Genomic DNA, 62,012 nt, shown 5'->3' with positions numbered 1-62,012 from the left:
CAAAGAAGATCACATTCACAGGTATCTGGGTTAGTTAGCACTTGAACATATCTTTCCTAGGGACATGCAATTCAACTTAGCACAGAGACCTTACGTTCCTCTAACAACAAATAACGCAGATCACAAGGAAGCTCCGAAGGGCCAGCTGGCTGGGGAAGAGAGTGGCATTGGGACCCCGGATTAGGAACAATGGAGAAGCTGGGGTCACACCTTGAATATGCCACTGACTTGCTGTTCAATGGCTCTCAATCCCTTCCCTCTCTCTGGAACTTGATTTCACCATTTTGTAGCAATTTTCTTTAAGTGTATTTCTTTATTTTGAGAGAGAAAGCATGCCCGTGCACATGCGAGAGAGAGAGAGAGAGAGAGAGGAAGAGAGAGAATCCCAAGCAGGCTCCACGCTGACAGCACAGAGCTGGACGCAGAGCTCAGTCTCACAAACCGTTAGATCAGAACCTGGGCAGAAATCCGGAGTCAGATGCTTAGCCACTGAGCCAGCCAGGTGCCCCCGATTTCACCGTTGTTTCTAATGGATCTGTGGATCCCTGGTTGACTTGCCGGACTCTTTGGGAAGCAAGGGATATGGTTAGCATTTATCGAGCACCTACAGCATACCATGGTAAGCACCGTGAGCATCTCATCTCGTTGAAACCTCAAATGACTGTAGGGGCGAACGACTTCATACAAATGATGATAATGAGGTCCAGAGAGCTCGGTAACTGGAGTCCCCCACATCCAGCCAACCCCCGAGTACTTAACAGTCTGCCTGCTCTGCTCCACTTTCTACTACAAGCTGTCATTCCTTACTTGGATTCACAAATGGCCTGCGGTCTTTACCCTCACCCCAAATTTAGCTCTGAGGCAGAAAGACATTTTTGTTGCCGAAACTCCCTCGCAAAACATTCCTCAATGGCTCCCTATTACCCTCAGAAAAAAGCCCAAATTCCCCCCAACAAGGCCAAGCAGGCCCCACCTGATCTGAGCCCAGCCAAATTCCAACCCCATCTCTCCCTGCTCCCTTCCCCAGGAGAATACCCGCTCATCCTGCAGAATCTGGCTTAAGTGCCACTTCCTCCAGGAAGTCTTCTTTGCCTGCCCCTTAGGCGTGAGTCAGGTCACCCCGTTCAGTACTCTGAAAACACTCTATTTCATCATTGGTTTTGTTGCCTGTTACCTTGTCTCCTACACCATGGTTCCTACTTGTAAATATCAAATGCCACCTTTTGCCAGATTTGACACCCCAAATGTCCTACGTGTCAAATGCCACACAACCACCAGTACAAGGAGGAAAGCTGGAGTGGGAAGCCACGGCTGGCTGACTCCAGGGTCTGTGTTCTTTGTACTGGCCCACACGGATACTGGTGAAGGCACAAGAGCCTATTGGGAAAAGCAGTCTGGGCCCAAGCATACAGGGATCTGGTCTGACAACATGCCTCCCCTTTCCCTTCCCACATCCATGGCAGACATGACTAATGGATCACAGCACTCCTTCTCCCGGATCTCAGGTTCAGGAGGGCCCCAGCCAGTTGATCCAAAGCAGCATCTGACACGAAGTCTATATGCCCATGTGATCTGTTGTCCAACACCCCTATTTGGCAGGCAAGGAAAACGGGGGCAGACAGCACTGGCTGTCCCCATACCTAGGCAAGTCCGTGTGGAGGCAGGGACGGGATCTCTCCTCTCCCACTTCGGGGCTGTCCTCCTACCCCCACGGGCGTCTGGAGATCAGCCCCTCATGCTGTGTCATCAACCTATCCTCTGGATGTCTTGAGAAAAAAGCATTCCTGTGAAATCGGGGCCAGGTGTCGCACGCAAGGTTCTGAGGACAAGAACAGTCGGGGATGACCCGGGAGACTGCCTTTGCTTTCCTTTGCTTTTCTTAAGGTGCCCAGAGGTAACTCCCGGCCTCTGCCTCCTTCCTGCGTGTCTAACCAGCCACCTGCTTGCCACGAGCTCATCGCCCACCACAGCGACCCAGCACGTGGGCACATGGCTGCAAGCCCCTGGAGACGAGCAGAATTTCCAGACCCGAGAAATGAAAAGACTTTCCAGGACACGCAATGCACAACGGCCCGTTAAAAAAATAAATAAAGATATCTTTCATTTAAAAAAATTTTTTTTAACGTTTATTTATTATTGAGAGAGAGAGAGAGAGAGAGAGAGACACAGAGCATGAGCAGGGGAGGGGCAGAGAGAGGGGGAGACACAGAATCCGAAGCAGGCTCCGAGCTGTCAGCACAGAGCCCGACGCGGGGCTCGAACCCACGAACCGTGAGATCGTGACCTGGGCCGAGGTCGGTCGCTCAACCAAGAGAGCCACCCAGCTGCCCCTAACGTTCTCGTCTCCCGTGACCAGCCAGGACATTGCTCAAAGCTCAGAAATCACCACTGGTCCATTCCTATTAGCTAAACTCCAGATTTCATTGAAATTTCACCCATTTTTCTGTTCCAGGATCCAGTCCAGGCTACCCTGTGGCCTGGAACACTTTCCCTTTCTGACAAATACCTTCCCTGAAGTTCTCCCTTTTTTTCTGGTAGCTGATCTCCACCCCACCCCCACCCCCACCCCCACCCCCACTCAGAAACGGATGTTGGCTTATTGTTCTACTCTGCTCTGGCTCACTGTACAGATGAGAGTTGGGGGAAGCTTTGCCTAATGATTTCTAATACTGTAAACAACCCTTCCTCACCGTGTTCATTTTTCCTCTGTTTTAAAGTCTAGTTCACATCATCAAAATGGCCACTGGCACTTCCTGGAATATTTGGCAGACTGTTTTACTGTATTTCTTTCAAACAAAACAAAAAAAAAAAAAGTTCTATTTTTTTTTCCCAGCACCCCCCCCCCACCCCAAACTTCGTTTGTTCTTTTATGACTAAGGATATTTATCTCCTGCCTGCTTTAGAAGTTTATGGGCTGCTTTTCCTTTGAATTCCAGGCCAAGGTCAGTAGCCTTTGGGTTGTGATGTCACAGCGTGTTACCTTGGTTACCTCTATGACATCATCGGACAAACCTGGGGCCCTGGGGGGGGGGGGCAGGGCGGGGGAGAGGGTCTCTGAAACAATCCCTTTCATCTACAGTCCGCGAGGAAATTGCTACTGCTTTTGGAAAATGTTTGGAGAAGTTGGGAGAAGCTAAAGAGTAGAATTAATAAGATTTACTATCCCCTTCCCCCCTGCTTCCAAATGCCACAGACCCCTAAAAGTCAGGCCACAATCAAAGGCTGCAGACTTTTGAAGGGAGGAAGCCGGAGGAACAAATGCATTCCTAGAAACCAGAACACCACGTCCGTAAAAAGACCGTCAGTAAAGCCACGAGAAGAAACACGCGCGCGTGCACACCCACCCTATCGACCCAACTACCTATAGATGGGATGGATCGCACGAGGCGTCCCTCCGTCTTTAATCTAATCTAATCTGTCTCTCTCTCCGCGTAAAAGCCAAAGCGAAGCGCAAGCACGAGCCAGGAATGTTTGGTTTAAAGGCTTTTTCTTAATAAAAGTAGAAAAGAAAACAGAACCAAAGCAGAGTGAACACTCCGTTTTCATGCCATTAAAACGGCATCTTGAAAACTGTTCATCTTTTTTTTTTTTTTTTTTTTTTTCCCTAGGGGTCAGGGGAAGGGGGAAAAAAAAATGTGGTTTTATTGTGAACATGTGTCGAGAGGACCCCGCCACAGAAACTCGGTGCCCACAGTAAGTATGTCTGCGTAGTAATTAACGTGCGAGCAGAGACACGAGTGTTGCCAAAAAGCCATGGTCAGCACGGGATACACGATGCGGGTGGACAATCCAGGTTCCCCAACGTGGGGTCCGTGGAGCGTGCACGTGGGTCGCGCAGCGTTTTGTGGTCCCAAGACCCAGCCGGCGAGAGTGGCTCCCCGACGGGATTATACCTAAAACGCAGTTTCCAAATGTTCCTTCCTGGCAAATCTTTTGAGGAAACTCTATGCAGAAGGAATGTCAAGCCATCTGTACTTAGATCTCAGAGAAAAGGATGGAAGGCTGGGGGCCAGTTTTTATGTGGTCTCTCCGAGAGCCCCCCATGTAATTCCCCGTCCTGGCTGGCAAGGGCCTGCTCCGTCACGTGGCCTCGGGTCATCGATCCCTGCGCTCGCTTTCTGCCAGGGTCTCCGGTGACACTGTGGAGGTGCCAAGTTCCCCTTGGAAACTTTACTGCAGCAGCTGTGAAGGCAGGCACAGAGGCCTCCAGACGGTCCCGGGGGCCAGGCCCGGGCTCCGAGCTCGGGGAGATGCCGTTTCTGGAGGTTTCTGCTTTGTTATGAGGCCTGGGGGTCTTATTAAGAAGCAGAACGGTGCGCGGTCTGCGGGCCCCCGGACTGCGTGGCGGAGGACCTTTGCGTTGCCAGGAAAGCGCAAGAAGACGAAGCGAATCCGCTCCCTCCAAGGCCGTTCCTTTCAACTTTTCGGAGGAGCCCCGGGGAGGTGCCTGCGTCGCCGTGGGGCGCGTAGCCCCATCCGGCTCTGATGTTGCAAACGGGGTTGAGTCTGTCTCCGGTTTTCTACACTGGTGTGGGCCTGCTCGTGTAGGAACACGCTGCCGCACGCCCGTGGGTCTTTTGCCTGCGTTTGCAAGCACGTCACGCCTCTCTGTGCATGTGACGGAGGGGGGGCGGGACGGGGGGGGGGGGGGGTGAACTGCCTCCGAGGCTGTTGCTGTGAGCTTTTCACACGCGTGGGGGCATTTGTAACTTGTCGTATGCTGCAAAATATCCTGTGTTCATTATACCTGACACTCTCTTTTCCAACCAACAGGCTCTCTCTGCAGACCCCCTCCGCTCTTTGTCACCCAAATCCGCTCTTAGGGTGTTTGCAAAGCGAAACACATCATAAATCTCAAGACGGGCTGGAACCTGGAGACTTGTAAAAAGAGAGAGAGAAGAAAGGGGGGAGGCGGGGGCCGGGAAGGAAGGTGGCCAAGAGGGGCATTTTGATGAACTCTCTGCCCTGGAATGAAGCACTTCCCCATGACTCCGACTTAGAAGCAGTTTTCTCTTGGCACTAGGTGGGATCGATCCCCGTGTCTGGGGTTTCTGTTCTCTCTCCCCTTCGCCACGCTCGCAGTGAAGAACAGATGTGCTCGGCTTTATAAATGCTGACCAGCTGGGAAGGCTGCAGCAAACATCCACACAGCTTTTCCCAAATGCTGATGCCTGAGGAGGCCTCTGGGAGGAAGACTGGGGGTCTCTCAGACACATCTTGTGGCCTGCCTGCTTCCAGAAACTTCCGTGGGGTTCCCTGAAAGGGAAGCGCTAAAGAAAACACGGAATCCCCGGAGCCTTTGCTTTGGGCACCCCACGTGGCTGTGCTGCTGTTTGTAAAGACCCGAAGCGCCCGACGGGTAATAATCCAGGGCCCTCCGGGCTGAGATGGGGCTGGTGCGCGTGTTGAGGACTCAGGACAGAGGGCTAAGGCTGAGCTTTTCCTTTAAAAAACGTAAAGAGGCAAACGCTGATTGTCGCACTCGGCAATTATTTGCTCCCCCCTCCAGAAGATTAAAGGGGCCATTTGTTTTCCTAAGTCTCAACCTGGCCTATGGGTCCATTTCATGTGTCAGTTTCTAGTTCGCTCTCCTCCGAAAGGGCTGCCTGGAGAACACAAAGGCAGGAAACTCAATTGAACACAGGCCCGGTGACATCTCTGTTTGGGGTGTGTGTGTATGTGTGAGAGAGACAGAGAGAGTGTGTGTGTTTGTATAGAGGCTGACAACGTGTTCTCCACAATCAGATCACTGCTCAGTAGACTTATTGTTCACAGCTTTAGAAACAGCTGGGGGGGACTGTGTAAGAATCATTTAAACAGAGCTGCTCATAAACCGTCCACTCCAGGGCTTGGGAAGGGGGTCAAACCTGCGCCATCGGGATTTTTCTTTTTTGAAGACAGTCTTCTCTGATTCTCCAAATGTGTTCGTTGAATATGTGCCTCCTCCTCGATGCACACACAACTTTCAGTTCAGGTGTAACATACATACAGCAAAGCACATACAGCGTTAAGTGTACCCAGAATCTAGATTTAAAACAAAAACAAAAACAAAAAAAGCAAGCGGGGCACCTGGGTGGCTCAGTCAGTTAAGCATCTGAGTCTTGGTTTCAGCTCAGGTCATGATCTCATGTTCACGGTTCGTGAGTTCGAGCCCTGGGTCTGTCTCCACACTGAGAACGCAGAGCCTGCTTGGGATTCTCTTGTCTCCCTATCCCTCTGCCTCTCTCCAGCTCGCTATCTCTCTCTCTCAAGATAAATAAATCAACTTTAAAATAAATAAAATAAAAAAGCAATGTCCCGGAAGGTCTCAGGCTCTGTCTGTCCCGCTTCCCCAAAGGGCAACCACTATCCTGTTCGGCTTTGCTGGTTTTTGTACTTTACATAAATGGAATCACACAGTATCTCTCTTCAGTATCTGGCATCTTCTGTGCAAAAGTAAGTGTGTGAGGGGCACCTGGGTGGCTCAGTCGGTTAAGCATCCAACTTCGGCTCGGGCCGTGATCTCATGAATCATGGGTTTGAGCCCCGCATCGGGCTCTGTGCCGACAGCTCAGAGCCTGGAGCCTGCTTCAGATTCTGTGTCTCCCTCTCTCTCTCCCCTCTCCCACTCACGCTCTGTCTCTCTCTGTCTCTCAAAGGTAAATAAACATTGAAAGACAGTTAAAAAAAAAAAAAGTCAGTGGTGAGATTCTATCATGTTGTTCTGTGCATTTGTAGATCACTGGTGTTTAGCAGGGGTGAGGGTGAATTTCACGCCCCCAGGGAACTCCGGGCACCGTCTAGGGACATTTTCAGTGGTTGCTCCCGGCTGCAGTGCCTCTGATGGGTCCAAGTCAGGGATATTGTCGCTCAACACCCTACAATGCACAGGCCAGCCCACCCCGCAGGGAATCAAGTGGCCCAGGATGTCCATGGTGCCGAGGTGGAAAACGCTCGTCTGGAACACTTGTTCTCATGGTTGTGCTTTGACTCTTCTGGAACACCATTTTTATCGTTTCCTGGATACTCCTGCAGGCCCAGCAGAGTTAGCCTAAACCAAACTTCAAGTTCAAAGCTTTGACTCAGAGACAAGTTTATTGACCTCTAGAGTTTTATCACCGAGCAGGAGGCAGGGAGGGAAGCAAAGGGAGAGGGGGTGGAGACGAGGAAGACAGAAGGGGGCAGAGAAGGGTCGTCCCTAAGGATTTCTTAATCTTGTCTGGTGACGAATTCAACCCCAGAAGGTCCTAGCAAGTCACCCATGCTTCTTTGGCAAACAGAGGAAGGAAATGACAAGAAAAAAAAAATCTCTCTTACGAACAGAGCCACACCGATGCGCACAGATGTAAACAGACAACCACACAAGTCCAAACATATACCCCCCACGGCTCTGAACACACACACGCACACACGCACGCACGGAGGCACATACACACTCACCACCAGGCCCACACCTGAGAGAGGACAAAAGAGAGACCGATGTTGTTCTTAAAGAGACTTCTGTCCAAGTCTGGCTACTTAAAGAAACAGTTACGATGACTCCAATCAGCCAGGGCAGAGACCACATCTGTCTTGTTCATCACTACATATATATACATATATGTATACACATACATATATACCATATACACATACGTATACACCATATACATATACACATACACAAGCTAGGGGTTCAACCTCAGCACCACTGCTTTTCTGAACCACACAATTGGGGGTTTTTTTGGTTTTTTGTTTTTTTGACGTCTATTTATTTTTGAGAGATAGAGACAAAGCGTGAGCCGGGGAGGGGCAGAGAGAGAGGGAGACACGGAATCCGAAGCAGGCTCCGGGCTCCGGGCTGTCGGCACAGAGCCCGGCGCGGGGCTCAAACCCACAAACCGCGAGATCGTGACGGGACCCGAAGTCAGACGCTTAACCGACTGAGCCACCCGGGCACCCCTGAACCACACAACCCTTTATTACAGGGGCTTTCCCATGCATTGTGGGATGCCGGCCAGCATCTCCGGCCTCTACAAATCCGATGCACCCCGTGTCGTGACAACTGAAGTCATCTCTACATATTGCCCAGCGTCCCTTGGGGACACTGCCTGCAGGTCAAGAACGCACTGGTCTAGGCCAGTGCTGGGCCCACAGAAGCGGTCCCTGAATGAAATACTTGTTGACTAAACGAGCGAGCCTCTCACATGCTTTCCCGAAAACGAATGGACCCTCAGGGGGACTCACCTGATTCCCCCCTCTGGCATCCACACAGAACAAAAGTTAAAAACACAGACACAGATGGCCCCGGGCTCCCTCCCTACACCAGGGATCCCAGTGCCCGAGGCTCAGGCCTAGGCAGGGTCGCGAGGGGTGCTGCGGGGCTGGGGGCTGTCATACCATCATGACAGCTCTTGAAGGAGCAGGTCCCCAGAGAGACGCCTACACCACATGTGCTCTGCCGCTTGATTGAGGGCCATTAATGCACTTTTCCGGACTCTGATTGGGTTTTAATTGTGTTTGGAACATTGTGCTCCCCACGCACCAGCTGACTTGGCGGCCACGTTCAGAGGCGTTTCTACCTTTCCCCTTCTGTTTTCTCTCCAGGGTGAGTGGGCAGCAGTCTGGACCAGAAAGTGCATCTCCCGAGGCTTCTTTCAAGCCCTACCCCTCCTGAGTCTGCATGGGTCTGTGGACGGGCTGGGAGGCGGGATTTCAGACCTACTCAGGCTTAGGCTTGGTGCCCACAAAATGGTCATAATGAACCTAGATCTGGTTCTAAGAGCCACAGCAAAACGTGGCCACACGGCTTCAGCTGTCACCCAGGTCACGATCTCTGGGGCTGCAGGGCAAAGAAACACACGGGACCGTGGTCCAATTCAAAAGTCTCCTATGACATTGTACTCAAAAGCAGAATCCTCAAGGAGGGGTCTCCTCTTGGGAAAGGGACGTCAAATCAAGTAGTCGCATGGGCCACCAAAGAAATGACCGCTGGAAGAATCTAACTCAGGCCATTCTCGGCCAGCCCTACATCTAGCAGACCTGTGCGTCCTGACAACAGGGGCCAGGGGCTGAGTGAAAAGCCCAGTCCAGCATGGCAGAGGCTGGGTGTAGCTCCCAAACCAAGAGCCCAGTTCAAAACGGGAAAGAGTGGAGGGCGGGGTTTGGAGACACTAAGAGACGGGTGAGGCACACGGGAAGTCAGAGCGAGGGGGGGTCAGGGGTAGGGGGGAGTGGAGACAATGCCCCGAAACAGGTCTAGCTGTTGGTGACAACGTTCTAGAGGCTATGACTAAGCCACCGGTTCACCGATCCAAACACCCATCCCCAACATCCTTCTCCCTTTCCTGCCCCCCTGAGAAAAAGAAAAGATTCACCTTCCCGGCCTGTTTGCAGTTAGAGTCGGCCACGTGGCACAGCTGGGGCCCGTAAAACGTAAGCCGGCTTTTGATTTCTTATCAAAGAGAAAGCTCCAGAGGAAGGAGAGCCTTCCTTCTGGCGCCAGTCCTTTCCCCTTCCGGTCTTAATGCAGCCGTGATGCCTGGAGCCGAAGCAGCCATCTTCGAACACGAGGAAGACAGGCCTAAGAAGAAAATGTCAAAATGCTAAGGAGGGATGACCTCATGGGGCAGCTGGGTCAAAGTCAGCACCTCTGATCACTCATCGTGTGAGAGAAACAAACCCTTCGTTGTTGCAACCACCGTCAGTCGGGCTTGCTGTGCTAATGAAGGTCCTCTGAAGGGATTCATATTTCTGTCTCGCCAGGCAGAGTAGTTGACAGGCGGGGATGACCTTCATCTGAGGAGCGGTGGGCGGGACACCAATCCCACCTGATAAAGTGTTGGCAACCCGACTCAGCCACAAGAAGAGTTTATGAACAATTCAGCGGTTCACCTGCTGGGGATGTATCAGCTAAACCGTGGCGCTTCCCGCGAACGGGCCCCCAACCCTCCCAACCGGAAAATTAGGATGTAGAGAAAACTCACTCGCTGACACGGAGGAGACCGTGCTGTGTTGTTCAGATTTTTTGAAAGCACGTTATCAAACAGCACGGAAAGAGATACCTAGAAGGACGTTCACTGGAGAGTCAGCAGGGGTGGCAGTTTTGGGTTTTGTTGTTACTGTGCTTGTCAGTGATTATTTAAATGGTCTACGAGTATATACAATCTTGGCTACTGAAAACAGTCACCGACCGCATGTGCAAGATGATATTTTTGCTGCGATTTTCCGTTTAAAAGGCATTTACTCTACACGGAAGACTGGAAAGACATGTGGTAAAATGCGAATAGTTAGCCCCATGTGGGGGGATTACAGGTGATTTTCATTTTCTTCTTCCTCCTTATCTGCCTTTTCCCCGTTTTCCGATAATGAATATATATCACTTGTTTAATTTTTCAAGTTCTGTTTTTGAAGAGCTGCTCGGCTCATTATGTTTGCCAAAGCCTCAAAACCTCCGCTGGGAAATATTTTAATCCAATCAAGATCTTCTTGTCCCGGCAACAAACTCAGGGACTGTGTGCCGGGATTTTAAGTATCTGGGAGGAGGTGAAATTAGGAGATGGTTGGTTGAGTCCCCAGTTTCTGGTCACTGTCAACTTTACGAAGCTGGTGGCCTCCAGAACTCCCTAAACAGTTGAATCCAACCAATTCGTGTTGCCTTTAAACCCCAAAGCAAAAGAGAGGGTGATAAGAGGGAAATCCCACCTTCTGATAGCAAAGATAAGAAATTCTCCTTCCCTTCTCCTTGTAGATAAATCATGCTGACCCACCCTCCACAGAAGTCTTGGAAGAAGAGCCATAAAAATATGGCAGGACCAAAGCATTTGCAGAAGGATGACGGGATGACATAAAGACAGAAAAATCTACGATCAATTTAGCAGAGGTGGCTATCAGTTTGGGGGCCCTCCAGAGTTCAAGCATGCCCATAAAAGAACTCAACAACGCAATGACTCCCCTGGGAGAAAGAGATCTCCCTCCAAATCCAACCTGTCACCTAACAGCGGTAAGCAGGAATGCCCCGTGGGAGCAGGAATTGGTTTCTCTGCGTCCGAAGGAGCCAGAGATGGAAAGAGACAGGCCAGGACTGGACGGAGGGGCCTTCTCTGATGATTTAGGGCTCCGGATCTTCCAAAACAAAGTCCCTCTGGTGCCCCAGGGGTCCTGGAAAAGTCAGCCCAGAGAGGGACAGGCATGGAAAACAAAACTCCCTGGGTTGGGGGGAGGGGGTGAGGGAATGTCGGGGGTCCCAGTTGCTGCTGTCTACTAGAACTAACACACAGGCCCCGAACATGCGTGACCTCTGGTTCACATCAGCGCTGCTGATCAAAAGGAGGCAACTCACTCCACCCTGCCCAGGCCTCCCCATCCGGGGAGAATTCAAAGCTACTGGCTCCGTGGCTGGTGTGGCTTCCATTAACCCAGAGGCTGGCGCTGCGGACTTCTCGAAAAGTTGAATATCAAACAGAATGAATCACGAGAAACCAATAGCTTGGGCCAGCCCAGTGACCTTTAAAGCAAGATAGTATTACTCAAAACGAACATAGTTGTGGAACCCTTGAGACAGGCAGTATCCGTCCAAGGGCCCTTCCATTCGGCCTGCAGAAAACAATCTACAGAGTCTTGGGAGGTAGGCTCTCGTCACCCCTTCCCCTGCTTCCTCCAGCCCCACCTGCACGGCCAAGCACAGATCTTTCCCCAGATAAACAGCAAGGATGTTGCCACTCTGGGGGCGGGGGCTGTAACTGCTTAGGTGAACATTTTCCATAATGAGTTGCTCGCAGGCCCAAGTATTTACAGCATGGAGACCAAGGACATGTGCATCTTGGTTTCCTGCCCACTGCTACGGGCACAGTGACCATCGACACCCCCTCCCCAGCGTCCACCGCGGTTCTGAAATGTAATTGACAATCCAAGAGAGCATGTGCGTGTGCGCGCGCGTGTGCACGCGCGCGCACGCACACACGTGCCACACCCCCACCCCCCGCCTTTTTTTTTTTTTTTAATATTCAGCTTCTTGCATCACCCGAAGTTTTGCGTGGAAATAGATACCGGGTATTTTGAGATCTAGACGGAATCCTCACTTGAAGAGATCAGATCGGTTTCAGGCAGTGCCTGGGTTCAGCGAGAGGCCAGTCTAGCCAGAAACGTAAACCATTTCCAGCCAGGGCTAGGTGAATACTCACCAGACAGACATATCGGCCCCACGGAGACTCAGCTCGAACTCACACGCTGGAGCCTGCACCTCGCACGCACACGCGCGCGCGCACACACACACACGCACACACGCACGCACACATTCATTTTGTGCTTAGCTGTCATAAAACTTAAGACACTTATATGAGGGTGAAAGGTCAGGAGGGGGGAAACATTATTTTCTGTTATTAATTACACCTTATCCATTCTACAGGTGCTGCGCTCATCTTAGATAAAGTTACAGTTCTGTTTTACGAGGAAGCCTCTGGGATCGTGTAAAGGGGGATTTGGGACTGAGACAAAGGAAATCGCAGGGGGGGGAGGGGGCTCATTCGTTCTCCTGCTCAGAAGCCTCAGAAGCCGAGCCAGTCTCCTTCTAGGGCCACTTCCAGGACTAAATCTGCACATTCTTGGAATAGCTCACTCTGCAAATGCTAAATGAACCTGGTCCCCAAATCAGCTCAGCCCCGGAGGGAGGCAGCGGGCTGGGGGCTTCCTGAAGGAGAGGAGAAGGAGGTGAAGGGGAGAGGGAGAGAGGGAGGGTGGGGTGAACGTGCCAGCCAGGCGGCTGTTGGGTTCAAAGGCAGAGGTGAGGCCAGCCAAGGAGCGGGGACCTGAAAGGTCAAGTCCACATCCGGGTCACCCTTGCGGCGCGCTGGGGGTGTGGGGGGGGGGGGGAATTCTTTCTTCTCGTGGGCACGGGGGTGGCGGGGGAGGGGGCGCGTGCTGGGTGGTGGGGCAGAGGGAGGGCCTCAGGGCCGGGCAGGAGGGATCCTACACCCCCTTCACCCTTGGCTGAGTGGAAGAGAAAACTAATCTACCACAGGAAAGGAGGAACCAGGATTCCACGGAGGTGGTGACAAAATGGCAAGATAAGAAGGAGGCTCTCTGGGTCGCCTGGGTGGCTGGCTGAGTCCGACTTCGGCTCAGGTCATGATCTCACGGTTGGTGAGTTCGAGCCCCGCGTGGGGCTCTCTGCTCTCAGTGCAGAGCCTGCTTTAGATCCTCTGTCCCCCTCTCTGCTCAGATCTCTCTGCTCCTCCCCCCCCTTGCTCTCTCTCTCTCTCTCTCTCTCAAAATAAACATTAAAAAAAAAGAAGAAGAAGAAGAAGAAGAGGAAGAAAGAGCCTGTCTGGCTACCAGGATGAAATGATGGAGCACCAGGAAAAGACCCAGCAGGACAAAACCTGCATTGAAATCCTGGCTCCAGCTGTTTCCTTGGGCCAGGCGCTGTTCTCTCTGAGCCTCAGTTTCTCCCATGTGGAAAATAGGAGACAAGCCATCCATGGTGGCACAGACACCATTGTGGCCACTGATAGCAATGATTACGTTAAAACGGCTGGGATACTCATCAGGAGAATGCATCCTTCTGTGATGCTTAAGATAACATAATGGGAAGCGCATCAGAGCCATAAATCACCGTGCAGATATAATTTATTGTTATTAATATGATCTGCCCTGTCCTTCCCCAGCCCCCTGGGCTGCCAGGAGAGTCTGTGCTCTGTCATCGTGCACTTGAAGACAGGTTGTTTCGTCCCTTCTCTCTTCTCGTTTCTAATCACAATGTTCTAATTCTCCAGCTGAGGTGGAATTCAATTCTCGGCCGGAGCTCGATGCCATATATTACCCCCTGTCCGGGACAGCAATCTGGCTTCTGTCTTCTAGACACTGTAGAACTGCCATGTGCCCGTGGTTACTAGGCACCAGGCGCTGGGCTCTCAGAGCCTTAGCACTGGGGATCACGCTTAGGGCCCTGGGAGGTGTCCCTATCATCCCATGTCCCAGACTAGTTTCAAGGAATGCAGCCTGATTTCATCCCACGGGTGCCTCTGCCGAATCAACACGCTCCTCTGCCCCCTGAGCACTGAGCACCATTCCGTAGGGTCTTTGGACGCCTCCGTCAGGCAGCCCCCGGATGTTACTAGAAGGTTCAAGACCTGGGGGGCCTTGGAGGAGCATGCCCTGCTGTCTTTGGTTCAGTTGAGCCCTGGCCAACCCTCAGTTGTGATCGCAACGAAACGCAAGAGGGAGAAGAGGAGGAGGAGGGAGAGAGGGAGGAGGCAGCCTCCTTGGAGTGTCTCTATCTGCCCATCAGAATGTTTCCTGGGGGTTTGGCCAGGAATTCAGGCCTGTGGGCCCTACCGGGAGTCCTGCCAATGAATCCAGGGCCCTGGTTCCCTTTGATGTTCTCCATGGACCATCCCTCCCCTGACGCAATCCAGCCCCGCAGCGCTGATGCCTCGTTTGCGATATCCCAGCAGTGTCTCTGAGGGTGCCGGGGGCTAGAGGGGGACTTCGAGAATCCCATGTTCTGGGGGACAAAAAAAAAGGTCCGTATCCCCATGTTTCAAGCATCTGCCCCCTCGTTCCCCATTTCTTACTCTTGTGAGACCGTGTCTTTGTTCTTCTGTTTCTCTTTGCACATGTATTCCAGTAGGTCTGACCCGCTCCTGTTTCCTCCCTCTCGGTTTCTGACTCTCCCTCATTTCCCGGTCTCTCCCTTTCTCCCCTGCTGTCCCTTTGCTGTCCCAGACTCTTAACCCCTGGGTTTCTTCCTCTCCTCTCTGTCCAGCTCCCTGAAGCTCTCTGTCCCTCCCTCTGCCTCACTCCCTCCTTCCTTCCTTTCTCTCTCTGTCTCCTTCTGTTTCTCTTTGGGCTCCTCCTACCCCACCTCTGCCTCTCTTTCTCTGGTCAGTCTGGTCCCTTCTCTGTCCCCCAGGGCACCAGGAAAGCCCATCCCCTCCCCCCCCAGAACAGTTCAGCAGGGGTGACAGCAGCAGCCATGCACACGTGGTTTGGGTTGGTGCAATTCATCCCAACCCAGAGCTCACCCCAGGCACCCAGGTTTGGGTGACCTTGTCCAAAGCCTCAGTCGTCTTCTCTCCACCAATAAGAATGCATCTGGGCTTACAGAGGACCAAGGTCATTCCCAGTATCTGAACACACTGCTGGGAGAGAAAACATCTAATGAGGATTCTGGGGAAGTTTGATACGTGGGCGTGAGCAGCCTCCACTGTCCCCGAGAACCTTCCAGACGTGCTAATCAACTTCCAATTCACTATTCCAACATTGCTGGGAGCTGCGGAGCCCAGGCTTGCAAACTGGCTCTTAAACGATCGTCTTTCCGCCGGTTACCACAGCCCAACATGTTCCTTTGGCTAAACCTTGGAGCTCGTCTACACTTTGAAACTTTAGGAACCAAACGTATCCACACACACGGGGGACCAGGGTCTCCCTGCCCCAGCATGGCCACCGCCCCCAACACACACACACACACACACACACACACACAGCTCTCTGCTGAGTGTTGACCAGGAACACAGTGAGTGCTGAGCCATCCATTAACCCTTCCTTGAGCTTATACTTCTCAACAGTCCAGCGAATCTTATTTATTCTATTATTATAAACTGAAATTCAGATCAATACAGTGACTTATCCAAGGTAACACGGCCAGTATGAAGAGCGCCCTGCTGAGTATCCTGTTCACTTGTAGGAAAGGCAGAATAGGAAACTTCCGTGAATTTCCATTCGGGGGGGCCCCCCCCCCATCAGATCCCCGGTTTCACTGATTTGCATTAGAACTGAGTTTTGTTTCCACGCCAAGCACATTCATTCATTTCCGCCTCCAGAACCCATAGCAGTGCAGAAATTGAATTTCTTTTCTCTAGAAAACCACTTTTCTTTTTTTTTTTTGGCTTGGAAATACGGTTTTCTCCTCCATTTAGGGGCAGGACGCATTCCGGATATTTAGCTTTTGGAAGGCAAATTTGGCATCCGGGATTGTTTTCTGCCTTGTTAAACTTTTCAGAAACTGTATCACTTTTAAACAGCCTGTGGGGGCTCTCCCCCCACCCCCAAGCCCCCCTCCAAAAGACCCTCTCTATCAGCCCACACGTTCCCTCATCACATCTGTCAGAGGCTGAAGCCAAAACACGTCCCAGGAAAAGCCAGAGAGGAAGAGGCGGGGCAGCGAGAGAGATGTCTAATCATCACAAAACCTTTGAAAAGTATCTTGAGCAAATCGAGTTTGTCTAAAATGCATCCAGCATTTAACATTTAATAGGAGCTCATCAACTTAACGCACCACATGCCCTGGGTAAATGGATCCTTCCCCTTTAAGGGCCTGTTGATGTTCCGTGAAGGAGAAAAACAGTTGTTATGATTCAGAATCTCAGGATGAACCCAATTAATCAATGCTGAGATGATTTGAATCATGTGGCAAATGCTTGGTCACCTCTCTGATATCCTATCCCCAGCCCTCGGAAGACGCAGACATGATTGATGTCACCTGTGACCACCGCGTCTCCAGGCAAGACCCCCCCCAAACCCCGCAGACAGAGAAACAAATTAGATCCAAAGGCCAGGGATCAGTTTCAGAGGGGACAGGCCCCCGGCGGGGGAGGGGGTGCCTGGCCTGGCCTGTCTGTCACAGGCGGGCAGAAGATAGAGGCCAGACCATATGGAGGCTAGGAGAGAAGGGACCCTCAAGGATGGGCCAGGCCGGGCCTCCACCAAGTCTCAAAGGGCTCGGCTGGCTGGGCCCTGAGCACGCCCGCATCGTTGAGGGTTTCGGGTTTTTTTTTTTTGTTAATTTTTTTTTTTTAGCATAAAAATAATTGCTCAAGCTTCCCCTGCCTCTTAGGGTTACAGTCAGACGTGTCTGCCCTGGGCCTTGGCTGGGAGGAAACGGATCTGGGAGGGAGGCGGTGGGAGAGGAGTGTTAATCAGAGTTACTTTGATTGCTTTCAATGTCTCTGCCTGTTACACACACACACACACACTATCGCCTTTTCTCTGGAAGCCTCTGTGACTGCCCACCCTGATATCAACCCCCCCGCAACACATTTTCTATCAGCCTCCCTTGAAGAAGCTCCCCCGTCCCCGCGGGAGAAAATGGCAGGTGGGGTAGGAGCCTCGTCCGCATTCCCGGTTTCCCAGAACACACGCTCAGCCTCCGCCTGGGCACCATCCCTGCTTATGCTGTCTTTACCCGCCTCCAAGTAGTTGCTGGAGCTTACCAACCACACAGTGGGTCCAACTGTCTCCTTCCTGCTTCCTCCTTCCCCTATCTCCTTACTCACTTTGTCCTTCCCTCTCCTCTCTTTTGTCTTTTTTCCCCACCTTCCCCTCCAGCCACCCTGCTTTCCTCCATTCATTCAACCCACATTTCCAGAGCTCCTCAGGCACCTCCCTCCAGGGGCTTCCACGAAAGATGAGATAAGCCGCCACCTCCTCGGGAGTCTCCCCAGAATGAGAAAACGGAGCTTTTCCCCATTTCCTCAACGTTTCTCACCCACATCCAGGTCTGCGATGCTGCTGAAAGGTCAGTGCCCTCCCTCCTGTCTCACAATTCCCTGCCTCAGAGCCTTTGCTAACACCAGGCTTCCACCAGGAGCGCCGACCGGAACCCTGGAGGCTAACCCACCATCATACCCAGCCCTGGGATGCCTCCCCAGGATGTCTTCCGGAACCACCCAGAAGATGGAATCGCCATCACCTCCTGTTAAGTCTCTGGAACTACAAGACCACAGGACCCACGCTTACTTTGTGCCTGCAGTCTCCCCTGTACCTGGCACACAGTAGGTGCTCCCAACATGACGGATAACCGAACGAGGAATGCTGTACTGACCCTCTTCATTCCCCAACGGGCTCGTTTGGAAAAAAATATATATGTGTGTGTGTGTGTGTGTGTATGTATATATATACATGTGTATATACACACACACACACACATATATATATACACATGTATATATATACATGTGTATACATATATGTATGTATCTCCCCTGGCTTCCTTCCAGAAAGGTTTTCAGATTGTTTACGATGCAGATTGTTGGCCTCCAAAGGGGTGGATTCAGGAGCACAGGGGTGTGGTCCTAGAACCTGCAGTTCAGAAACCCTCCCAGGCATGCGTGCCTCAGGCTATTCTTTGAGAAGCTCTATGGCGGCTGGCAATGGGGAGCCAAGGAAGGTGTGAGAGTAAGAGCATGACTTTACCAGTTCGGGGCTGACGGAGGGCTGCAGTCTGGAAGATGACATAGAGGACCCAGGGGTGGTGGGAGAGATGCATTAGGAGACAGCATGAGGGAAGATCCAGAAACCTCTGGTGAGCTTAGAGGCTGAATCTTCTTAGAAGGGGTTTTGGGGGGGGCGGTTAGAGCGTGTTTATTTGGGGGTATTTCAGGGAGGCTTTCTGGGCTTCACCACTTCATGCAAGGAGGGGCCACTAACAGCTACAAACTGGCAGGTCACAAGGGCTGGAATGTGTGTGAGGAAGGAGTCTGGGAAAGAAAGATATGCCCCCTTTCCTTCTTTTATTTCCTCCCCTCTCCATTTCCGAAAGCCTCTCAGCAGGCCCCCAAACCTCCAATTCCAGCGGCACCCCCCCCACCCCCCAGCCCAACCCGCAGGGTCTGGAGGGACCAGACTCCCCGCCCCTACCCTCCCAGGGTGCCCGCAACGGCATCTGGCCACGGACCCTGGGCTCTGGCCGGCGGCATCTGTTTGCAACGTTTGACTCAGTAGTTTTATTTCTGCTCAGCGGTATAATATAAACTATCTTGTTACACGGCAGGCAGGCTGGGCACAGAGCCGGGCGGCTCTGCAATCCTGCAGCAGGACCAAAGCAGAGCTTAAATGAACTGGTGGGCTCGGGCAGGGAAGGCCCTGTCTGCAGTCAGGAAATGGCTGCTTTTCGGGAAAGTTCTTCCCGGCCTGGGTCTCTGCCGTCAGAGTCCCAGGGCAACTCCGGACTGACCCCTGGAATCTACGCCACCCACGACACCCTCGCGTGTGCGTGCGTGCGTGCGTGCTCACGGGCGCACGCGCGCACCACATCTTGTCCGTTTCTGGAGGCTGCAGGGGTAGGTGAGGGCTGTTTGCTCCAAGGATGGACGCTGGGTAAAAGCTTGCATTCTGGAGACAGCCTGTCTGGGTGTCAAGTCTTGCCATATGATTTTCCCCGCGCCGCCCCCCCCCCCCCCCCCCCACTGGCCTCAGTCTCTTCATCGGTACAACGGGATTCGCAGTCATTCCCCACCCCCACGTCCCAGGGCTGTTTTCAGCCTTCGGTGAGGTTTCCATCTGGGCAAAGCGCACACAGCACATCACCCTGTGTGTGGTGCACAGGCTCAATAAACACTCGCTGTTATTACAGTCACTGGGATGTTTGAAATGACATGAAAAAGACCAGGGGCGCCTGGGGGGCTCAGTCGGCTGAGCGTCCGACTTCGGCTCGGGTCATGATCTCGTAGTTTGTGAGTTCGAGCCCTGCGTCGGGCTCTGAGCTGTGCTGACAGCTCGGAGCCTGGAGCCTGCTTCCGGCTCTGTGTCTCCCTCTCTCTCTGCCCCTCCCCTGCTCGCACTGTCTCTCTCTCTCTCTCTCTTTCTCTCAAAAATAAATAAAAACGGTAAAAAATTTAAAAAAAGAAAGAAAGAAAGAAATGAAAACGACCAGCTGGTATTGGGAGCAGGTATTGTCATCACCCTCTGCCCGGATCACCGTGTATCCTCCCCGGACACAGACGCAAAAACGAAAGGAGACCACACCTCTTGGCCCCCTCCCCACAGATCCCCTTTGGGGTAGACGCTGGGGTCCCCAACTTGGCAATGGAGACAGGCAGGCCCCTGTGTCCGACTCCCCGAAAGACACAGATACGGATGGGGACCCATTCTGAGACTTAACGAAGGGACAGGACCCCCGGCCCTCTGCTTTCTCATATCAGCGGTCGAGGGTGAGGAAAGGGCAGAGTCTAAATTCGGAGAGGCCTGACTTGTCCCAAGTTCACCTGCACGAAGATGGGTGGTCTTGGCCCCGACCACAGAGAGGGGCTGGACATCCCTCCCGTGCCACAGACCCTGCATTTGGACATTCCCAAAGTCAGAGGGGTAGTGCCTATGTCCTAGACGCTGAGGGACGGTCCCAGTGCCCAAACCCCTGCCCCCACCCCCCCTCCCGGGTCTTCCACCCCCACTCTCTCCCCTCCCCCCCCCACTCTGGTCACCCGGTCCACCCTGGCACCCCCACCTCAAGGGGGAGCCTGAGAGGATCCTCTCCACTTTCTCCTCTCTCTTTCCATCTTGAACGCCCAGCCCAGCACTCCCGAGCACGTGGTAGGTGCTCAAGCGATGTTGAATCCATGTGGCACACACGAGCGTGCTACGGTGAGTGTGAATGGCGGACTCGCATGAGGGCGTGCGCACATGTGGTGAGGGTGTGTGTATCTAGGAGAGGCTGTGTGACCCCGTGCGCGCACACACGTGCGCGCACACACACACACACACGCGTGTCCCTGCAGCTGGACGTGAATTCTGAGTGCCCAGGGAGCGGCTGTGCGAAGCCCCTTACACTGGGGCCCGAGAGGCACCGGTCTCCGGACCCAGGACCCATCAAGCGGGGTCTGTCAAGCACTCAGATAATCTCAGATCCCTGCTCTGAAATGAATTTACATTGATTTAGTTTTCTGTCCACCGTCGGCCACAAATCATATTGACTGCTTCTCCGTCTCATCCATCTCTGCTCCTTTACTCGCTCTCTCTCTCTCCGTCTCTTCCTCTGCCTGTCTCTCTCTCTCTCTCTAGGTCTGTCTGTTTCTCTCTGTCTCCCTATCAGTTCCGGGTCCTTTTCTCCCCTTCGATTTTCTTTCTCTCCCCCTCCCGTGGTTCTGCCGTCTTCTCTGACTCTCTGGGTCTGTCTTCCGGTCTCTCCTTCTCTGCGGATTTCCCCGTCTCTGTTTCCTATCTCCCTGTATCTCTCCGTGTTTCTCCCTCCAACCGCCGACCTCCAAAACTACCTCCATCTCTCCTTTTTGTGTGTTCTCTCTCCATCTCAGGCAGTCTGTCTCCCAACCTCTGTCTGGGTCTCTGTGTGCGCCTATCTCTCGGGATCTCCCTCCCCGCCCCCTGTGCCTCCCGGCAGCCGGCTCCAAGCATGGGCCTGGGGATCGTCACTCAGCGGCCCTGCCTGATGCAGCGCAAGCCCCTTTGTTCGCAGCTCCCTCCCCTGCACTGCCCGCCCTCCTGGACTGCTCTCTCTTCCTCCTTCCCAGGCCTGAGAGCTTAGGCACGTCTCTCCGGCCCATAATGTGGAAAAATGTGCACCCGCCCCGCGTGCACGGGGTGAGGATGAACTTCAGAGCTGGACCACCCCCACGCAACCCCCTGGGGCCATCGGGGAGACACCCCCATGGCCACGTCCACCACCCCACAGTCCCAGGCCCCTGCTGCTCAAAGCTCCACTGGGCAGCCTGCAGTGTGGATGAGGTCAAGTTCACGGCCATCATCGGAGGGCCCTCTCTGGCTCTGGAAAACAGTCAAACCTCGGATTGCAAGTACCTTGTTCCGCGAGTGTTCCGCGAGACGAGCAAACATTTCTGATCAATTTTAACTTGATAAACGAGCGAAGCCTCACCGCATGAGCCGCCCAAGGTCACATGATCGCAACCGAGCCAATGATTCTTGAAATTCGCTTTGATAGGAGAGCGCGCTGGGTTACAAGCATGTTTCTGGAACGAATCATGCTCGCCAACCAAAGTTTCACTTAATGCAAAGCGCCTCCTCCAACTCTAATTGGGGGGACAATGGTTGACCCCGCTCTCTGCCCCTTGATTCCACACCCAGCCGAGTGCCCAGCTCCCAATGTAGTTGATGCATTGACTGAAGTCCACAGCAGGTCTCCTGAGACACTCCTCCCAGCTGGGGCCTTCAGGCCACCTCCACCTGCTGCCTTGGGCACCAGCCCCCTCTGGGCATCCTTTAATCACCCTCCCATTTCTGGAGCACAGAAGGAAAAGGCGCAATTTCCGTAGTGAAAAGTTCTGTTTCCGCCCTCCCCAGAGTCACTAGGAAGAGAAACATCTCAATAAATCAGTCCCAAGACATTCATCTGCCCATTTCTGGAGCTATTGATCACAGCACAGACGATACCAGTCCGTCCAGTCGTTGCAGGAACAATCCACTTCCTGGGACTCTGGCTTTGGTGTCTGTGATCGTGTCAAGGATGGTCCAGCTCCGTGCCAGATTTAGGACAAGGAGATACAGTATGGTAAATTGCAACATGGCTGGCTTATGGTGGGGGCTAAAGAAGGTGTAGCCCTTAAGTGACAGTAATAGGGGCGCCTGGGTGGCTCAGTCGGTTGAGCGTCTGACTTTGGCTCAGGTCACGATCTCACGGTTTGTGGGTTCGAGCCCCGCGTCGGGCTCTGTGCTGACAGCTCGGAGCCTGGAGCCTCTTTGGATTCTCTGTCTCCCTCTCTCTCTGCCCCTCCCCTGCTCACACTGGGTCTTTCTCTCTTTGTCAAAAATAAATAAACGTTAAAAAAAAATTAGAGCAGTAATAATCATAATGAAGAAGAAGGAGAAGAAAAAGGAGGAGGGGAAAAGAAGGAGAAGAAGAGGAAGAAGGAGAAGAAGGAGGAGGAGGAGGAGGAGGGGGAAAAGAAAAATGGAGAAGGAGAAAAAGAAAATGAAGAGGAGGAAGAGGAATTAGGAGCAGGAGGAGGAGGGTGGTTGAGTGGGGGTGTGCCACGTCTATGTGGGTCTACGAGCTAACTTGCTACTTGCTACGGGACTGCAGGTCACGTTCCACCCCTCCCCAGGCCTCAGTTTCCCCATTTGGAAGATCGCTAGAATGACTGCCCTGAGGTCCTCTCATTCTGTTTTGTGGCCTGTATCAGAGGCAGTCGGAAGTGACTGCCATTAGCAGGTGCCAAATTTACAAGAAGGGAGAGCCCACTGAGAGCCTCCCCGCCCCCCCATCCCCCTAGAAAGGTCTGTACCCGCTACTTTCCTGGTTCTTTGACTCTGAACAAATGTCTTAACCTCTCTGTGTCCTTTAAAGGAAATAACTGAATGTCCCTATCTCCAGGGCTGTTCACATACAAAGAGAACTATGGAGGGATGCCTGGGTGGCTCAGTCAGTTAAGCAACTGACTTCAGCTCAGGTCATGATCCCACGGTTCATGGGTTCAAGATGATCTCATGGTTCGTGGGTTTGAGCCCCGCGTCGGGCTCTGTGCTGACAGCTCGGAGCCTGGAGCCTGCTTCAGATTCTGGGTCTCCCTCTCTCTCTCTGCCCCTCCCCCACTCACACTGTCTCTCTCTCTCTCCCTCTGTCTCAAAAATAAACAAATATTTTAAAAATATTTTTAAAAAAAGAACTATGTATCATGGGTAGCACCGTGACTGTTATTACTTTTTAAGCTTCTTTGAGAGAGAAAGAAAGCACCTGTGGGGGAAGGGCAGAGAGAGAGAGAGAGAGAGAGAGAGAGAGGAGAGAGAGAGAATCCCAAGCAGGCTCTGCACTGTCAGCGGAGAGCCCAATGTGGGGTTCGAACTCACGAACCCCGAGATCATGACCGAGCCGAAGTCAGACGCTTAACCGACTGAGCCACCCAGGCTCCCCTATTATTTTTATTCTTATTAGCAACACCTGATCTGCCCCCCACCACCTCCACTTTCAAGGCCTCCCTCCCAGATGCACCCTGGATCTACTCCCCAACCAGGTCAGCCCATGGACTAAGAGGAGGTAGGCTCTTTCAGGAGATGGAGAGTGGACAGCCCTTAGCTTGTAGACTGCCTAGCTGCCCAGAGCCAAGGCTATGCACCCCAGTGGTGGCCGCCTTTGAAGCCACCGCCTTACATAACTCCTTGCCCCCCCCCCCCCACATCTTCCTGTTTGTCCCCAGAGTGACCCTGGGGAAGAAAACACAGCCCAGGGTCAGTTAGCCTGGGATTTCTTTCACATGACTCAGAATAATGTTGGGGAAAATTCTCCAAAGGCATGAACAGTGGAGGGTAGGGGTGCCTGTGCCTGCATTCAAAACCTGACACCAGCTCTTCCCTGCTGTGTGAATTGGGGGCGACTCCTCTGTGCCTTGATTTTCCTCTCCCTCGTGTGGAAAGTACATAATTCATAAGGGCGCTATAAAAGAGACTTGTGGGAAAATAAATGAGTGGAAGGCTTAGAACAGTAGCTGGCACATAATAGCTGCTTAGCGAAGGCAGCTGTTGTAAGAATTTAATGGTGTTACATTAAGTCATAACTAATAATTATTGTCAAAAAAGGGCTTTGCTCCAAATGAGATTTGAATTCCAACAAGGTGGCTGAGAAACTGACCTCATGGCTCAGCCTCAGGTTCCCTCGCTTGAAAAATGACCATAATACCTCCCTCGCCAGGAAAATGGCAAAAGTTGAATGAGGAAATCCATGGAAAGGAAATTGACGTCACAGGAGCCCCAAACCTTTCCCGTCTCCACCACCTTCGAAAGACTCCCAATACGGATCAGGGAATGCGCGCGCGCAAACACACACACACGCGCGCGCGCACACACACACACACAATCATGAAAACGGGCCATGGAGGGAGGCCATTATTCGGATGTTTCACCTCCCCTCCCCCAATTCGCCCTCCGAAACTGTCTGAAGGCTTCTGCTGAAAAGCTCGGATCCACCCGAACCGCCCCCGCCTCCCCCTCGCGGGTGTAGACCGAGATTCGCGGGGACAGGAGAGAGGAAGAATGTTTGCGCAGCCTTCAAACGACTTGGCAGGCCACAAGAGGGAAAAGGCCGCTCCGGGAAGAGTTCAAATTGAAATTACACGGAGGGAAGAACGTGCAGATCAGCTCTGAAGCTCATAAAAAAAAAAAAAAAAAAAGCGAGGTGATTGAGAAGAACAAACACGCCTCCAGAAGGAAAATGGAAAAGTTCGTAAACTGCGCTCTTCAAAGCCCGGCCGGGCTGCGGGGGAGGGGCCGGGCAGTGGCCGCGGGGCAAGGCCGCGGCCCCCCCGGGGGCTGTTCCCATTCGAGTTTGGAAGGGAAAAACTCACCCGGCCTCCAGCTCCTCTACCCCGGGAGGTGAGCGCCTCCCCGCCCTCTCGCCCCCCTCCCTCCTCCGGGAATTTAAGGAGGTCGGGAGAGTGGTTCAGGCTCCGGCAGAAGCGGGGGCCTGGGGTCTGGGGAGGACCTACCCATTGGAATGTCCCGGGCAGAGCCCTAGTAAAAGCTGAGTCCTGAAAGGTAGGCAGGAGCTAGATCATTGGCTCATTGGATCCTATGCTGGAGGTCGGGCATTGTTTGCGTTTTACGCAAAAAAAAAAAAAAGAAAAAAAAAAAAAAACCACTTGGAAAGCCTACGGAACCCTCCAGACTAGGATCAAGCTCTCCTGCCGCGGATTCTCTCTACATCACAGTTGCCTCCACTTGGGAGAAGGCCCAGGTCGCCTAAGCCCCACGCGGTGCACCCTGCGCCCCACAAGGTCCAGGCGGACCGGCCCCTGCTTCCCAAGTCAGCCCTCAGGCTCAGCAACTCATTAGCCATACAGACACCCAATCACTCCAGGCGCTTTGGAGAAAAGCCTGCACGTGAACCTTATGGCCGTGCCACCCCAAGTGGACTATTCTCCTAAAAGATATACGACCCCACCACCCCCAATACCCGCAGCCCCGAGCCAGCGTGCGCCCCCACCTACCTCTCTCGCTCGGGCTTCGTGGTCCCCACCAGAGAGGAACTTTCTATGAGCTGCTGACCTGAGTAACGCTGGAAATTGGTCCTGACGCCGGACTGTGCAGCTTCCTAGGAGTTTCTACCAGCCTCTAGGCTCATCCGAGTCTCAGTGATCCCCCAAGACTGGGGAAATCGAGGCTCTCACAAAGGTTAGGGTGCCCCCAAAGGCAGGCTGTCCAGCAGAGATGGAGTTGGGCTGAACTCAGGGTTTACAGGCTCCAGATGGGGTGGGCACATCCTGAGGCTCCTCTCCGACCTCCTCGAATTGGGTCGTGCCCAGTGGTTCATCCTGCCGAGAAGGGCAGCTGCTGACCCAGGAGGCCCTGTCGGGGAGAGGGCTGCAGATTCCCCTCACCCTCATCTTCACCGGGCTGGGGCCAGTTTCCCCCACCCGCACTCCTCGCTCTCTCCTCCCCCTCTGTTCCTCCCAGCCCCCACTGAGCTTCTTCGAATTTCTTGGCCAAAACCTTGAAACTAACAGGGAAATTCAAACCTCATTCCAAAGCCTCTGCCTGTATCCATTGTATCACTGGTTCTCAACCTTGGTGATCATTACAGCCACCTGGAAGGCCTGTTAGAACCAGATTTCCGGGCCCCACCCCAGAGATCCGATTCAATAGGTCAGCGAGGGGGCCGGAGAATTTGCATTTTCTTAACAGGTTCCCCGGGGCGCGCTTTGCTGGTGCGGCCGATTCCGGAATACATTTTGAGAACCCGCGCTCTACCTGTTGGGTTGCTGCGAAGTTCCTCCCATTCCTAACGTCTACATATTTTGCTTACGCCCAGACTAAAAGCCCCTTAAATGCAAGGATGCCGGGCTTCTCTGTATATCCCGCCCCCCCCCCGCCCCCCGCACCTACCACAAGGCTTTGCATAGAGTAAGGGCCTTCTGAGTATTTGGGCTTAATCATGAATGCCAAATAAGTCACCCATTACACATGTTTGGGGTGTGCCTGACACCTTTCTGAGGGCACTGGAAGTAGCAGTTTGTTTAATACGAGCGTGACCAGATGCCAAAACAGAGCCTCAGGATGGGGATGCCAGGCACTGAGATGGAGAGAGACACCAGACTCAGGGAAAGTCTCGGTGGGGAAGCCAAGTGCCGCCCAGTGCTCGGCAACCACAGCCTTCTCTACTCTGGGGCTACCCGTCTTAAAGGGACAGTCAGGGAAGGCTGGGCTCTCTAGGAGGCAATAGTAGAAAAGACAAGACCCGCAACTCCAGGCTTCCCACAATCTGGAATGTGCACCCCCAGCACCCAATTTGCACCTGCTTGGACCAGCCCATCTGTGCATCCCGAGGCTGGGAGAGACCCGGCGCCCCCAGAGCCACACCGTCTGCACTGGAGTTGCCCAGAATCTTTCTGAAAGGTCCAGAAACTCTTACCAGGGCTTAGGGGTTTCAGATTCCAGAGGATTCCCCAATTTGGGTCAAGAGGGATACCCATCCAGTCAGTGGGGGTGGGGTGCAGGATCTCCCAAGTGCAGCCACAGTTTCACTGGAGACTGTCAGCCAGGTAACACAGGATGAGGGAAAGGGGGTCCCTTGGAGAGCTGAGGATACCGGCCATCTTACACCTCCCGGGGGGGGGGGGGGGCGGGGGCGGGGCCCAGCTTCTGTGTTCAAACTGTATTCCGTCCCTGAGTTCTGCACACAGCTCGGCGTTCCTGGGCCACGTCGTAAAAAAATTTACAAGACTATGTTAAACTGGCAGTAAAAACAATTAACTTTAATGGTACCTCGGGTGGGTGGCTGGGTGGGTCAGAGGGAGGGCCCCTGCTTCCTCCTCTCCCAACTGGGAAGCCAGAAGCCAAAGAGCGGCCTGCTGTCAGGCAAGCCTTTGGGTTCAGAGGTTCAAGGTGAAATCCCGAAGACGGCTGAGCACGGGGGGCCACCGGGGAAGAGTTCAAGTTCCACTTGATGGTGGCCAGCTGAGTAACCTCGGAGAAGAAGCCTCTTAACCACTCTGAGACTCACTATTCGCATCTAGTAAATGGAAATCTATTAAATGGGAAAGTGTAAAAAAAAAAAAGAAAAGGGGCGCCTGGGTGGCGCAGTCGGTTAAGCGTCCGACTTCAGCCAGGTCACGATCTCACTGTCCGTGAGTTCGAGCCCCGCGTCAGGCTCTGGGCTGATGGCTCGGAGCCTGGAGCCTGTTTCCGATTCTGTGTCTCCCTCTCTCTCTGCCCCTCCCCCGTTCATGTTCTGTCTCTCTCTGTCCCAAAAATAAATAAAAAACGTTGAAAAAAAAAAAAAATTAAAAAAAAATTAAAAAAAAAAAAAGAAAAAAGAAAAAACCTATTAAAATGGGAATCCGTAAAAAAAAAAAAAAAACCTCCTTCTCAGGATTGTGAGGTTTGCAAATGATAGTTATTTTGTAAGCCTGGTAGGTAGATACACATTTATTAAGCATGTTTGTTTAATAAATGATGAATGTTAGTTTCTGGAGGACTAGGGCTCCCCAGCTGTAAAATGAAATGCAAAGGCCAGGCTATTGCAGAGGCTGAAGCCCCCTTGTTCAGAACCCTGATGTAGCCAGCATCACTTACATGTAGGTTTCCTGCTGAAATTGACCTCCTTGTCCAGCCAGTGACCCTGGAAGTGACCCCATGCTCAGGCAGCCTGGAGCCCCAGGCTTTGAAACTGACCTGGATTTCGGGACAACTGGCGAGGAAATGAGAGTGGCCAGGGGGTGGGGACAGGGCCCACCGGATTCAAGAGGTTAGACCGTGTGACCTGGTCCAGTCCGGAAAGGCCTAATTCTGCAGGTCCCTACGACCTGGAGACAATTAACCATCCACTGCAGGGAAACCTCCGTCTGTTTGTGTGTGGCCCTCTCGGCCAACCAGGATTTGGGAGAGATGCCCCCGCCTGGGGACTGCCCACAGGAGGAAACCACCCTTTGACCTGTCTCTCTGCCTTGGGCAGTCGGTGGGGAAATGGGAGGGGGGAATGTCCTCACGGCTCCACCCTCCTCTCCCAGGGACCTGTTCTACAGGGGAGGCTGTTCCTGCCTGAGATCCACACCCCTTGCTAGGACCTCTTCAGGCACTGTGCGGCCTCTGGGGCTGCCCCTCTCTGGGCCAGCCACCCAGAGGCACGTCACCAGACCCCCTGAGCCCTGGAAGGGAGCCGCTGCCATCGGGCTGAAGGAACCCAGCCCAGCATGCATCCTGCCATCAACTCAGTGCCCGATCCTCTCTATTCTACACCCTCACCCCCAGCAGGCATTTTTCCCTGTTCATTTCAGGCAGTTAAACAAAGTTTTAAGGGGCACCTGGGTGACTCAACTGGTTAAGCATCTGACTTCAGCTCGGGGCATGATCTCATGGTTTGTGAGTTCGAGCCCCCCGTCCGGGTCTGTGCTGACAGCTCAGAGCCTGGAGCCTGTTTTGGATTCTGTGTCTCCCTCTCTCTCTGCCCCTCCCCTGCTCATGCTCTCCGCCACCCACCCCACCCCCCCGTCTTTCAAAACATGAATAAAAACTTAATAAAACAAACAAACACACAAAGTTTTAAAAGCTGTTGGGGGGTGGGGGGCGCCTGGGTGGCTCAGTCAGTTGAGTGTCCGACTTCTGCTCGCGTCATGATCTCACGGTTCATGAGTTCCAGCCCCACATGGGGCTCTGTGCTGACAGCTCGGAGCCTGGAGCCCGCTTCGGATTCTGTGTCTCCCTCTCTCTCTCTCCCCCTCCCCCACTCTTGCCCGCACGCTCTCTCTCTCTCTCAAAAATAAATAAGCATTAAAAGAAAGTTTTTTAAAAAAATAATAATAATAAAAAGCTGGGATGATGATGCAGGATAAGGTGATGTGATGGCTAATTTTTTGACGGGACTAAGGGATGCCCAGGCGGTTGGGAAAACTTGATTTCTTGGTGTATCTATGAGGGCATTTCCAGAAGAGGTTAACATTTGGACCGGTGGACTGGCTAAATAAGATACTCCTCACCAGTGTGGGTGGGCATCGTGCGATCCGTCGAGGGCCCCCCATCAAACAAAAAGGAAGAGGAAGGACAAATTTGCTCTCTGCTTGAGCTAGGATCGCTGCTTCTGGTGTTCGGGCCTTGGGGCTCTGACGGGGGGTTACGTCATCGGGCCCCCATCTGTAGACCCTCAGACTTGGACTGAATGACACCATCCGGTTTTCTAGGTTTCCGACTTGCAAATGGAGGACTCCAGGACTTCTGAGCCCCCGTAATCACATGAGCCACTTTCTATAATGCATCTCGGTGCCGTGATGCAAGGAGTCGATCCCAGGCTGAAGGAAGAGGCCGTGTGGGGTTGTTCCAATCAACTGTCCCCGCTCAGCCCAGCCTGTGAGCCACCCAGCCCCGGTGCCAGACACGTGAATGAGCCGGCCAACTGTTCCAGTCGCTCTTGGCCATTCAGGTCTTCCAAGCTGAGGTCTCAGACATGATGGAGCAGAGGATGATGGGGCAGAAGGTATCCCTTCTCTACCCTATCCAAATTCCTGACCCACGGAATTTGTGAGCATAAGAAATGAGTGGTCTTGAGGCCACTGAGTCCGAGGTGGCTGGTCCCGGAGCAGCAGATAACCACCACAGGGACCTTCACCCATCCGAGCCTCGCTTTCCCCATCTGCAAAATGCGGATAAGAACGCTTTCAGGGGTGATCCTGGAAGGGGAATGTGCTCACACAAATAGCAAATGATGAGGCACGGCCCCCCCGCGCCCCCGGATTCAAGAGGCTAGACCCCGCTGTGCGGCTCACAGAGAGCTGGGCACCCCGAGATTCTCAATGCCCGGACCACCTCCTGCACCTCCCCATAGCCAGAGAAACTCGACCGACGTTTCATCCAGATCTCATGTCCAAAAGGAAACCCCCGCACTGCATTGCACCCTGCCGCTATCAATTTCCCTTCGCATTCCCATCGAAGAATTAGTTTCCAGACAGCAAAGCCTGCCAACAGCAGAAATAAATCACAACTGGGAAGTACGTGAACATTATCCAAAGAGGAACAATTTAGCAAACATTTCTCCCCCTTCCAAACCAATAACAATTCAATTATTTGGCTGTCACTGGGAATGATGAAGCACCATGTGGCATTCCTGGGTGGGAAGGGGGAAGGCTTTGGAAAAGGACGCGAAAAGCAGCCAGGAGGACACAGAATCACAAAAAGGAACAAAAGGGGGGGGTGCCCCTCTCTGAAACTGGGAGAAGGAACAACACTGGTCATCCTCATGGTCATTGGCATAACACTTGGTTGCATGATGCTCTCACATCCGTGATGGTGTTGACCCTCTTGAGAAACAGGGATGCTGTCCGAGATGCTGTCCTCCACCCACACGGAAGAGAGAAACATTCAGGGGGCACCTGGGTGGCTCAGTCGCGTGAACGTCTGACCTTGGCTCGTGTCATGCTCTCGAGGTTCGTGAGTTCGAGCCCCACATCAGGCTCACTGCCGTCAGCCCGTCAGCGCAGAGCCCGCTGCAGATCCCCAGTCCCCCTTTCTCGGTCCCCTTCCCTGCCTGTGCTCTCCCCACCCCCCCAAAAAAATTTTTTTTAAAGGAAGCAAAGCATTCAGGTGTGACGGAAGGAGGGCCTTTAAGTGCACTGGGGAGGAAAACAAGAGTTTTTCATAGGGGAATAACATGACCTACAGGAAACCACAGGGAGGCTCACAGTCTCCAAGTAGGCAACGAGGGCGGCTGTCCAGTTAGAAAGAAGCAGGCAGACCGGAGGCAGAGTTTGAAGGACCGCTTGGCCGAATCAGGCGAGAGTTTGGCTTCCAGCACACAGAGCAGGTGAGAGATAGAAGCCAATGTGTGGGGCCAGGCAGGGCTCTCCGCAGGAGGTGAGGTCCTTCCCTGAAAGTTGTCATGCCAGACAAAGAAGTCGCCAAAGGAGAGCGCTAAGAGTTTTGCTGGGGACCTCCGAAATGCCAGCTCTCGTGGAGAGGCCGGTGGGCTGTGAGATGAATGTTTAAGCCCGGAAAAGGAGATGAGGCGGGAGCTAGCAACTTGGCAAATAGCTGTCACAGAAAGTCGTAGAACCACGGTGGGGGGGGGGAGGGACATCTAATAAAAACACACTAATGAGAAGAGAACTGGAAAATGCCAATGTGGGGAGATCCAGGAGGCCGAGGGGTATCCAAAAGACACAGAGAGAGGTGGGGAGGAAACAGTGACACGGAAGGGGGGGTCCCCAAGGCTGCCTTGAAAGGAGCACAAGGGAATTTGGGCGGCTGTTGGAAACAGGAATCCCGATCTTTGTGACAGTGACATGACCGTTTGCATCCATCAAACTCATAGAAACATACACACGAAAAAGATGAATTTTGCTGTATATAAAATTATCCCACCGGGGGCACCTGGGTGGCTCGGTCAGTTGTGTCCGACTCTTTTTTTTTTTTTTTTTTAAGGTTTATATATTTTTGAGAGAGAGAGAGAGAGGGAGAGACAGAATGTGAGCAGGGGAGGGGCAGAGAGAGAGGGAGACACAGAATCCGAAACGGGCTCCGGGCTCTGAGCTGTCAGCACGGAGCCCAACGTGGGGCTCGAACCCGCGAACTGTGAGATCATGACCTGAGCCAAAGTCAGACGGCCAGACACCCCTTGAGTGTTCGGCTCTTGATGTTGGCTCGGGTCATGATCTCACAGTATGTTTGTTTGAGCCCCGCTTTGGGCCCTTCATTGACAGTTCCTGTGGGATTCTCTCTCTCTCTCTCTCCCTCTCTCTCTGTCCCTCCGCCGCTCACTCACTCTCATTCTCTCTCTCTCACTCTCAAAATAAATAGACTTTTTTAAAATTTTTCAAAAGGCAAAATTATCACTCCATTTAAACAAAAAAAGTTCATCCGAGAAAAGGTGAAGCAAAAAAGATCATCAGAAACCGTGATCCACCCCTTACCAGCTGAGCGACCTTGAGCAAGCTCATCCCTGGACCTCAGTCTCTGCATCTGTAAAGCGGGCATCGTGTTCTCCAGAGCTGTTTGCAAAGATTCTGAGACGGCGTGCGTCCAGCGATTCCCAGGGCGCCTGGCTTAGGTAAGTGCCCTGCAACTCCCAATGCCTCCTTCCCGTCTACTCCTGAAAAAACAGATTCCATCAGGCACCCTGCAAACCGTCGAATCTGTATCCCAGTCTTAGGAATTAACAGGCTACAGAACAATCAACGAGGCCAACCACAGCCGCCGCACAGCGTGCCTTCCGAGCGCCCGGCTCTGTGCTGACCTTGTTCCCTGCGCTACCTCGTGCACCCTCCCCGTCAGGCCGTGAGGCGGGTCACTACCGCCAACCTCAAAGCCTCTATGCTCTCAGATTCCCGTGACGGCGCGTCACAAAACCAGTCTCAGCTGTCACTTCCGGTCCCCTAGGAGAGGCCACAGGTTGCCCAAGAGACGGCAAGAACTGAAGGCTATCCTGGTCAAAGACACAGAGTCCCGTCCCTTGGATGGAGCCTGGAAAAAGAAACTTCTGCTGCTGTCCCCAGTGACCTGTCGGGACTGGAGCGCATCAGGTTCTCACTCTGATGTCCCCGGCTGGACTCATCAGTCCTGCAAAAGGCAGGTGCATAGTGGTCAAGAGCGTGGCATCTAGGGGCGCCCGGGTGGCTCAGTCGGTTAAGCGGTTAAGCGTCCGACTCTTGATTTCCGCTCAGGTCATGACCTCACGGTTTGTAAGGTCAAGCCCTCCATTGGGCTTTGCTGACAGTGCGGAGCCTGCTTGGGATTCTCTGTCTCCCTCTCCCTCTGCCCCTCCCCCACTCGCTCCCTATCTCTGGCTCAAAATAAATAAATAAACATTAAAAAAAAAAAAAAAAAAAAGAGGATGGGATCTAGAACTGCCAGTCTGCCTGGGTTCAAAGCCCAGCTTTGCCGGGGCGCCTGGGTCCCTCAGTCGGTTAAGCGTCTGACTTCGGCTCAGGTCACGATCTCACGGTCCGTGAGTAGGGCTCTGGGCTGATGGCTCGGAGCCTGGAGCCTGCTTCCGATTCTGTGTCTCCCTCTCTCTCTGACCCACCCCCCCCCCCCCCCGTTCATGCTCTGTCTATCTCTGTCTCAAAAATAAATAAACTTAAAAAAAAAAAAAAGCCCAGCTTTGCCATTTATTAGCACGCACGACTCTAGGAAAGTTATAGAATGTCTCAGAGCCTCATTTTCCCCATCTGTAAAACGGGGAGAGGACCACACCTCCCTCATAGGGCTGACCTCAAGGTAAAGCTCTTCGTATTTGTAAGATGCTTAGACCCTTATAGCCACGGCTATGAGGTGAGCCTGCCTGCTTTTCCCGTAATGAGATCCTCTCTGGGACTCAGATTCCCCGGAGGAGAGGAGACGAAGGAAGGAAGATGGAAGTGAACTTCCGTAGGGCAAGAAACACGGGTAGGATACACACCGCGGTGAAGAACAGGGAGATCTGCAGCCTCAGAATTAGCCTGGGGGGGCGGCAAGAGGGACCCTGCTCCGGACCTGAGAGGGGTCTCCACAGGTTTCTTCCCACCTGCCGTCTTTCTTGCACATCTGTCCCGAGGGGTTCGCACAGCCAGAGGTAGGAGGTCCCCGCACCTCCGTCCTCTACCAGCAGCGCGGGACAGGCTCCAAAGGGACTCGCTCGTTTTGTAGTTCGAACTTGATCGGCTGCTGGCAATTTCATAAGGTTCAACCTCATCTCGTGTGGGAACTAAAAACAAAAAAAAATAAGTAGGTTTGTTAGGATGTGAAATGTGTCCAACTCCCCGAAATTCCTGCGTGGGAGCCCTGACCCCCACCCCCCACCCCAGGATGTGGCTGTATTTGGACGCAGGGTATTTAAAGAGGTGATTACGTTAGAGGGGTTCTTTAGGGTGGCCTCATCCAATCTGGCTAGTGTCCTTACAAGAAAAGAATAGGGCACATTAGGGATGCCAGGACACGTGTGCGTAGAAGAACAGCCATGTGAAGAGAAACAAGAAGGTGGCCACCTGCGACCCAAGGAGAGAAGCCTCGGAGGAAACTGACCGTCCCAGCACCTTGACCTTGGACTTCTAGCCTCCAGAATTGTGAGCAAACAAATTTCTGTTGTTTAAGCCACTCAGTTTGTACCATTTTGTTATGACCGCCCAAGCTCTCTCATACATTTTTTTTTTTTAATTTTTTTTTTTTCAACGTTTTTTATTTATTTTTGGGACAGAGGGAGACAGAGCATGAACGGGGGAGGGGCAGAGAGAGAGGGAGACACAGAATCGGAAACAGGCTCCAGGCTCCGAGCCATCAGCCCAGAGCCTGACGCGGGGCTCGAACTCACAGACCGCGAGATCGTGACCTGGCTGAAGTCGGACGCTTAACCGACTGCGCCACCCAGGCGCCCCTCTCATACATTTTTTTAAGTTTATTTCTTTATCTTGAAAGAGAGAGAGAGAGAATGAGCAGGGGAGGGGCAGAGAGAGAGGGGGGCAGAGGATCCGAAGTGGGTTCTGCACTGACAGCAGAGAGCCTGATGCGGGGCTGGAATTCACGAGCCAGGCCAAATGGCCTCCTAAGACCTCCTGTTCCTCGTGGCCCCTCTGGCCTCCCGGTCCCTTCACAATCCCACGCAGCCATGTGGAATATTGGCCCATCTCACATAAGGGAGACACTAGCCGGGACTCACCTTCAGTCACACAGAGCGTGGGGAACGTGGCTTGGTGTCCGTGCCCGTCTTGTCACGGGCAAGTTCAAACCCAGAGAGCAGCTTCGCAACCTCCCGTGGTCTCGCTTTCCTTCACCTAGCACATCGTCGGTAGCCAGGAAACGGTTTGCCCCAGCCCGCCGAGCCTCGGGTTTCCCTCCTGCCTTTACCGTTTCCTTGGTGACTGGCCTTGGGCAAGTTAAATCTCTGAACCTCTATGTCCTGATCAGGACAGAAGGCCCAGAATACCTACCTCTCAGAACTCCAGGGAAGTTAGAAGCTGAAAATAGCAAGAGCCTATCACAGGCCATGACACGTGGAAAGCATTCGATGAATTATGAATTCCGCTATCTCCTCATTTTACTTTTATTCTATGATTGAAAAAAAAATTTAATGTTTATTTATTTTTGAGAGAGAGAGAGAGACAGAGAGAGACAGAGCATGAGCGGGGGAGGGGCAGAGAGAGAGGGAGACACAGACTCCGAAGCAGGCTCCGAGCTGTCAGCACAGAGCCCGACGCGGGGCTCGAACCCACGAACTGCGAGACCACGACCTGAGCCAGAGTTGGACCCTCAACCGACTGAGCCACCCAGGCGCCCCCAATAAACACTACCTTCAAAATGAGACTCCTGATAAAAAGGGGCTGGAGAATGCCCCGGAGACATACACCCTCCAAATTCCTCTCCAAGTGCGACAGCCACACACTTGAGCCTATCGGGGCGCTGACAGGTGGAGAGAGTGTTTCGGGGAGGATTTGGTGGGCCCGCCACCGTTCCAAGAAATTCCCGGTGCACCTACTGAAATGCACCCAAGAGTTGCCCTTCTCTGCAGAAAACAGTCTCAAGGTCACTGGCTGTGTCCCCGATGGCAGGCTCGAAAGGGACGGGGGATGGGGCCAAGTCTATGCCTGCATCACGCACAACTGTGCTCGACCTTCTCCGCTCTGCCCGCTCCCCAGACACCCGACCGCTGAAGATTCATCACCAGGCTCTTGCCCTCCTGGCTGATCGGACTCGGCTGATGGAAGGCACTGGCTACGGACAGGAGGGAGGGCGGATTGAAAGATCATGTCAGGGTATCTAGTCCCTACTCCTCCCCAAACATCACCCTCCACGACAGTGGTTCGTGCGGACAGCCCGTCTCCGTGGTTCCAACCCTCTCTGGCTCTGTGCACCTCCCCCCACCCCCCACCCCCGGCCCCTGCAGCCCTGAGGGGGATAACGGCTCCCACGGTTGCTGGCCCCAGAGAACTCCAGTGTCCCTTGCTGGGTCCCTTAACCCTACTCGCCCCCTTGTAAGTAGCCCTTACAGTTAACTCTTCCTGGTCGAATAGTCAGACTATTTCCTGCCAAGAGATTCCCTGATCTAAAGCCCAAGGTGGAACCCGAAAGAAAAGATCCTGGTTTCTCATTCCCTCTCTCCCAAACCAGTTTCGGGCCAAGGCGAGGGAGAAGAAGTCGAAGATTTCGCACGGCCTCAGAGGCCACCTCTCTCTCTTCACGCAAGCTCGGACCACTGGACAGAGTCTATTGTCTACCCAGAGACACCTTGGTTCAAATCCTGGCTCTGTCACAGCCTGGCTGCGAAGGCTTGGCCCAACTGCTCGACCTTCCCGAGCCTTAATGTGTACATTAAGATCTGTACAATCCCATCTATACAATGGGATCTGTACCTCACAGGATTGTTGAGCGGGCAGGACGACGGACGGAAAGCGATCACACAGTACCTCGAACCATAGTAGAGGCTCTGTCAACTCTTGTTCCCCTCCCCGATCTCACGTCCCACTTCCGTTCCCTAAATTCTGTCCTTGACTCAATGAGGAAGAAGGCCAGGGGAAAATGTAACAATCGCCACACCAACATGTGAGGATCGCTTCGTGATTCCCAAAGAACTTCCACGGCTCTCGGTTCCCTCCTTCCGGCCAGTGGAAATTCTTACAGGGGAAAGGGCATGGCTTTCGAATGTCCCCCGCCAACGGGACCTGGAGAAGAAGCCGTCAACACATGGACCCAAAGGGGAGACAAATCAGGGTTTCTAGAAGCAAGAAAACCCCAGTTTTCCACCACATCCGTTTCTGACCCCCCTGCAGCCAACAGCCCTGAATGGAATGGCTTCTCGATACTATAAATTCAACCTGAGACTCGCGAAGGGTCCCTGAAGGTCACGAAGCCTTCCTCGCGGTGGCTCCTGTGGACCACGTGACCAACTTCCACTTCTGGTCTACCCGAAAGCCACTCTCATTGTCACATCTCCATGACTCAGCGGGAGGTTAAATTTCCAAACGGGCTCTTGAGTCAGGGGCCGTAGAGGCCTCTGTACCCGGCTCTCTTCGTTTGCAGCTCAGGGAACCCTGGCCCCCGAGAGGCTGGGGGACTTTCCCCAGATCACACAGGAGAGCACACAGGAAGAAGAGAGACTGAACCCAGACCCCATGCCTAACCTCTCCCTCTCCTCCCTTTAAGCATTTGCCCTCCAGGAGGCCCCAGTTCTGATTCTGCACCTCTCGCCGGGGGTGCCTCGGTTTCCCCCACCTGGCCGCCGAAGTTGATCATCCCTCCCCCACTTTCTCCCCTCCCCCCAAGGTGTGCCGGGAGCACTAATGAGTTAACGAGTCTAAGAGCCTGCAGAACCTCGAATGAGATATAATTACAGAGAATTACCATCCTCAGCCTCCTGGGAAAGATTTTGTCAGGGAGTAGGTAAATAAATCATATCCTGTGGTTCTCGCTTCCCCACGGGCTGCTTAACGCTCCCAGAGAATGTTCTCCAGTGGTTGAGGTGTCGGGACTCCCTTTGCCGGCCCGGCCTCCCGCAATTTGGGGCTCCCTCCCCCGTCTCCAGAGGCTCCCCGGGCTGCCCTGGGCCTGGAAACACATCTCTGGAATCTGATTCTTCTCGGGGTGGGTCCAGAGCCCCGGTTTCCAGCCCATGTGGGACCCCCCCCCAACCCCTCACCGTGCTCAGCCCCAGCCCCAGGTGAGCGGGTTTCTAAGAGTTAACCACCCTCTACAGAATTCCTGGGCGAATACCATGCAGGCTCCCAGATTTATTGCTTTTTAATGTCTCCCGTGTGGTTGCATTAGCTTTCCCTTCTGATACTCTATCTTTTCCATCTGACTTCTCCTCGCCCATACTCCGTAACCCCAGGTTACACATTCTCCCATTAGCTCCCGCGCTGAGGTCTGGGCAGAAGAAGTCACCAGGCTCCCCGCCCCCCCCGCCCCGCTACCCCCACGTTGAAATATTTACTTCGATCTTCCTCATCTTTTCCTGAGCAGCTCTCTGCCTCTCTCATTTGCTCCTACAGCTGCCAGCCTCCTCTCTCCGGCTTCCGAGAACTTCTCCATAAGCCCTCGATACTTGTTACGTTGGCCTCTAACGGCATTGACTCATCACGCCCCTCCCCTGCCAGGAACCCCTTTCCCTTTGTTTCTGCCCTGAGCTACTGTCCCTAACGCGGCTCCCAAGGCCGGCCGTGGCACGCCACCCCCCCCTTCCCACCCCACCCCCACGCAGACCCTTTCACCACCTGCCTTCCCTGAAGAGCGGTGTCCTGATGGCAAAGCCCGGCAGTCCACAGGCTGCTGGCAGAATTGTCTGATGGACGAGACACGGCGTCTGCAGCCAAGCTGGCCGCGTTCAAATCCTGGCCCTGGCCCTTTCTCGCCTTGTGACCTTGGGCAAGTTACTCAACCTCTCTGTGCTTTGGTTTCCTGATCTGTAAACCGGGGAGATGACAGCACCAACTTCCCTGGTGGTGGAACTGAGGGACGTTGGGATGAGACTCATAATACGTGTCAAGTGTTGAACACGACACGGGATAAGCGTTGGATACATATTAACCCTCATTATCTGCCAGCCGGCCAGGCACTCACACCCTGACCCTCCCTGGCTGGTACCATCAATGGCAATGGATGGCAATTTGCCATCCCCTGAACACTTCCATGCCCCTGTCCATCTTTCCGTGTGTTTCTGGGTGCCACCCCCTCTGTCCTGAAGATCTCCCCTCCCCGCTACATGCCTCTTGGTTGGATTCGACTTGTCTGTATGGCCCGGTTTAAAAACAATTTAAAAAAAATTTTTTTAATGTTTATTTATTTTTGAGAGCGAGAGAGACAGAGCATGAGTGGGGGAGGGGCAGAGAGAGAGAGGGAGACACAGGATCCCAAGCAGCCCAGAGCCTGACGCGGGGCTCGAACTCACAGACGGCAAGATCATGACCTGAGCTGAAGTCGGCGGCTTAACCGACGGAGCCACCCAGGGGCCCCTTACAAAATTTTTTTTTAATGTTTATTTATTTTTGAGAGACAGAGAGACGGAGTGCAAGCGGGGGAGGGGCAGAGAGAGAGGGGGACACAGAATCAGAAGCAGGCTCCAGGCTCTGAGCCGTCAGCCCAGAGCCCGACGCGGGGCTCGAACTCACGGACCGCGAGATCGTGGCCTGAGCCGAAGTCGGACGCTTAACCGACTGAGCCACCCAGGCACCCCCCAAATTTTTTTTTTTATTATATTTATTTATTTATTTATTTTTTATTTTTTTTTTTTTAACGTTTATTTATTTTTGAGACAGAGAGAGACAAAGCATGAACAGGGGAGGGTCAGAGAGAGGGAGACACAGAATCTGAAACAGGCTCCAGGCTCTGAGCTGTCAGCACAGAGCCCGACGCGGGGCTCGAACTCACGGACCGCGAGATCATGACCTGGGCCGAAGTCGGCCGCTTCACTGACTGAGCCACCCAGGCGCCCCCCAAATTTTTTTTTTAAATAGAAGTCTTCCCTGGCATCGTATGGAGACTCCAAGGGCCTGGCGCGTCCTTGAAGGAGTCAATGATGAATGCAGCCAACCCACTCTTATTTCGTGCTCAACCTCCATCCTGTCACCCCTGTGGACATGCTGATGTATACAGATGTTTCTTCATTTGTTTCACGTTCTTGTTCTCTCTTTCATACGCTAAAAGCTGTTCATCTTAGACCGAAAAGTATCTGTAGCCTGGAGAAATCACACTCAACCCATTCATTCATTGACCCACTCACAAACTGTATTGAGTAGCTACTATGCGCCTGGAAAGGGGCTGTCCTAGGGACAGGGGATACACACTGAAACCAGACAGAAGGTTCCTGACCTCACCGGGTTTTAGGGAGGAAGACAGATAACAACTGCATGATCACATAAAGTACAACTCTGATAAGGGCCCTGAAGGAGAAACACGGGGCTGTAGAGGGTGTACGTCAGGGGGTTCACACCTAATCTGAAGGGTCAAGAAAGGCTTTTCAAGAGAAGTAAACTTTGAGCTGAGATCTGAAGCATGAATGACAGTCACTCAGGTGATAAGGAGGCAGTATCCTGAGTCCAGTGGTACAGAGAGCATGGGAAGAATGACTATGAAAAAAACCCACAAAAATAAAACGGGGCGCCTGGGTGGCTCAGTCGGTTGAGCGTCCGACTTCCGCTCAGGTCATGGTCTCGCCGTTCGTGAGTTTGAGCCCCGTGTCGGACTCTGTGCTGACAGCTCAGATCCTAGAGCCTGCTTCGGAGTCTGTGTCTCCCTCTCTGTCTCTGTCCCTCCCCTGCTCACGCTCTGTCTCTCTCTCTCTCTCAAAAATAAACATTAAAAAAAAATTTTTTTTTAAAGCAAGATGTCTTGTATCAGTCAGCTACTGCTGTGAAACAAACAACCACCACGCCTCAGCAGCAGCAACAGGAAGCATTTGTTTCTCATATGTTCCCAGGTTGGTTCCCAGGTTGGCTGGGCTCAATGGCAAGGAGCCTGCTTCAGATTCTCTCTCACTCCCTCTCTCTCTGCCCCTGCCCTGCTTGTGCTCTCTCTCTGTCTGTCTCTCTCTCTCTTTCTCAAAATAAGTAAATAAACTTAACAAAAAAAAAAAGCAAACAAACATGAACTGCCAAGACACGAGGCAAAGAGCACGGAGACAGCAGTGTGAAGGTTTGGGTTCAATCGTTCAATCTGCCACAATGCAAGAGCAGAGGAAAAATGGCCAAGGACTCGAGACCAATGGAATCGGAGAAGAGGGCCGAACCAGACCTTGCAGCACCTCACGGGTCTATTTAAAATTTTCTGGCCCCTCCCTGAAGGGCGACGGGGAGTTCTTAAAGATCTATAGCGAGGTGCCGAACGACGATTCGGTCTGGATTCTAAAATCGTCCTCTGGGTGCTGTAGGAGAGAGAGCACGGCAGACAACAGTAAGAAATAATAAAAATTCCCCATACCGTATAGCTTTAGTTCTGTACGTGTTTCAGTGTGTGTGTGTGTGTGTGTGTGTGTGTGTGTGCAAGTGTTTATGCCTGCACACTTACATGCCCAGCTCTTCCCTGGAGAATGTGGCACCCTAGGATTTATCTTTCCACCCATCTGAAGATCAGCCTGTTCATATATCAACTAGAACAACAATACTGTTGATCCATTTCTCAAGCTCCCAGAAGTTCACACTTTTCCAGCATGGAGAACAGGACGATTCCGGCATGTTTCACAAATGGCAATGAATTTCACTCCCAGGAGGCTTTCCTTCCCTTATCGCTGTCACTGCCAGCGTAACCATCCAGCTTCCAAACGTGCTGTGCTTTAAAGTTTGCCGAGGATTTGGGGACACCTGGGTGGCTCAGTCAGTTAAGCATCTGACTTCGGCTCAGGTCACAATCTCGCGGTGCGTGAGTTCGAGCCCCGCGTCGGGCTCTGTGCTGACAGCTCAGAGCCTGGAGCCTGCTTTGATTCTGTGTCTCCCTCTTTCTCTGGCCCTTCCCCTCTCGAGCTCTGTCTGTCTGTCTGTCTGTCTCTCTCTCTCACACAAATAAATAAACATTAAAACATTTAAAAATAATAATAAAGTTTGCTGAGGATTTCATCCATGGGCCCCCAGGAAATAGAGCAGGAAGCTTCAGCCCCTGGATAAGTACAAAGGGATGGAGAGGTTGTCTGGCTGACTTTATTCACAAACGTCAGGAACAGCGGAGTCCGAGGCCAGTTTTTTTGCGTTCAAACCCCATAGCTGGCTTCTCTGCCTGCTTGCCTGTCACAAGACTCCAATCAGTAAGTCCAGCCAATGTTCTGTTTTCTAAAATTGTTTGATGAGCTGGGACAGTGACTAAACTAAGAGGTAGGTTCAGAAAGGAGTCCTGGAACTTCTCCAAACACCATTGAACCTCCTTTGCCTCCAAACATTCCTGAAAGTCACTGGCTGCCCTCAGTCAAGGGAAACATCCATCTTAAGGGTAATCAGCCAGAAAAACCTGTTTGCCAGCACAATTTCACAATTTTTCACAAAGACACAGAGAGAGAGGGGCCATGTGATCTGAACAGCGATCAGCCGATCAGCCCGAAGAGCAAGGACTACAGACTGACCCTCTCTCTTCTGTGACCATGAAACCACAGATCCACGGCTCAGGTCTGCACCGGGGCCACCGTGGGGGAGATCAAACGCACGCTTACTTAGTCGCTTAGTGGCACACGAGAAACAAGGGAGAAACAAGGCCAGCCCAGCAGGACTGCAAGTTTGCAAAGCTGGGGTGAAAATTCAAGCAGCTTCTCTCGTCAGCCTTTTTGAATGGGAGGGGAAGATTTACTGCGGGGGGGGGGGGGGGGGGGCATGGGGGGCGGCTGACAGCCTTTTACAGCCATTGCAAATGGATTGGAGACAGCAGAGGAGTGGACTGAGCTGACCACGGAGGGACCGTGGAAGGCTCATTTTAAGACCCAGCCAACATCACGGACACCATAAAGTGGCACAGCTTGCCAGAGAAGAGCACGAAGGAGTCAGCTGGAACCTTCGAGGGCCAATGCGCTTATAACACACACGGCCAAACTGCTGAGGGTTTCAAGATGTAAATGTTTTCAACACACTTGCTCAGCCGGGCAGTTTCTGTCCATTTAGCAAGATCGGCTAGCAGTGTAGGCAAAAGTCTTGAGGTCCGGTTGATGGGGTAGTGCATTTATTATTGATAAAGGCCAAGGAAAAATGGCTTGTGTCTGGGTAACACCTGGCCCAACAGATTCACTGTGTATGCAGAGGATATTTGCAATTTACCCCTGGCTGCCACGGGCTGCCATTTCCCTGCGGAGCATCCATTTTTTTCTGATTTAGTCTCTCTTTTTTTCTACGGCGATGATTTCTTAAGTGTCAATTTCAATATGAATTATTATTAAACATACACTCCATGTATATAAATTCATAATAAAAAAATCATCCTTTAGGGCGCCTGGGTGCCCCGTCAGTTGGAGCATCCCACTCTTGATTTCGGCTCAGGTTAGGATCCCAGGGTCGTGGCAAGGAGTCCCACATCAGGCTCTGTACCGCGCATGGAGTCTGCTTAAGATTCTCTCTCTCTTTCTCTCCTTCTGTCCTTCTCTTCAGCTCATACTCTCTGCACCCCCCCCCCCCGCCCAAACAACCCATCCTTTATATAAAACAGACGCTTAACCGACTGAGCCACCCAGGTGCCCCTTAAATAATGTATTTCAAAAACAATAAAAGACAGGAATGCATCAGGGAAACTACATATGTAGTATATATACACATACATATACACATACATGTACACATACATATACGCACACACACATCTGCATATAATGTAAATAATGTAGATAGATCTAAAGATCTATCTGCATTACGATAGTAATGTATATACAGATAGCATATATTATATATGCTATATATAATATACACTATATATTACTATAACTAGAAGGATACATACATATTAATGTATATATCTTAACGTAACTAGACAGATACACGTTGATATCGGTGATCACTTATGAGGAATGGAAATGGGAAAGTTTGGAGAGAGGATGACTCATCATTTACCATTTTCTACCTCTTAGATTTGATGGCCTGTACATATAGGACGTAGTTAAGAGAAAACGGTATTTTTGATGAACTCTATGCCGGCGGAGGGAGGGAGGAAAGTGATCGTTGTTGGAATTGTGACCAAGCTATTCTGCACATTGTACACTATAGAGTGTATTTACCTTTTTTTAAAATCAGAAAACAACATGTGCTAATTTGCTTACCAGTGGCTAATACACGTATATGTCGCACAATCCCAAAAAGCTTACAGTTGAAAGTAGGTTCCCCTTCCAGCTCTGGTTTCCAAGCTCAGCTCCCCGTGGGAAACCAGTATCTCCAGATAAATATTTGTGTGAAAATAACAGCTTGGGTTCCCTGCTCCCCCTCCTCCCCAGAACATGGGTCCAGAGTGTGAGCTTGAGAAATACTGTGATTAGACAGATATATGAAAAGGGGTGTATCTGTGGCGTGGGGAGGAAGAGAAGAAGAGAAGGAGTACATTATACTTTAAATATTTCAAGGTAGGGGGCGCCTGGGTGGCTCAGTCGGTTAAGCTTCCGACTTCGGCTCAGGTCACCATCTCACGGTTCTTGAGTTCGAGCCCCGCGTCGGGCTCTGTGCCGACAGCTCAGAGCCTGGAGCCCGCTTCGGATTCTGTGTCTCCCTCTCTCTCTCTGTTCCTCCCCTGCTCACACTCTGTCTCTCTCTCCTTCAAAAAGAAATAAAGATTTAAAAAAATTAAAAAAATAAATAATACTTCAAGGTAGCCCAGACCTGCAGATGTGCACACGGTGGCGGGGGGGTGGGGGGGGGGGGCAGGGAGGGGACAGCCCAACCCTTGGCACCCACCAGCTCTATGCCCAACGCTGCAGGGATCATCACCCTCTGCATTGCCCGCCCCCCAGGGTTTGCCCCCCCCCCACATTGCTCTGGAACCCAGGACAAAGGCAAGCTGAGCTGATCCCAGAAGAATGGGGGGGGTGGGGAAGGGATGGGGTGATTCCCTGGCACCCCACCCTCTCCCCCTGCTGTTGTGTTTTTTTTTTCTTCCTTCCCCCCTCTATAAACAAGTGATTAATGCCTTGCAAAGAGGACACACCTCCCCCCGCAGCAAGCTAGCCCTGCCAGATTCCCCAGCCTTAATTCCGCTGTTAACACTCCTCAGGCAGAGGGGTGAAAAATAAGTAAATCCCCTCCTTCACCAAGCAGACCTGCGGGCAATGTGGTTTGTTTAAAGTCTCTCTGCTGAGCTATGGACCTGCCTCCCGTTTGCTCTGAGGGAGTGAAGATTTTAAAATTAAAAATCAAACACACACGCGGACGCCTTTCTCTAACACAGTCTCCAGTTTGTAAAGCCTAATTGCAGAGGACCCTCCCCACATGGACCCAGCTTTGGCGGAATCTTCCTTTCATTCTCCCACCCGGCATCAGTGAACTGTGGGGAGATCGGATGGATGAACACTGTCCGGGTTTCTACGGGCTCCTTTTTGTCTTAGTTTGCGAGAGACATCCTGGCTGATTTAAGAAAGGAATCCCTGATAAAGCGGTTCTCGCCCCTGGACTGGGCAGGCGGGCCACCGAACACTCAGGAGGAACTTGCACGCGCATCTATTTCTTAATGCCATCCGGTTTAATTTCCACGCAAGCGCAGTTCGACAACATACAATCTGTCAAGTGGGCAGAAGCGGTACGTAATTTGGAAACGCAAAAACATAGAGAAACTGGAAAGTTCTTCTTAAACCTTCGTTTGTCGTGATGTGGCGTCTTCCAAAGAAATCCGGGAGTATCCCGTCTAATAGATGAAGAAAGAAATGAAAGGCGCAAAATCTCACCATCTTTCAACCCCCTAACGGCACGGTGGATCCGTCTAGAAAATGGTCATCAGAAGCTTCCAACAAAGGGAGAAGAAAAGGGAGTAAGAGCACACATCTCCTGAGGGAAGTACACGCGGCCGTCTGTCCAGGGGGCTCGCCCAAAGCATCAACGCTGAATCCTCAAACATCCCCTTTCTAACCACAAGGTTGCAGGAAATACAGGGGACAGAGACACAAACAGTGGACACCACAGGGATGCAAACAGAAAGAGCCAGAATGATTGCGTTATTTCAATTTAAAAATTTCTGAAGGGGGAAATAAAGGGGGGGGTGGGGATGGTGGATGTAAGAGATTCAAAATCAAACACAGTGCAGATACCTTGTCCTCGTTGTAAAACAAACCAACTGGAATGAAATCATAAGAAGAATGAAGACAATCGGGAAACATTGAGTCCTAACCGAGTATTTCATAAGCATGTGCTATCATTGTCTTTTGGGGGGGGGTGGAATAACAGTATTGTGGTTGTCTTTTTTTTTTATGTTCCTCCGCATGAGCGGGGGTGGGGGGGGGAGGCAGAGAGAGAGAGGGAGACACAGAATCCGAAGCAGGCTCCAGGCTCCGAGCGGTCAGCCCAGAGCCCGACGCGGGGCTCGAACCCACGAGCCGCGAGATGGTGACCTGAGCTGAAGTCGGACGCTCAACCAACTGAGCCACCCAGGCGCCCCTGTGGTTGTCTTTTTTTAAATGTATTCTCATCTTATGGAGATACATACCGAAATATCTACCAATGAAATGATATGGTGTCCAGATTTGCGTTAAAGTGACCCATTGTAGCAATCAATGAAACAAGACCGGCCACCAGTTGATAATTATTGAACTTAGGTGGCCGGTATATGGGATTGCACTTTGCCAGTCTCTCTATTTTTTGTACGTTGGAAATGTTTCATTAAAAAGGGTGGGCGGGGGGGGTTGCCTGGGTGGCTCAGTCCCTTAAGCATCTGGCTCTTGGTTTCGGCTCAGGTCATGACCTCACAGTGCTTGAGATCCAGCCTCGAATTGGGCTGTGTGCACTGACAGTGGGGAGCCTGCTTGGGATTCTCTCTGTCTCTCTCTCTCTCTCTCTCGAAAATAAATAAATAAACTTAAAAAAGAAAAAAAAAAAAAAAGAAAACTTTGGAGATTGTTAGCATAGACCTTGAAAATCAGCAGATACTTCAACTCCATTCTGGACCAAAATACCAAGTAGCAGGTTGGCTGAGGAGGAAGAGAAGAAATCTAGTTCTTGGGCGCTAACTCTATGCCAGGCATTAGAATAAATTCTCTTTCATGAACAATCTTGGCTTTCCTGTTCAGCAGCTGTGGGATAATTCATATGATTGGTTTGACCATTATAAGATCATTTTACAGATAAGGAAACTGAGGCTCAGGGAACCAAAGTGACTTGCCATATGGTGCCAAGACCAGAAAAAGAGCCGCTGGTGAGCTAAGGCATCTAGTTACTCATTTTTTTCTTTGTGACCTTGAACGAGTACTTGTCCTCTCCTCCCTGGGTCTCAGTTTCTCTAGTTGTAAGACCAGGCTAATGAGTCATAAAAGGAAATTTTACTCTTAGGTTTTCTTCTGCCAGTCTTCCATTTCCTTCTCATTTCTTCCTTTATTTATTTTTTTTCAAGTTTATTTTGAGAGAGAGAGAGAGAGAGAGAAACACCATGAACAGGGGAGGGAGAGAGAAAGAATCCAAAGCAGGGGCTCAAACTCACAAACGGTGAGATCATGACCTGAGCAGAAATCAAGAGTAGGACGCCTAACCGACTGAGCCACCCAGGCGCCCTACTGCTTCCTTCCGTCTTCCCAGGAAGGTGTCACAGGCGGCCTGGTGTAGGAAAAAGGAAAACTGGGTCCTGGGTTCCAATTCGTATTCTGCCTTGTGCTATGAGAAGAGTTCGTTTTGAACAAAGGCTTCAAATCAAACAGAGAAGAAAATGGCAACCGCCTCTGAGCCCTGCTGGAGGGGTCAGGACAGCGGACAGAGTGGCCGGCTCAGGGTCCAGGGCGTGACAGGTGCTCCAGTAAGGATAGATCTCCGTCATCCCCACAGCTTGTTCCCACCTCCCCGAGGTGGTGGCTGAAAAGGCACTTTCTCAGTGAGGCCTTCTCTGACCGCCTCTTGAAATGAACCCCCATTCGTAACCCCCTTCTTCCTGATGTTTCGTTTCCCATATGACTCCTCACCATCAAACATTTTTCCACCTGTTTATTGTCATTCAGTCCCCCGCTCAAACGTCCTTGGGGACAGTCGTTTTTAGGTGTTTGGCTCACTGCTAACTCCCTAGCCTGAGACATCTATTAGGCCCTCGGTAGGCCTTTGTGGAAAGAATGAATGAGTGAGCTAATGAATGAATGAACATTGGATCTGGCAATGGCAGCTTGAAGACAGGCAAAGAACTTGGTCTTACACCAAGTAGCTGGTCCATCAGTGCTTTTGTACTTGTTTCGTTGGGAACATAGAATCCCCTGAGATTACTCTGTTCACCTTTAAGCACCCAATTTAACCTGCGAACGTTCTGACAGTGTCCAGCTTTCTTAATTCTGGCTCTCCCTTAAATCGGCCTCCAAGTGCTCGTCCCAGGAGCTCGGAGTTCTTGAAGCTCTATTTCACCAAGGGCAGTGAGTGCCACTATCCTCGGGGGCCGTTTGCAACTTGCCTTCCCTGAGCACAGATGTTTGACTCTGCTTTGTTTCAAGACAGATAAATGGTTCAGCTCCCTAACTTAATCTTTACGAAGGGTTTACCCACTGCTGAGGTGGGACTTGCCCACGGATCCTCTGGGGGCACAGGAGCTGCAAATGTGCGCGGTGTTATCAGAGAGAAGGAGGCAGGCAAGGATCCTTTTATTCAGGTGGGGAAACTGAGGTTCTAGAGGGGCCAGAGCCGTGCTGAACGTCACCTCAGAGGAGAACCCAGGGCAGGAGGGTGGGCGCCCTGGGATGGGAGTATTGATAAGCACTCTCAGAAGACGTTTCCCTCCTGAGATACCCTCTCTGAGCCAAAACTGCCCCAGGCCAGACCTCGCTCCCTCCTGGGCCCACTGAGAAACATCCCTGGAAAAGGTGATCAGGGCTTTTTCCCTCCTCCCTGCTCCACATACCAACAGGTTGTGCTACCTTTCAAAACTGGACCTTGTTTCCCATGGGACCCTTCCTCCGTCCCTACGGAGACCAAGAGCCCAATTCATTCCATCCACACCTCAGAGATTCTTGCTCCTTGCCCTAATGTCCTCCAACAGGCTCCTATAGGAACGCGGGAGCCCATGGATCGAATTCTGGGGTCCGTGAACTTGGGCCTTCACTCAACTCTCATTTTTGCTCAACTCGAAGCGAAATCAGGATTTCTTTCCATTAGAAACGTAGGTGACCACACCCAGGAGGATTGGCAGTGGCCGGGACTTGGTCACCAAGAAAACCACAGGTATTTTCATACCGATGTTATTACAGGTGCAATGGGAAATGTCGTCTTGCTCATCCTGACTCGCGAAGGGCAATACCATAGCCATCGGTAGATTGCACAATTGGACGTACTCATTAGGCGCCTACGTGTTACGACGCTCTTAGGTTTAATATTGCTTTTGTTTCAAAACTGTGATTCTATGCCTCTTGAAAATCTTATTCTGAGAAGGCATCCGTAGGCTTCGCCAGATTGCCTCGAGGGGTCCGTGGCCCCACCAGGTGGCCAAGTCCTTCCTGGCGTTGGAACCAATGAAACAAAGCCTTGACCGTGATTGAGCAGAAGGCGGCCGCGGAGCCCTGAAACCCAAAATGATTGTTAGTGCCGCTGTGCTCTTGAAAAAGTTCCAGGAAAGCACATTGTGCAAGCTCCCTGAAACACCAAAGGGGTACGTACGTAGGAGCTGAACGTGGCTTTGGACGGCTCTGAATCACAGAGCAAGAAAACAGTTCTTCCAGACCCTCCCGTGGAGTCCAGTCCGAGGCTGGTGCTCATCGGACCTTCTGACCGCAGTCCCGCATCATCGTCAAGGCCACAGCAGGCCTCTGGCCGGGAGCCTCCTAACATTGCCTTGATTTCCCTGCTTATCGCCTTCAGCTTCCCTTCTGCTGCTGGGAGGTGAGACGGGCGCTCATTTACCCCAGCTGGATGAGGATTTCGTTTCCGACAAATTGGCTGTTGTGCAAAAGTGAGCCGGTTATGAAAATACACATTGAGGAAATAATTGTGCCGTCGGCACCAAGGTCTGTAAAGCGTGAGTGCGCTTGTGTCACGATGCCCCCTCCCACCTCCAGTTTCACCAGTAAGGGAACTGAGGCCAGATACTCACCCCAGAGCCTGTGCCTTCCCAGGCAAAGTGCAGGGCCTTCCCCTGTGGCTTCTCTGGCAGCTGGGGCCTGCACTCTGCCCCCTCCTCGGCCCTCCTAGACCTCTGTGGGGCCAGGGGTAGAAAGCCAGGGACTCAAAGTTCCCAGCATGGGTGTCAAACATGCCTTCTGAGTGTCCTGGCTCCAGGGTCCCCCGTCCTGAAGGGCCCGGTTGAGTGGGGCTTTCATTAGCCTCTGAGAGGTGGCAACAAGTTTCAAGGGCAGGACGCCTGCTGCCCACTGCTCCCACTTCTGCAGACCAGGCAGAGTGCTGGAAAGACTGGGAGCAAGATTCCAGAGGCATCTGGATATTATCAGTCACTCAACTGTCTGGCCAGTGGCGTGGGGTGGGGCTGGTGGCAGGGGGCAGACACTGGCTGAAGGGTGGAGTCAGAAATCCCACACAGATTCCCGGGACCAGACCCAGCTCCTGGGGAGGGTGGAGGGCGGTCATGATGCGCTGGCTGCAACCCCCACCCCCACCCCCACCCCCAGCCTTCATTAGGCGGCAGGACCAAAGGCAGCTGAAAGTCAATGATGGTATTTGTCTGACAGAGGAAATGGGGAGGGAGGGGCTGGTGGGCAGCCGAGGCAGCCAGACTACTCCACTGGGCAGCACTTGAGGACGGCAACAGGGGGCGGAGGGGGGGTGGGGGCAAAGCTCGCCCTCTGGTCCACTTGAGGATTCCTGCTTCAAAACTAGCCCTGATGGCTTCCAGACAAGTCGGCACCAAGGGTCACTTCTGGAGGCTGTAAGTGTTGTTGATGGCAGCTGTAGGGACAGGTGTAAATCTGTCCATGCATTCCTTCCCACTACCCCTCCCAGCTTTCTGCACCTGAAGCAGGTCCCATTACTGCAAGCCCGCTCAAGAGGCCTAAACACACACACACACACACACACACACACACACACACACACATGAATGTGCATGCTCACAGTTAATGCTTGGCCTGCCGTGTGGGTACATTTTTTTTAAAGCTCCCTTACAGCAAACTCTGTCAGCTGTTTGTTAAAGCAAAGCAAACAGGAGCCTTTGCAACAAAAAAGAAAAAAAAGGCAAGGCAAGGAAAGGAAGGAAAAAGGGGGGGGGGGGAGAAATCCTTTTCGTTGCTGCCATGAAAATGTTCTTTAAAAAAACCCCACTGGGGCAGACCAGGAGGCCAGTAAGGGAAGAGGCAGGGTACGCGGAAGAGGAACTCTGGCTTCCTTGCTCGGCTTGGAGTGATCGGTCGGGGAAGAGACCTTCACCTTAACCAGCTTCCTCTCTAGCAGGAACCCGTCTCCTCCTCTCTCACCAGCCTCCCACCCCATGAGCAACGATCTGCCTTCCCACGAATAACGGGGGCTCCTCCCCGCCATCCCACCGGACGGCAGCCCATCCCTCTCCAGAGGGGGCCTCTAGGACGCGCGCTGGTCCCCCTCTCCGGCTCGCCAAATGCACTCTGAGAATCTGTAGGGGGACTGGGGAGGGTCGAGAGTGGGGGATGCTTCCTCTTCTTGGCCAACTAGACCCCACCAACCAAACCCTCCTCCTTGTGGGTTTGAGCAGCCGCGTGCTGGGGAGGAGAGGGGCTTCTATGCCAGGCCACTGGCAAAACAGGGAAACGCAGCGCCTTCCCCGCACCCCGCGGGCTCCCAGGCTCTCGGCCCGCTCTCCCCACCCCCACCGCGAAGGCCTCGTAGGGGGCCCCTGGAAACCCCTAATGAAGGATAACGCATCTGCTACGTTGCTGGTATCTGGTGCTTTGGGAGGTTTCGAAAAACCATATTCCCCGCGGGCTGGAGGCTAGCTACTTCGGGAACTGGTCACTCAGAACAGCTCCATGGTGATTTAATGCAGGCATTTATACTGGGCTCGATTATCTCCAAACGTTAAGTAATAGAGCCCGAGGGCGGCCGGGGCGTGGCGGGGCCTTGTGCGTGCGGGCCCCCCGGCCCCCAGCCGCCTCTCCAGTCGCCCCGGGGCCATGCCTCCCCCGTGCGCCTCCCGTGGCCCCCACATTTCGCCAGAAGGAGGCTTCTGTCTCCCCGTCTCTGTTTATCTCTGCGCCTCGCCCTGTCTCTGCACTTGGTGTCCACTCTCTGCTTTTCCCCCCTCTGCTCTCTCACCCACCTCGACCCCCGCTCCCCCGCGTCGCCCTGTGTCCTGCCCTTCGCCCCTCACTGCCTCTCTCTGCCTTCACCTCCGCGCCCCTCCCCACCCCTCCGGGTGTATATGGGGCTCTGTCCATCTCTCCGTGTCTGCCCGTCTTTCTCTTTTCCTGTTTGTCCCTCCCTCCTTCTCTCCCCGACTCCCCCCTGTCGTCGTCCTTCTCCATCACTCCTCTCTCCTCCCCACCCCGCCCACCCCGCCCCAAGTCCTCAGGCCGGTCTGCAGCCCCTGCCGAGGTTTGCAGGGCCCCAGAGGACTGGGGAAGGGGACGGTGGGCTCCTGTTACTGATTAGAAGTCTGGGCCTGGGAGGGGAGACCTCAGCCACACGCAGCGGCACCCAGGGCCAAGAGGCCTTCAGGGCCACCCCCCCCCCCCCCCCGGGGGCCTGAAACCCCTCCGCGGGCAACCGGGCCTCAGTGACAGAGCGCAAGGCACCCAAGAATGATCCTGCGTTCTCCACGAACTCCTTTTCCTCAGTGGATCTGAGAAACTTTCCCTCACTTCCGGAGGTGGAGAAGATCCGGGGGACTCGGGCTGGGGTGGGGTGGAAACGGCTCCGGATTTGAATTCAGGACACCGGGTCTCTAAGCCCAGCTGGGACCCTAACTCTGATCTCTGGGCCGCTTACGGGTTTGAGATCCTGGGATTTGGGAAAAGGGCCCACAGGGGCATGCAGTGTTGAATGGGAAGCTTGAGGAAGCATCTCACCTCAGCGTCAAGAGCCAGAAATGGGGCTTCCTCTGGCTGCGCTGGGAACAGAACTGGGCCAGAGTCATACTAATAGAGAGACCGGACTTAATAGACGCTAGGTAGTCGTCTAAGACGATCTATGTATGTAGATATATACCTCGAGATACTCTAAATATATATATAGTATATACTTTGAGTAAATGTATATGATTTATACTAAGTGTATACGAAAAGTAGATGAGATAGAGACTGGACACAGAGAGTGGAAGGTGCCCAAACAGCGAATGTTTAATGAGCACTTACTATGTGCCAAGGTGGAGCTGAGAAATGTCCACCCCTGATCTCATTTACCCCCGGCCGTGTCCTTTGTGGCAGGAGGCAGCTGAGGCTTAGAAGGACCGAGGGACCCATCCGAAGTTCTAAGGCTCAGAGAGGCCACCTCTCAAAGGTCAGTAGGAGGTATGTGAACCCACGGTGGGAATGAGCCCGCTGAACCTGACTGCGGGGTCCGCCAATGTACCAAGGCCAGCAGCAGCAACCTCCCCAGGGGAGCAGGCGGCGATAGGCGGAACCTGTCCTGCGCTCACGCTCAGCAAACGTGCACCTGCTGGCTGGGACCTGGCTTGTCCTCACCTACAGCAGGACCCACCCACACTGCCAGCCGTGCTCCATCAGGCTGTGGGTGGCATGGCGGGGGTCATGGCAGTCGGTGGCTCCATTCCTAGTGTGGGGAGCGTTTCATCTCCTGTGTGCGTGGACGTGGGTAAAAGTGCGCCGAGAGGTGGCGAGGGAAAGGCGGCCAACGTTCGCCTTGACTCCGCCCCCCTGCCCCCAACCAGTAATGCAGCCCCGCCGCTAACCGATCCAATCCATCCAATCGCCATTCCTCCTCCTCTAACCGCGTACTTCGTCTCATCTCCAACCCGAAAGGAGCGGGGAAACTGAGGCCTAAAGCGGTTGGCGCCAAGCGCGTGCGCGGGAAGCTGGCCAAGTTGCCGCATGCCCGCCAGGCAGGGACACGGCGAGCGGAAACCACAGTCCCGGGGCCTCCAGAGAGACGCGGGGAGCGTGGCCAAGCGCGGCGCAGGCACCTCTGGGCCTTGAGCGAAGCCTAAGTCGGCCAAGTCGGCAAAAGAAGAAAGAAAAATCGCGGTTAGGGGCTGCTGTTGGGAAGCCGTGCATTCACCAAAAGCATCCGCCGGGGTCTAGGACTTCATGGATGCGGCTTGGGAATGGGGCCGGGCGGTGGGCACAGCCGGGAGGGCATGGAATCGAAATGGATTTGCTTCCGCAGCTCGGATCCTGGCGGTAGGCGGCAGATGGACGTCGTGACTTCAGCCTGAGTCCGGATTCCATGCGCAATTGAGAGAGAGAGAGAGAGAGAGAGAGAGAGAGAGTCCAAAGCAGAGACGCGGCTAGAAAGACAGAGAGAAGGGAGAGAAATGCAGAGTTCAGGAGAGGCTTGAGCCTTAGCGCCACGCTGGAGGAGGCAACGTGGTCCTGATGACCCTCGCTCTGTCCGGAAACATCCTGGGCCAGGCCAGGCCAGGAGGACAAATGATCCGGACACCCAATGCCTCCCTAGAGGATAGAATCCTCAGCCTCGCCTCCCCTTTGCTGTGTACCGCCAGGAAAATCACTTCACTTCTCTGAGCCCTGAACGCCATACCTTTAGTTCAGGAAGCTGGCACAGGGCGCACAAAGACCTTGAAATAATTGCGTTTACTGTTTGTTCTTCCCCTCTGCTCCCTCCAACGGAACTGCTTTGGACGAAAACCCCCTGAGCTGCCCTGCCTGGGCTGACAGGGTATGACTGGAGATGCCAGAGGAAGAATGCACACAGCAAGCGCCCAATCATTCCTCTTGTTTTGCGGGTCTGCGCTAACTGTCCCTCATAGGCGGACACAGGTGATTGGTGAACAAACCCTTTCAAAACCGCGCGGAGGGCTCCCGGAACCGCCGTTAAGAGCCTGGCTGCAAGGTGTCGCAGGACGAAGAGTCCGTGTCCCCAGCAAAACACTGCAGGCCTCAGGGATCCAAAGCCGGTGCTCATTTCCACCTCGTCTCCCTAAGTCAACGATTCGCAGCATCCCCAGCGCTGTCCCCAAACCACCCAGCTCCAGATCCTGCTGGGCTGAGCCTGGGGCTTTAGAGGGAAACGTCCCGGGCGGAGATCCTGGCGAGAGGCGCTGCGCCGAGGGAGGGAAAGCAGGAAACCCGAAACCCGAGCAAAGTTGAGGGAGCCGGAGAGAAGGCGAAGGCCCCGACGGAAACGGGGGGAAAAAGACAAGCAAGAGGAGAGACACAGAGACAGGGAAGCAGACGGCGGAAGCGAGAGCCCGCGGGAGTGCGCGAACCCGCTCCGGGCGCAAGGCGCCGGGCGCTGGACGGCCAGAGGCGCCCCAGCTCTGTTCCCCACCGCGCCCCACCCGGCCCAAGGGGAGCTCCCCACCGACCAATTTGGCTTGCACAAAACCCGCGCCCCAGGGGGCTTTGCCTGGCCGCTGGGGCTTGATTCATTTCTTGACTAATTAACTGGAAGCTAGGTCGCCTCTTCTTTCGGGGCCCAATTAATTCGCCGCGGGCGGTGGGGCGGGGGCCGTGAGGCCTAGGCGCCCGCCTGGAGCCCCTTTGTGAAGGGCCGTCTGGACCATATTGATTCTACACACACACACACACACACACACACACACGCACACGCACACACCCTCACCCTCCTTCCTACGTATAAAAAAAAAAAAAAAGTCTTGAAAGCGCTGGATTGCCAGAGTTTAAGAAGGATTGTCAGCCTGTCACTCCCTCCTCCCCCCACCCCGCCCAACCAATTGCATTTGCTTCCAGCAGGAAGGGACCGACGGGCTAGGGCAGTTTCCAGATCTGCCTGGGCGAGGGTTAAATGGAATTTCTCCCCATAAAGGGCAAAAAAGGAAAGGAGATAGATGGCCACTGTGCACCTACTGTGTGTGCGCGCGCGGGGCGCCTACTGCCTCCCCGTTAAAAGCCAAAAAATGAACCAGAGAATCCCCAGGTGGAATCCCAGCTCCCCAAGAGACGAACGAGCTGTGAAACCCGGGGCAAGTCTTTATATCTCCCTGCATGACTCAGTTTCCTCCTCTCTGGAGACTGGAGCTCACTGGGAAGACACCTGCCTCCTCCGATTGTTGTATTTGATGAGCTGATGGGCGGAAACGTTCTTAGAACATTACCATTCACTTGAGCCTTTCACAAATGTTGTCTTCGGTAAAGGGCATTTCATAAAAACCCCGTTTCGAAGATGAGGAGGGAACCCGGGGCTAAGGAGCGCAGACCCGTTGCCGTAGCGATCCTGGTGTTTGACTCCAAGGCCAAGATGCTGGCGGACGAAACCTACCAGCGGGGCTTTTCGAGGGCTAGGCGGGGCTGGGTGCCAGTGGAGAGCGCTCTCCCTGCCTGGTGGACCCAGAGGCTCACTCGGGTGGGACTGGAGGCTTCTTCCCGCCCACCTTACCCCCATCCCGGCTGCGGAAGAGTGAGAAAGTCCAAATCCCGAAAGCTCTAGTTGGAAGCCAGCGCTCAGCAGCGAGGGTGATTTCCCAGCGCTTGTGGGGACCTCATCGATTGTATTGACCTCAACGGTGGGTCAGCTTGTCTCCATCATCGATCAACCGAACGAAGTCTGGGACTGAACTAGAGACGAAAGAAAATCACAGCCGCTGTCTTTGTAAAGCTAGTGGAAAGTGGCCCTGGGGCGCCAGAACGCCCGGGTGACCCATGCCCGCCGCACCCTCACGCAGCGCGTCGGGAAAACGAGCTTCTCACCTCACTCCTCTTTACTCGATCATGGTGTCATTTTTTAGTTCTGTTCTATATTTAAAACCCAAAAACAAACAAACAAGGATTCGTTTATTCAATCAACAAACACTGGATGAACGCCGGGCGCGTGCCAGACTGCGCTGGTCACTGGGCTACTAATGAGGGAAGAGGTCTGCAAAGAAACAGAAAATCCTGGCGGGGGGGGGGGAGGCGTTGTAAAGGCTTCTTCGCTGTCACTTTTAGCACTGTGACCTTGGGCCAGACTCTCTCCCACAGTCCCTATCCGTGAAGAGTGACACAGCACTGCCCAGTCCTAGGCAAGGTGTAGGCGCTGTCTGAAAGAAACGGATGGGAGAGTCTGGGGGTTAGATCTTTCAGTACAGCCCGGAGCTCAGGGCTTCAGGGAGCAGATCTGGGAAAGCAGATCTGATTCCTGAAAACTGCCTGGCACCTGCGACGACCTCGAGGGCCCTTTGGCATTTTCAGGGCTCCCAGACGCTGCTGCCTCTTCCCAGGATCGGAAAAACCACCTGGCCCGACCTCCCCCAGCACGCAGAAAAGCTGGGGCTGGACTGAGTTTGGCCTTCCTGCCTGAGATGTTGAATGTAGAAGCCTTCTCCCACCCCGCCCTTCCTGGGCCTCGATTTTCCTCCTCTCTGAAATGGAAATGTATATATATTCTACTCACCGCAGTGGATAGAGTTCACGACAATAAGCATCAAGCCAGCCGGGACCCAGGGTCTCCAGGGCTTAGCAGACTGCGTGGACAGAGAAAGCCCCCCAGTCAATATTTGTGGAATGACCTAGTGGATGTGTCTATCCATTGGACCAAACTTTTCTTCTCATTACCACATTTTCACTGTTTCACCTTACATATCAGAATCCGTTTGGGGGGCAACTAATCAGTTTGATGCCGGTTTTTAAAAAGTGCACTTTGGGAATAGTCATTTGTTTTCAAAAGCGCGGAGAAGCCCCGTTAGTCCCTCTCTCCCTTTCTTCATTGACTTTTATTCCTGTATGGAAAGATTATGTACTGGGCACCTACCAATTGCCAAGCACTGTGATGGGAGTCAGAGAAAGGATGAGTCAGTCCTCTCCTTCCCTTCCAGGAACTTGGAAAATAAAGACCTAATATTAGACACGCCTAGCTGGACCATGTAGCCAATATACCTCTTTGGTTATGGCTGATTTTCCACCCCCAGCCCCCCCTCCCCCCACTTTCTGGCTCTTTAAGTAACTTTTGACCAGATCATAAAGTCTAACGCAGTGCCTGGCACACAGTAAGAGCTCACCAGGCGCTGGGTGAATTTCTGCGCAAGAGACCTCCCGCACCTTCAGGGACACTTCCAAATGAGGGCTCCTTTTGACTGGGGTGCACTCCAACCCTGACATTCCCAATTACAGGTACAATTCAGGCTGGTAAGACCAGCCACGCCGATTTCCATCGAGCCTATCTGGAGGGGGCCGGTGAGAACCGGACTGGCCTTTGCACGAGGGGGTGCGGGACCATGAGGTTCCGCAAACCGTGTTCCCTTTTTGCAACTCCACATGCACCTGGCTGTCCTCCTTTGCAGACCACTCTCCCCAGACACACACACACACATACACACGCGCGCGCGCGCGCGCGCGCGCGTGGCGCCTAGGAAACGAGGCGTTAGTTTGCCCTGAGAACCCTCTTCCCCCACATCCCGGCTCTAGCCCAGCCTCTCTGGATCCACCTTCCAGGTTTGGCAGACCGTGAGTGCCCCCTCTCCCGCCCCAGCCTCCAGGAACAGCTTTGGCCTCCCGGTGCCTCCGGAACTGCCACTGCGGAAGCTCAAAACTGAGGTCCCAACCCCGCGCGGCGGCGGGGCGCTCGGAGGGCGGAGGTCCGCCCGCCGCGTCTCCGCCGAGCGCCATCCAGCGGCGAGACGCCAGGGGCACCCTTCGCAGAGGTCGCTGGAGAGCTTCTCCAGAAGCGAGGAGCGCAGGTTTCCAAGCGAGCGGCAGTCCCTTTCCCCACCCCCACCTGCCCCCCCCCCCCCAAATTAGGGCCCATCTATCTCCCACGCCTCCCCGCGTACTGCCCGCGCTGCTTCAGGCTGATTCGGGTTCACCCAGCGTTCAACACCACCCTCCCCCTTTTATTTATGCCCAACATATGCACTGGGCTGGGAATTTTTTAAAGGCGGACGAAAAGAAAAGAAAGAAGAAAGAATTTAAAAAAAAAAAAAAAAAAAAAAAAAAAGGTGTTTGCACCACCACTGCCCGGAAAACTTTCCGGTGGCGGCTGGGGGGTTTCAGCCCGGGCTGGGTGACGCTTGCTCTCCCTTCGCCGCGGGACGGACGTGTTAAGTCCTGCCTCCCTAATTCTACACCTATGACCTTATCCCGGCTGGAGTCAGGCGCTTTGACTCCGTGCCCTTGCGTGCAACCGAGACTGGGGAACCTCCTCCCCGCGAGATCCCCGTGGGCATCAATCCCCCGAGATGGGGGCTCCGGAGGGAGCAACGTAGCGCGCACCGAACCTTAAATGCAGAGGGAGGGACAGACCATTCTTCATACGCCCGGGATGTTATCGCTAATTTTTTGGAAAACTGCCTGTGTATACACATATTACATGTATTATGGAGAAGGTTAGTGCAAGACGAAGCACACCGAACAGCAGTTGTGGAGGTGGGGGGCCTGTGCTCCGACTGCCTGGTAATTTGTAACAGGCAGACTTTCTTGCTGGGAGAGAAAAGGAGTAACTGTGTAGCTGAAAAACAAATTGAACTCCGTCTGCATTGATCCAATGGGAGTCTGCCCGTGGGGTGTGATTGCAATGCATTTTTAAATCTGAGATTTAATTTCATATTTGGGGCTGCCTGGAATGTCCACACGTACACATCATCCCCGCATAGGATGTGTTAGAACCACACATGCATATTCTATTATGTTTAAATAAGGCAACGGAATATAGCCTCTGAGTGGGACCCACACGTGGCTTCCCAAGCATTAAGGAGATCTAAAAATGAACCCTAGAAAAGTATGTGACTCTGTTCTCAGAAAGCTAGGCCCCTCCTCTCCTCCAGATTCAGTTTGGGGCGATCTTCTGATATCCCAAATAAGAGGGATTTCCTTCGCCCCTTACCCCTCCTGAACCTGATCTCTACGACCAAAAAGAGTTTATAGTAAGTCAGCTCCAATATCCCTGTTACAGAAATCTGTCTCATTCCCTAAAAATTAAAAGTATCATAACCCACCCTCAGAAGGCGTTTCAAGGGCCCCAACAATTCTCGAATTCTAGATGGAGAAATGAAATAGAGGCGCCTGTCCTGGTTAATCCCGGCATTAAGACACGGACATAAAAGTGAGTCCAACATCATATTTTAACTTGTCTAATAGAAAACTCCTAACTTGACCCCACCGTTCTTCCTCCTCCCCACTTTGCTCTAAAGTACTAGAATCTTGCCGGGGGTGGGGTGGGGGTGAAATGAAGTCGCTTGGAAAGGGAAGGAAGGAAAGAAAGAAAGAAAGAAAGAAAGAAAGAAAGAAAGAAAGAAAAACCCAAGGCATTATTTACACCTGCAAACCTGGATGGCTGCATTCGGCCCCAATTGGCTTAATTGTAAATCTTTTCCTCATGGCCCCAATTCCTGGACAGAGCGTCTGGGTTTAATAATGCGCCCCGGCACCCCAGCAGGGCCGAGCTGGAAAGAGAGAATCCCCCCGCCCCACCCCCACTCAGCTCAGAGGTAATTAGAGCACCACGACCCCCCACCCCCAAACTACCCAAACCCTGCTTGAGGTACCAGAAGACCAGAGTCAGACATGTGGGGAACTCATATTTGACCGTCTGAAGACCAGAGCAGCTATTTCAAAAGCAACTGTACCCCTCCAAGTCAGAAGTGGGAGGCAGCGCACCCGCCTCTGGCTCCCGGCCCTCGCCCCCAGCGCCCCCAGCGCCCCCAGCGCCTTTGGCTTGCAGGGGGGCGAGTGGGAAAGAGAGGCGTCTGCACTCGGATCCAGACACGGCCTCAAACTCCCTCGGCTGGCAGTGTAGGGCTGACCTGTTTATAGAACTCGCTGCTAAGAAAACATGTAAAAACACACCCCAGCGGTGGGAGAGGAGAACGTTCCCTCGCACCCCACCCTCCTCCCTTTGTACGCGAAGATTCTCTCCCGGCTCTGCTCGGCGGCCTCCGAGCCCTGCTTTTCTCCCCGGGAGGCTATCTCCTCGCAGTGGTTTTTCCATCACTTTGAGAGCCGGAGAGCGCTGCGTTTCTCCTCTATTTTTGGTAACCCCTGCACCCCCAGCACTTAAGGTCTTTAGTATCCACCCCGGATTTGTCCTTTGCAAGCAGGGGGGTGGGGGTGGGAGTCAATGCTGGAAAAGGACAACTCGGAGCTGGTGGGGGGCGGGGGGGGGGTGGGGGGAGAAGGAGGGCTCCTCACGGAACCCTTGTAACCCTAGTTTGAGCTACGGGAAGAGGGCCTGCGTTCCGCGGACGGGGCCGGCGCGCTTTCTGCACTCGCGCGGGGGAGCCCGCCTCGCCTCGCCTCGCCTCGCCTCGCCTCGCCCCGCCCCGGTAGCTGCGGAGGGAAAGCAGGTAACCAGCGCCGGGAGCCAGTGCGCGCGGGTCGCGCGTTCCCGGGCCGGCGGGACCTCCTGGCGACAGGAGATCGGGGTAGGCCGGCCTGCCCGGGACCTCTTGGCTCCCCGGCGGGCCGGTGCGGCGTTCCGGGGGGCGGGAGGGGGCAGACCCGAGTCTCGACCCTTCCACCCCAGGGTGCGGGTGTAATCCGAGGCAGCGAGTGTCTCCTCGGGTTCCGTGCTGGGCGAGGCCTGGAGCCGCACGGAACGCGTCCAGCTTCCGCATTTGGAACCGGGGTAAGGCGGCTGCGGCGCGAGGCGAAGCACCCCGGGGGCCGGACCCCATCGTCCACAGGACCTGGATGGGGAGCTCTGGGCTGTCGCTGCCTCACGCTCCTTCCTGGGGGCCGCAAGTTTTCCTTTTCCAGGGGAAAGGAGGAAAGGACGTTTCCAGGAGAGGTTCCCAGATCGAGAAGGCCGCTGCTCTCTGCCCGCGCGCCTGCCAGGGTTTTTAATATTTGGCTTGGAGATGAAATGCACTGAGGTCTGGGCACCAGAAAAAAA

The 62,012-nt window shown here is 53.3% G+C and overlaps 2 long non-coding RNA genes across 5 annotated transcripts; one reads left to right on the top strand and one right to left on the bottom strand.

Annotated features, from left to right (window-relative positions):
• Positions 1 to 3,049: 3,049 nt before the first annotated feature.
• Positions 3,050 to 5,545, top strand: LOC144613966 (uncharacterized). The gene is made up of 2 exons (XR_013551468.2): positions 3,050 to 3,693; positions 4,774 to 5,545. It is a non-coding gene; the product is annotated as an uncharacterized LOC144613966 (long non-coding RNA).
• A 21,831-nt stretch (positions 5,546 to 27,376) lies between these two features.
• Positions 27,377 to 39,422, bottom strand: LOC132665399 (uncharacterized). 4 transcript variants are annotated; one of them, XR_013551366.2, is made up of 4 exons: positions 35,249 to 39,422; positions 34,121 to 34,300; positions 32,529 to 32,707; positions 27,377 to 27,658 (listed from the first exon to the last, which is right to left on the bottom strand). It is a non-coding gene; the product is annotated as an uncharacterized LOC132665399 (long non-coding RNA). The 4 variants fall into 4 exon arrangements; XR_013551367.2 differs by lacking the exon at positions 27,377 to 27,658 and adding an exon at positions 29,186 to 30,578; XR_009604118.3 differs by lacking the exon at positions 27,377 to 27,658 and having other exon boundaries at positions 29,186 to 32,707.
• Positions 39,423 to 62,012: the final 22,590 nt, after the last annotated feature.

This window comes from Panthera onca, chromosome D3 (assembly GCF_046562875.1).
Source record: "Panthera onca isolate mPanOnc1 chromosome D3, mPanOnc1 haplotype 2, whole genome shotgun sequence".
NCBI classification, from domain to species: Eukaryota; Metazoa; Chordata; class Mammalia; order Carnivora; family Felidae; genus Panthera; species Panthera onca.
This window is presented reverse-complemented; position numbering and strand designations above follow the sequence as displayed.